The 72,089-nt window shown below is 39.9% G+C and overlaps 1 protein-coding gene across 2 annotated transcripts; it reads left to right on the top strand.

Moving 5' to 3' along the window:
- The first annotated feature begins 15,348 nt into the window (after positions 1 to 15,348).
- Positions 15,349 to 54,542, top strand: SLAMF6 (SLAM family member 6). 2 transcript variants are annotated; one of them, XM_002809917.6, is made up of 8 exons: positions 15,349 to 15,460; positions 43,198 to 43,530; positions 48,200 to 48,463; positions 48,903 to 49,013; positions 49,352 to 49,390; positions 50,418 to 50,500; positions 52,389 to 52,460; positions 52,811 to 54,542. In XM_002809917.6, the coding sequence occupies exons 1-8, from the start codon at positions 15,412 to 15,414 to the stop codon at positions 52,856 to 52,858; spliced, it is 999 nt and encodes a 332-aa protein (XP_002809963.3). In that variant the 5' UTR covers positions 15,349 to 15,411; the 3' UTR covers positions 52,859 to 54,542. The 2 variants fall into 2 exon arrangements, with proteins under 2 accessions (XP_002809963.3, XP_009240369.3); XM_009242094.4 differs by having other exon boundaries at positions 50,421 to 50,500.
- Positions 54,543 to 72,089: the final 17,547 nt, after the last annotated feature.

Below are 72,089 nucleotides of genomic sequence, written 5' to 3' on the forward strand. Positions count from 1 at the left end.
GCAGATACAGCAACCATTTGAGAAGATAAATTTCGCTAGTGTTTCTCCAGTGCTTTCTGAGCTTTGGCACATTTCATTTCATTTCATCTACACATCAGCCATAGGACTTTCAGCTTGAAATTACCTCCACCTCCTGACCCTCACTACCTCCAATACACAGCTTCACTCATTCACACAATGCCCATTCATTCTTCTGGGATAAGCTCAAGTGTCCCTTCCTGGGGGAAGTTTTCCCTGTTCCTCCAGGCCATATCTGATGCCCATGTTTTGCGCTCATAGTACAACACCTCTTGCCTTTACAGCAGTTTTCAATTTTGGCTTTAAATATTTCTCCCTGTGATTATTTTATTAATTCCTCTCTTCCGTCACTGGACTGTGAGTTCCATCAGGACACAGATCATGCGTGCTTTTGTCACCATTTGTATCCACAGTGCCTGACCCAGTGCAAGTAGTCCTCAATTTGTAATACTTTAATTATTGAAGATGCAATAGTTTATCAGCCTTTAACTGTGTTAGCTGGGATGTTACAATCTTTTGGCATATGTATCAATGAAAAAGCCAGATATTCTGTTTATTTCTAAAGTATATTACCTTCATAGATTCTATAAAACCCTTGATTGGAAATGCGCTAGAAAATATTGATTTTACCTGCTATGCAGGAAACACAGAAGAGTTAACACAGCAGGCCTAAGACTGCTGTCCTTTGAAGGGCATGCTTATAAGGTTGGCCCTTGGCTAGTGTCTGGGAACTTGGACTTTGGGACGGTTCCTACCATTCCCTGATAAGAATGACTTACACTGTACCTAAACTGTTGGCACAATTTGTTTTTTGCTGAATATCTGCTTTCCTTCTTGGATTCTGGAATTTTGGTGCATGCTAGGTAGACAGTGCCTATGTTACTGACTGCAGTGAAAAACCCTAAATGCCTAGGCTCCATCGAGCTTCCTTGGTAGATTACATTTCAAACATGACACAACATGTTGTTGAAGGAATTACATACATCCTGTTTGACTCCACTATGAGAGGACTCTAGTAGCTTGCACCTGGTTTCCTCTGTACTTTGCCTTTTTGCCTTTGCTAATTTTCTTTGTGTTTATTTACTGTAATAAATCGGCCATGACTATGGCTATACGCTGAGTCTTGTGAGTCCTCCTAGTGAATGACTGAATCTGGGGGTGGTCTTGAAAACCCCAACACAACTCCTGAATGTCACTACAATCTATCTACCTCTCTTTCACCACTAACTACAGTAGTCCAGGTTGCCATCATCTCTTACCCAGACAATAGCACTTGACCTCTTGCAGTTGTGCCTGCTCCCAGTCCAATCCATTCTCTACACCACAACCAGAGTGATCTTTCCAAAACACAAATAATGGTTATATTGTCCATGCTAATGTCATCTGGTGGCAGAAAGGACCAATGGATTGCTGTGGTATAAGGCTTTGTATATGTAATAATTTATAAGTTGAAAATTATAATTTCCACTTATAATTAAGCCCTGGCGCAGTGGCTCACACCTGTATTGGGAGGCTGAGGCAGGCAGATTTCTTGAGGCCAGGAGTTCAAGACCAGCCTGGTCAATATGGTGAAACCCCATCTCTACTAAAAATACAAAAAAAAATTAGCCGGGTGTGGTGGCACACACCTGTAGTCCCAGCTACTCGGAAGGCTGAGGCATGAGAATTGCTTGAACCTGGGAGGCGGAGGTTGCAGTGAACTGAGATGGTGCCACTGCACTCCAGCCTGGGTAACAGAGCAAGACTCTTTCTCAAAAGAAAGAAAAGAAAGAAAAAGAAAAGAAAAGGAAAGGAAGAAAGAAAGAAAGAAAAAGAAAGAAGGAAGGAAGGAAGGAAGGAAAAGAAAGAAAGAAAGGAAGGAAGGAAGGAAGGAAGGAAGAAAGTTAGTTTATAATTAGAAGAACTTCTTTAACCTGAGAAAAAATGGAAAGACATTCAGTGGTCTAATTGCCGAAAGTGTACCAGCCTAGACTGTCTTATGGACTAGTCCTATCACTTACAATGAAAGGATAATTCCCAGTCATCTTAACTGTCCCAAGGCATAGAAAACAGTGAGAAGCTTCCAAATTCATTAAATACTATAATATAACACTGATTCCAAAGCCAGATAAGGGTGATCCCCCAAAAAGAGATACACAGTCCAGGAGTTAGCAAACTATGGCGTGTGGCCACATCCAGTCTGCCATCTGTTTTTATTTGACCCACGAACTAAGAATAGTTTACATTTTTAAAATGGTTGAAAAGAATTAATAATATTTTGGGACATGTTAAAATTATGTGAAATTCAAATTTCAGCATCCATAAATAAAGTTTTATTGAAACACAGCCAACACGCATTCTTTTATGTGTTTGTTATGGCTGCTTCCACACTACAGCAGCAGAGTTGAGTAGTTGCAAAGGAGATGTATGGCCCACAAAGTCCAATATTCACTATTGGGACCTTTACAGAAAAAGTCTGCCACATCCTGATATAGTCCAATCTCACTTATAAATATAAATGTTAAAAATCTTAACTTAAACTTCAGTCAATTTTAAGGCAATGCATTAAAAGAAAAAAAATGCAACCAAGTAGGATTTTATCCTTAGAGTGCCAGGATGATTTATCTTTTTTTTTTTTTTTTGAGACAGAGTCTCGCTCTGTCGCCCAGGCGGGAGTGCAGTGGCGAGATCTCCGCTCACTGCAAGCTCTGCCTCCCAGGTTCATGCCATTCTCCTGCTTCAGCCTCCCGCGTAGCTGGGACTACAGGCGCCCGCCATCAGGCCCAGCTAATTTTTTTGTATTTTTAGTAGAGACGGGGTTTCACCGCGTTAGCCAGGATGGTCTCAATCTCCTGACCTCGTGATCCGCCCGCCTTGGCCTCCCAAAGTGCTGGGATTACAGGCGTGAGCCACCTGCCCGGCCGATTTATCTTTAAGAAACCATCTATTGTAATTTGCTGTTCAAACAGATTAAAGGAGAGGGAAAAAATAATCATCTTGACATAGTCTACAATATATGTTTGATAAAACTGAATGCCCATGACTGATTTAAAAAGTTTTCAAGAAAGCTAAAAATAGAATCTGTGTTTTAGTCAATATCCAATTTTTAAAAACTGAGACCATGTTAAATACTGAAAACTCAGCAAGCTGAATATAGGAAATTGATTCCAAAAGTGATGGAGGAGTAAAACAGGGAAGCTGAGGTTACCAAGCAATTAATAATTCCAGGAAGTTGCTATGGAACTTTGTCCCTATGGAAATTTGTCTTGGGAATCAATGCTGCCAGCTTTCAAGATTCTAAGAGTTCACAGTCTCATCAAAACTATGAGACTCTGGGAGACAAAAATCACTCACCACCGCAGACACCACCATCAAAGCCTGATCCTGCCAGTACCACACTAGCAAGACTTCTGACATGCTTGCTGGAACTGCACTGCTACACCAGGAACCCTGAAGCGGTACTCATCTTCTGCTATCACTGCCATTACTGAAGACATTACCAGAAACCAAGATTATGGAAAAAATATAATTTATTCCTTCCATCCAACTTTAACCAATACCGCCCAGTGACAAAATCTAATCAGAAGCCATCTGACAATGGAAATGATAAATGTAGTTTGCAGACTTCTAACCTTTTGAAAAACAAAGAGCACAGAATGGCGGGAATAGAGCTGAGAGCAAATAAGCAAATGACTGGCTCGGGTTAAACTTTTACAACTTGAGACAGCATATGTAGCAAACATTTATTGGAAACATTAGAGGCATTCTTAATAAAGAAATGAATACAAGTAACCATTCTTGTATTCAGTGAATACAAGATCACTGCTACTCTTCAACTGTATTGTATTGAAGATCCTTGTTAGTAAAGTGAGTCAAGAAAAACATATAAGAGGCTATCTTACATCTAGAATCAGTCATTTTTCTAAGGGGCATTGGTTCTTTAGAGAGAATATTATTTATCCACCAAGATCTTGGATAATGTCACTAATTTTTAGTTACTTAAGAAATATGGGAACACATTTCTACCATTTTTTAAAAAATCAATGTAAAAGTATAGAGATAGAGAGAGTGATGTCAGCAAAGTGGTGGACTAGGAAATTCCAAACTCTCTCTTTCCCCCAACTTAGAGTAATAAAAAAACAGCCAAACAAAAAAAACCCAAATGGTTGAATTAACTTTATAGGGACTCTGGAAAACAGCCAGAGTTTTATAACAACCAATCAAATGCCCAATGAAGAAAAAGCCAATTTTGAAATGGTAGGAAAAGTTCCATGCATTTTTCCTGCCCTTGCCCCACCTCCTCCTCATCCCACCAGAAAGCTTGTTTAGAGGAGGCAGGAGTTCACTTCTCAGTTCCCTCTCTTGAATGAGAGGGAACATAACAGATCTTATTTGCAATATTCTAATCTGTCTTGGGAGTCCATGAAGAACTGGTCTCTATTTCACCTAATTCAGATCTCAAGTGGGAACGTGCCACTACTGTGAACCCAAAGCTATCAAAATAAAGAAAATAATAAAGATTAGACCAGAGATAAAATAGAGAAAATTGATGAACCCAAAAGTTGGTTACTTAAAAGGATCAACAAAATTGACAAATTTAGCTAGAGTGGTTATGGAAAAAAAGACAGAGTGCTCAAATTACTAAAATTGGAAATGAAAATGAGGACACTACAACCAATTTTACAGAAATGAATAGAAGAGACTACTACAGACAATTGTACACAAACAAATTGGATAACATAGATGAAGTAGACACAATTTTTACAAAGACTGAATCATGAAGAAATAGAAAATCTGATTAGACCTATAACTACTAAGAATATTAAGTAAATAATTTTAAAACAATTTCCCAACAAGGAGAAGTCCTGGATCAGAAGGCTTCACTGGTCACCAAAGAGTTTTAAAAGATTTTACACTAATCCTTCTTAAACTCTTCCAAACATTGAAGATAAATATATTAATTCACTCTGTCTTCCAAGACAAAATACCACAGACTTGGTAGCTTAAACAATTGAAATTTATTTCTCACAGTTCTGAAGGCTTCGATGTCCAAGATCAAGGTGCCGGCTGATTCAATTGCTGGTGAAACTCTCCCTGGCTTGTAGGTGGCCAACTTCTCAATATGCCCTCATGTGGTAGAGAGACAGCAAGAACTTTAGTCTCTCCTTTCTTATAAGTATGCTTATCTCATCATGAGGGTCCCACTCACATGACCTCATCCAAACCTAATTATCTCTCAAAGTCCCCCATCTCCAAATATCATCACATTGGGGGTTAGAGCTTCAATATATACATTTTGTAGAGGCATAAACACTCAGTCCTTAACAAGAAGAGACCACTTCCTAATTCACTCTGTGACACCAGCACTACCCTGATATGAAAGCCAAACACAGACACTAAAAGAAAACAAAACTACAAACTAATATTCCTTGTAAATATTTATATTAAAATTCTTACAAAATAAGTAGCAAACACAATTCAGCAGCATATTAAAAGGATTATACAACATGACAGTGAAATGTATTCCTGGAATGCAAGGATAGTTCAACATACAAAAATCATTCAATGTAATATACTGCATTAACAGAATGAAAGAAAAAAACTGATCATTTTAATTGACACAGAAAAGGCATTTGGCAAAGTTCAATATCCTTTCATGATAAAAACTATCCAACAAACTAGAAATACAAGGGAACTTTTTAACACAATAAAGGCCATATATTAAAAATCCACAGTTAACATCACATACAATGGTGAAAGACTGTAAGTTTTTCTCCTAAGATTAGGAACAAGACAAGATGCCCACTTTTACCACTTGTGTTCAATGTAGCATTAGAAGCTCTAGCTAGAAAAATTAGACAAGAACAGGAAATAAAAGACATCTTAATTAGAAAGGAAGAAGCAAAATGATCTCTGTTCATGGATAATATAATCTCATATGTATAAAATCCTAAAGATAATATAATCTCATATGTATAAAATCCACACAAGCACACACACACAAACTCTTAGGGCTAATTAAAAATTCAGCAAAGTTGCAGGATACAAAATCAACTGTAAAAATCAGTTCCATTTCTATAAACTCATAATAAACAATCCAAAAAATAAGAAAAACAATTTAATTTACAATAACTTCAAAAAGAATAAAATACTTAGGAATAAACTTAACCAAGTAGGGGAATACTTGTACACTGAAAGCTCTAAGGCATTGCTGAAAGAAATTATAGAAGACATACATAAATGGAAAGACATCCTGTGTTCATGGATTTAATATTATTAAGATGGCAATACAACCTACAGATTCAATGCAATCCCTATCACATCCCAAAGATTTTTTTGCACAAATAGGAAAACTCATACTAAAATTCATATTGAATCTGAAGGGACACCAAATAGCCAAAATAGTCTCAAAAAAGAAGAAAGTTAGAGGCCTCATACTTCCTGATTTCAAAACTTACTACAAAGGTACAGTAATCAAATACAGACCAATGAAATAGAGTCAAGAGCCCAGAAGTAAACCCTTTAATATGTAGTCAAATGATCTTTGGCAAGAGCTCTAAAAGCACTCAATGAGGGAAAGGCCAGTCATTTCAACAATTTGTTCTGGGACAACTGGACATCTACATGCAAAAGAATGAAGTTGGACCCCTACCACATACTATATATAAAAATTAACTGAAAACATAACAAAGACTTATCTGTAAGAGCCAAAACTATAAAAATCTTAGAAGAAAACATATAGAAAATCTTAATGACATTGCATTTGGCAATGATTTCTTAAATATGACACTAAAGGCACAGGCACCAAAAGAAATCTAGATATTTCTTTCTATATCTGTAATATATATAGCTCACACCTGTAATGCCAGCACTTTGGGAGGCCAAGACAGGCAGATCACCTGAGGTCAAGAGTTCAGTACCAACCCGACCAACATTGAGAAACCTCATCTCTACTAAAAATACAAAATTAGCCGGGCATGGTGGCCCATGCCTGTAATCTGAGCTACTTGGGAGGCTGAGGCAGGAGAAATGCTTGAACCTGGGAGGCAGAGGTTGCCATAAGCCAAGATCACACCATTGCACTCCAGCCTGGGCAACAAGAGCAAAACTCCATCTCAAAAAAAAAAAAAAAATTAGACTTCACCAAAGTAAAAAATTATACTGTATCAAAAGACACTGTGAAGAGAGTGAAAAGACAACACATAGAATTGGAGACAATATTAACAAATCAAATATCTGATGAGGAATTAATATCTAGAATACATAAAGAACTCTACAACACCCCCACCCAAAAAAAAATCCAATTTAAAATTGGGCAAAGTACTTAAATAGACATTATTCCAAAGAAGATATACAAATGGCTAATAAGGCCAATAAGCACATGAAAAGATACTCAACATTATTAGTAATTAAGGAAATACAAGTCAAAACCATAATGAGATACCACTTCACATTCATTAGGATAATCATTATCAAAAAATGAAAAATAATAAATATTGGCAAAGATATGGAAAAATTAGAACCGTTTTTCCAATTGCAGGTGAGAATGTAAAATGATGAAGCCATCATGAAAAACAGTTTGGCAGTTACTCAAAAGGTAAACATAGAATTACCATATGATCCAACAATTTCACTCCTAGGTGAATCCAAAGAAATGGAGAGCAGGAATTCAAACAGATACCTGTACACCAATGTTCATAGCAGCATTATTCACAATAGACAAAAGATACAAACAACCCAAGTATCCACCAACAGATGAATAGATAAGCAAATGTAGTACATACATACAATGGAATATTATTTAGTCATAAAAAGGATACAATTCTGATACATGCTACAACATGGATAAACCTTGAATACATTATGCTAAGTGAAATAAGCCAGACACAAAAGGACAAATGTTGTATGATTCCACTTATATAAGGTACTGCAAATTAATAGAAACAATAAGTAGATTATAGGTTACTAGGGACTGAAGGAAAGGGAACGGGGAGCCATTGCTTAATGGTCACTGTTTCTGTTTGGGGTAATGAAAAGGCTTTGGAAATAGTGTTGATGACTGCACAACACTGTGCATTAATGCCACTAAATTGTACACTTAAAATGGTTAAAATGATAAATTTTAGGTTACATAACCACAATATATAATTTAGGTTATTTTACCACAATAAAATAATTACCTCCAAATGGAAAAAGTATATAGATGGAAAGTGAAATTTCCAATTCACATTGCACAATTAAGATTTGTGCACTTGACTTCTGGGCAAAATGACCAGATAGGAACAGCTCCAGTCTGCAGCTCCCAGTGAGATCAACTCAGAAGTTGGGTGATTTTTGCATTTCCAGCTGAGGTACCCAGCTCACCTCGGAAGTGCAAGGGGTTGAGGATCTCTCCCCTAGCCAAGGGAAGCCAGGAGAGACTGTCCCACGAAGAATGGTGCACTTCAGCCCAGATACTACGCTTTTCCCATGGTCTTCACAATCCGCAGACCAGGAGATTCCCTCAGGTGCCTACACCACCAGGGCCCTGGGTTCCAAGCACAAAACTGGGTGGCCATTTGGGCAGACACCAAGCTAGCTGCAGGAGGTTTTTGTTTTGTTTTGTTTTGTTTCCCATACCCAAGTGGCACCTGGAACACCAGTGAGACAGAACCATTTATTCCCCTGAAAAGGGGGCTGAAGCCAGGAAGCCAAGTGGTGTAGCTCAGCGGATCTCACCCCCACGGAGCCCAGCAAGCTAAGATCCACTACCTTGAAATTCTTGCTGCCAGCACAGCAGTCTGAAGCTGACCTGGAAAGCTCGAGCTTGGTGGGGACAGGGGCATCCACCATTACTGAGGCTTGAGTAGGCGGTTTTCCCCTCACAGTGTAAACAAAGCTGCCAGGAAGTTTGAACTGGGCAGACCCCAGGGCAGCTCAGCAAAGCCGCTGTAGCCAGCCTGCCTCTCTAGATTCCTCCTCTTTGGGCAGGGCATCTCTAAAGGAAAGGCAGCAGCCTCAGTCAGAGGTTTAGAGATCAAACTCCCATCTCCCTGGGACAGAGCACCCGGGGGAAGGGGCGGCTGTGGGCTTAGCTTCATCAGACTTAAGCATTCCTGCCTGCCAGCTCTGAAGGGAGCAGCAGTTCTCCCAGCACAGCGCTCCAGCACTGCTAAGGGACAGACTGCTTCCTCAGGTGGGTTCCTGACCCCCATGCCTCCTGACTGGGAGACACCTCCTAGCAGGGGTTGACAGACACCTCATACAGCAGAGCTCCAGCTGGCATTTGGCAGGTGCCCCTCTGGGATGAAGCTTCCAGAGGAAGGAACAGGTAGTAATCTTTGCTGTTCTGCAGCCTCCATAATGATACAGGCAAACAGGGTCTGGAATGGACCTCCAACAAACTCCAGCAGGCCTGCAGCAGAGGGGCCTGACTGTTCAAAGGAAAACTAATTAACCAAAAGGACGTCAACACAGAAACTCCATCTGAAGCTCACCAACATCAAAGACCAAGGTAGATAAATCCATGAAGATGGGGAAAAAACAGTGCAAAAAGGCTGAAAATTCCAAAAACCAGAATGCCTCTTCACCTCCAAAGGAACACAGCTCCTCATCAGCCAGGGCACAAAACTGGAAGGAGAATGAGTGTGATGAATTGACAGAAATAGGCTTCAGAAGGTGGGTAATAACAAACTCCTCCAAGCTAAAGGATCATATTCTAACCCAATGCAAGGAAGCTAAGAAGCTTGAAAAAAGGTTAGAGGAATTGCTAACTAGAATAACCAGTTTAGAGAAGAGCATAAATGACCTGATGGAGCTGAAAAACACAGCACAAGAACTTCGTGAAGCATACACAAGTATCAATAGCTGAATCCATCAAGCAGAAGAAAGGATATCAGTGATTGAAGATCAACTTAATGAAATAAAGCATGAAGACAAGATTAGAGAAAAAAGAATGAAAAGAAATGAACAGAGCCCCCAAGAAATATGGGACTATCTGAAAAGACCAAACCTACGTTTATTGGTGTACCTGAAAGTGATGGGGAGAATGAAACCAAGTTGGAAAACACACTTTAGGATATTATCCAAGAGAACTTCCCCAACCTAGCAATATGGGCCAACATTCAAATTCAGGAAATACAGAGAACTCCACAAAGATACTCCTCGAGAAGAGCAACCCCAAGACACATAATCTTCAGATTCACCATGGTTGAAATGAAGGAAAAAATGCTAAGAGTAGCCAGACAGAAAGGTCAGGTTACCCACAAAGGGAAGCCCATAAGACTAACAGCAGATCTCATGGCAGAAACCCTACAAGCCAGAAGAGAGTGGGGGCCAATATTCAACATTCTTAAAGAAAAGAATTTACAACCCAGAATTTCATATCCAGCCAAACTAAGCTTCATAAGTGAAGGAGAAATAAAATCCTTTACAGATAAGCAAACACCAAGAGATTTTGTCACCCCCAGGCCTGTCTTACAAGAGTTCCTGTAGGAACCACTAAACATGGAAAGGAACAACCGGTACCACCCACTGCAAAAACATACCAAATGGTAAAGACCATCGACACTATGAAGAAGCTGCATCAACTAACGGGCAAAATAACCAGCTAGCATCATAATGACAGGATCAAATTCACACACAACAATACTAACCTTAAATGTAAATGGGCTAAATGCCCCAATCAGAAGACACAGGCTAGCAAATTGGATAAAGAGTCAAGACCCATCAGTGTGCTGTATCCAAGAGACCCATCTCATGGGCAAAGACACACATAGGCTCAGAATAAAGGGATGGAGGAATATTTATCAAGCAAATGAAAAGAAAAAAAAAGCAGGGGTTTCAATCCTAGTCTCTGATAAAACAGACTTTAAAACAACAAAGATAAAAAAGGACAAAGAAGAGCATTACATAATGGTAAAGGGATCAATGCAACAGGAAGAGCTAACTATCCTAAATAGATATGTGCCCAATACAGAAGGACCCAGATTTATAAAGCAAGTTCTTAGAGACTTACAGAGAGACTTAGACTCCCACACAATAATAATGGGAGACTTTAACACCCCACTGTCAATATTAGACAGATCAATGAGACAGAAAATTAACAAGGATATCCAGGACTTGAACTCAGCTCTGGAACAAGTGAACCTAATAGACATCTATAGAACTCTCCACCCCAAATTGACAGAATACACATTCTTCTCAGCACCACATCTCATTTATTCTAACTGACCACATAATTAGAAGTAAAACACTCCTCAGCAAATGCAAAAGAATGGAAATCATAACAAACTGTCTCTCAGACCGCAGTGCAATCAAATTAGAACTCAGGATTAAGAAACTCACTCAAAACCACACAACTACATGGAAACTGAACAACCTGCTCCTGAATGACTACTGGGTAAATAAAAAAATTAAGGCAGATATAAATAAGTTCTTTGAGGCCAATGAGAACAAAGACACAATGTACCAGAATCTCTGGGACACAGCCAAAGCAGTATGTAGAGGGGAACTTATAGCACTAAATGCTCACAAGAGAAAGCAAGAGAAATCTAAAATCAACACCTGACATCACACTTAAAAGAACTAGAGAAGCAAGAGCAAACAAATTCAAAAGCTAGCAGAAGACAAGAAATAACTAAAATCAGAGCAGAACTGAAGGAGATAGAGACACTAAATACCCTTCAAAAATCAATGAATCCAAGAGCAGTTTTTTCAAAGATCAACAAAATAGATAGCTAGCCAGACTAATGAAGAAAAGAGAAGAATCAAATAGACACAATAAAAAATGATAAAGGGGACATCACCACTGATCCCACAGAAATACAAACTACCATCAGAGAATACTACAAACACCTCTACACAAATACTAGAAAATCTAGAAGAAATGGATAAATTCCTGGACACATACACCCTCCCAAGATTAAACCAGAAAGAAGTCAAATCCCTGAATAGACCAATAAAAAGTTCTGAATTTGAGGCAGTAATTAATAGCCTACCAACAAAAAAAGCCCAGGACTAGGTGGATTCACAGCCGAATTCTACCGGAGGTACAAAGAGAAGCTGGTGCCATTCCTTCTGAAACTATTCCAAACAATAAACAAGAGGGACTCCTCCCTAACTCATTTTATGAGGCCAGCATCATCCTGATACCAAAACCTGGCAAAGACACAACAAAAAAAGAAAATTTCAGGCCAATATCCCTGATGAACATCAATGTGAAAATCCTCAATAAAATACTAGCAAACTGAATCCAGCAGCATATCAAAAAGCTTATCCACCAGCTGGGCGCAGTGGCTCATGCTTGTAATCCCAGCACTTTGGGAGGCTGAGGTGGGTGGATAATGAGGTCAGGAGATTGAGACCATCCTGGCTAACACAGTGAAACCCTGTCTCTACAAAAAATACAGAAAAATTAGCCAGGCGTGGTGGCAGGTGCCTGTAGTCCCAGCTACTCAGGAGGCTGAGCCAGGAGAATGGCATGAACCTAGGAGGCAGAACTTGCAGTGAGCCAAGATTGTGCCACTGCACTTCGGCCTGGGTGACAGAGCAAGACTCCATCACAAAAAAAAAAAAAAAGCTTATCCACCACAATCAAGTTGGCTTCAGCCCTGGTATGCAAGGCTGGTTCAACATATGCAAATCAATAAATGTAATCCATCACATAAACAGAACCAATGACAAAAACCACATGATTATCTCAATAGATGTAGAAAAGGCCTCTGATAAAATTCAACATCTGTTCATGTTAAAAACTCTTAATAAACTAGGTACTGATGGAACGTATCTCAAAATAATAAGAGCTATTTATGACAAACCCACAGCCATTATCATACTGAATGGGCAAAAGCTGGAAGCATTCCCTTTGAAAACCGGCACAAGGATGCCCTCTCTCACCACTCCTATTCAACATAGTATTGGAAGTTCTGACCAGGGCAATCAGGCAAGAGAAAGAAATAAAGGGTATTCAGATAAGAAGAGAGGAAATCAAATTGTCTCTGTTTGCAGATGACATGATTGTATATTTAGAAAACTCCATTGTCTTAGCCCAAAATCTCCTTAAGCTGATAAGCAACTTCAGCAGTCTCAGGATACAAAATCATGTGCAAAAATCACAAGCGTTCCTATACACCAAAAATAGACAAACAGAGAGCCAAATCGTGAGTGAACTCTCATTCACAATTGCTACAAAGAGAATATAATACCTAGGAATACAACTTACAAGGGATGTGAAGGACTTCTTCAAGGAGAACTACAAACCACTACTCAAGGAAATAAGAAAGTACACAAACAAATAGAAAACCATTCTATGCTCATAGATAGGAAGAATCAATATCATGAAAACGGCCATATTGCCCAAAGTAATTTACAGGTTCATTGCTATTTCCATCAAACTACTATTGACTTTCTTCACAGAATTAGAAAAAACTACTTTAAATTTCATATAGAACCAAAAACGAGCCCATATAGCCAAGAAAATTGTAAACCAAAAGAACAAAGCTGGAGGCAGCATGCTACCTGACTTCAAACTATACTACAAGGCTACAGTAACCAAAAAAGCATGATACTGGTACCAAAACAGCATGATACTGGTACCAAAACAGATATATAGACCAATGGAGCAGAACAGAGGCCTCAGAAGTAACACCACACATCTACAACCATCTGATCTTTGACAAACCTAACAAAAACAAGCAATGGGGAAAGGATTACCTATTTAATAAATGGTGTTGGGAAAATTGGCTAGCAATTATGCAGAAAACTGAAACTGGACCCCTTCCTTATACCTTATACAAAAATTAACTCAAGATGGATTAAAGACTTAAATGTTAGACCTAAAACCACAAAAACCCCAGAAGAAAACTTAGGCAATACCATTCAGGACAAAGGCATGGGCAAAGACTTCAATACTAAAACACCAAAATCAATGGCAACAAAAGCCAAAATTGACAGATGGGACCTAATTAAACAAAAGAGCTTCTGCACAGCAAAAGAAACTATCATCAGAGTGAACAGGGAACCTACAGAATGGGAGAAAATTTTCGCAGTCTATCCATTTGACAAAGGGCTAATATCCAGAATCTACAAAGAACTCAAACAAATTTACAAGAGAAAAAAAAACCCAACAAAAAGTGGGCAAAGGATATGAAGACACTTCTCAAAAGAAGACATTTATGCGGCCAAGAAACATGAAAAAAGCTCATCATCACTGGTCATTAGAGAAATGCAAATCAAAACTACAATGAGATATCGTCTCATGCCAGTTAGAATGGTGATCATTAAAAAATCAAGAAACAACAGATGCTGGAGAGGATGTAGAGAAATGGCAACGTTTTCACACTGTTGGTGGGAGTGTAAACTAGTTCAACCATTGTGGAAGACAGTGTGACGACTCCTCAAGGATCTAGAACTAGAAATACCATTTGACCCAGCAATCCCATTACTGGGTATATACCCAAAGGATTATAAATCATGCTGCTATAAAGACACCTGCACACGTATGTTTATTGCAGCACTGTTCACAATAGCAAAGACTTGGAACCAACCCAAATGCCCATCAATGATACACTGGATAAAGAAAATGTAGCACATATATACCATGGAATACCATGCAGCCATAAAAAAGGATGAGTTCATGTCCTTTGCAGGGACATGGATGAAGCTGGAAACCATCATTCTCAGCAAACTAACACAAGAACAGAAAGCCAAACAACGCATGTTCTCACTCATAGGTGGGAACTGAACAATGAGAACACATGGACACAGGAAGGGGAACATCACACACTGGGGTATGTCACAGGGTGGGGGGCAAGGGGAGGGATAGCATTAGGAGAAATATCTAATGTAGATGACAAGTTAATGGGTGCAGCACACCAACATGGCATATGTATACATATGTAACAAACCTGCACATTGTGCACATGTACCCTAGAACTTAAAGTATAATTTTAAAAAAATCAGTTTTCTTTTGGCTTTTTCTTAGCTTTATACTTAAATATTTTTTTCTGATATAATTAGGGTGGAATTGTTTTTCTAATTTTATTTTCGGATTACTCATAGCTAGTATATACAATTGCATTTGAATTGTATATTTTGGTTTTGTATCTTTTCACTTTGCTGAACTCATTTATGTGTTCTAGTAGATTTTAGGAAATTCCTTACAGACTTTTACATATAAGTTTATGAAAGATGCAATAAAGGACTTTATCTTCTTTTCCAAAAAAAAAAAAAAAAAAAAGATTTGTGCACTTAGCTCAGAAAAAAGTAAAAAAAAATTAACACAGTTACAAATTAGGATTTTTAGTGCAGGGGAAGAAGTTGTCACCACGCCTCTGAGAGGAAGGGGAAGTCTCAGAAGTATTTTCAGTTTATGACAGAAGGGCAAAAACGTTGACTGCCTCAAGGTCTCAAGCACCAGTCTTCACCGCAGAAAGCATGTTGTGGCTGTTCCAGTTGCTCCTGTTTGTCTTCTGCTTTGGCCCAGGTAAATGTCAATCCAGACCGGTGTAGTCACTGAGTGACTCCCTGGTTTTGTGCAGCTTGCTCAGCCTAAATCATCTGTATACAGTTGTCTGTCTGGCTGTCTGCCAAGGGATTGGGGCGGGAAAGGGGACGCTGGCAGTGTTACCTGATATACTACTACCTCCTCTCAACTTTGGATGTGATAAGCCTGAGATGGTTGTTGGTGGACAATTTCAATTGTGTCTGCATGTAAGAAAGTTATTTGCTGGGGCAGAGGAAATACGCTTTTGAAGACAAGACTGTTTGTGATTTATGACCAGCATCTTGTGTTATAAAGAGTACCAAGATCAAGAAAATGGGCCCTCGTACCAATTTATCTACTATCGTACTGTGAACCTCAGGGTGGTTACTTGTCCTTCCTGAACCTCACTATCCTCATCTAAAATATTAAAAACCTATTATTCAGTTGAGCCAAATTTTCTGGGCCCAACCAAATACACTAAAAATAACCCTCTCACCTTTTGCTCATTGCAAAAAAAAAAAGGTTTCCATCTCTTCCCTCCTTTAGTGCAAATTAGGGCTAGCTAGTCCAGCAATGCATTATATATGGCAGTGAGAAAAGAATGAACTGATCCAGCTGGCTTCTTGTTTCCTGCTGTCCATTATATAGAAAAGATGAAGATTCATATCATATTTGGGGAACTACAAGTGGTCCATGGAAGACAAAGCATTCAGGCAGAGATAGGCCAGGAGACCAACGGAAATCTAGTCCAGAGCTAGCCCAGGGTAGCAGATAAAAGTAGGAAGCATTCACTGAGCGCTTATTGTATTTCAACTATTGTGCCAGGTGCTGTACACACATTATGAGTCTCATGAGAATTCTATGAATTTATACTATTATTATCTCCATTTTAAAATGAAGAACTGAGATGAAGTTAATTTAAATAATTAGCCCAAATTTCATTAGCCAGCATGCGACAAGCTCTTGTAATAGTTATGAGAAACAATAACAGTTCAACAAGTGTGGCAGCAGCATAAGAGAAAGAAGGGACCGAAGCAAGAGATCCCATCAAGATGGAGTTAAGTAGATTAATTGGTAATTGGAATGAGAAAGGAATAAATATTAATTGAGCACCTACTGAATGCTTGGCACTGTTGTAGTTTGCATGAATACATCATGAACAAAGCAAGCAAAAATTCCTGCTCTCATGGAGTTAACATTTTAGAAGAAGACAAACCGTAAAAAAAGATAAACAAGTAAAATAGTGTATTGGGCAGTGATAACGTAGAAATAAATCAAGAAGGAAAGGGAGAGATGAAATATGGTAAAGAGGGCAGTGAAATTTCAGACAGGATGGCCAAAGAAAGTGACAAAATTGGAAGGTGGAGAGCAGCCACAGGAGGAAGGTGAGTTCAATTTTGGACCTACTGATTTTAGGATGTCAGTGTGCTATACATGAGGATGTTACGTGAAAGTTCCTGGGAACTTAGGACTAGGGGTAGAGCTGAGGCTAGAGACTTAAAAATCAATGGCATAGAAATATGTTAAGCTGAGGAGAAAACTGGAATGAGAACAGAACTTTGGGAAATATATATAAAATGCAGAAAGAGAGAGAATTCTTTCCTTCATTCAAGAGCCGCTTTCTGATCTGGGAGCAGAATCTTGAGTTTTTGCTTCATTTTTACCACCCTGCAAAATTATTTCCACCTCTAGAATAAAATATTGTGAATGTCCTTGTGTTAAAACTCCTCTTCTTCTCCCTATTTCCATGAATACTTCTTATAATGACCCTATGAAATATACAGTGCTCCAATCTCCACTTCACAGATGGAGAAAGAAGGCACAGAACACTAAAGTAACTTGCTCACTGCCCCACACTTATGGGGGAAATGGGTATAGAAAGAGAAACACATTTGAATGAGTTTACAGGAGGCAGATGCAGGTGTTCTGAGACCCAGGAGGTGAGAAGTGGCTTCTAGAATTGGAAATCAGGAAGCTTGGCTCCAGAGTCTGTGCTCATAGCCACTTCACTATGCTACTTAGCTTACACACAGTCATATATTCACAAAAATGCGTACATAATTAGAAAATGTGAGGCTAGCAAAAAAAATAAGCAGGGCACCTTGATAGAGAAAAACATGGGGACCTGCTTTGGACTGAGTGATGAAGAAAGGACTTTCTGGAAAAGTAACATCTCATCTGATATTTAAAGGGTGTGAAAAGTTAAACAGGAAAAGTCAAATGAAGAAGATTTTAGGGCAGAGGGAATAATGTGTGAAAAGCCGTGATGCAGGAAAGAGCCTGGAGTGATTTAGGAAGGGAAAGAAGACCACTGTTGCAAAAGTGTGGGGCAAATGAAATCAATCTTTGAAACAACCATGAAAAACAATGACTCATGCCAGCCTACATTCTACCTACTATCTTACAGGATAGTGGGTTGGGCACTATCCTGACTCCTTTTAGAAAATTTAGCGGAAAAGACAAACCATGTTGAAAAATAATCCCATTTCCTTTAACTCAAGCCCTGAGTGGCAAAACTAACAGAACAAAACAATAATTGTAACTAAAATCAAGCATCATGACTTCCTAGAGAAAATAAATCTCATTTGTTTCTTCATTTCGATTTTTATAGATGGAAACTTGGGAACTTGTCAAACTTAAATGTGCATATAAATTACTTGGGGGAATCTTATTAAAATGCTGATTGTGGAATAGGGACTGAGATTCTGCATTTCTAACAGGCTCCCAGGTGACACTAATGCTGCCTGTCCATGGACAACACTGAGCAGCAAGGTTCTAAATTCCAATAGACTTCAGTCATACTGGGATTGTAGGGAGGAAGAAATAGGAACTAACTTTGAGTGTGTTTGCAGGAAGCAGATGTAGGTATTCTGAGGTCCAGGAGAGAGCAGTGGTTGGAAATGTAAGTAAAGCAAACACATGAGGGCTGATTCTGAGGTGGAGCCAAAATGTGCAATGCTCTTCTGTGAAGAGATTGTGACCCGATGGCCCCCGAGCAGTGTTATCTACTTTTTACCAAGTGTCCACATCTTTCAAATGTTTATTGTACTCAACAGGCAGAGAGCTGTTTTATATTTTTTCATTATCCTCAAAGACACGTGTTTTTCCACCTCTCAGAATCTGCAATCTCCAATGTGACCTCCAGGTGTTCATGCCTCTGTTTTTAGTCCCTTCACCCAGATTCAGCTTTGATTGTTTCTCTGTTCACACTCAGACATTTTTTATTAAGGTGAAATTCTTGTAACACAATGTAATAATTTTAAAGTGACATTTTGTAGATTCACAATGTTGTAAAACCACCACTTCTATTATTCTAAAACATTTTCATCACCCCAAAATGAAACCCTGTATCCACTAAGCAGTCATTTCCCATTCTCCCCTCCCCACAGCCCCTGGCAAATACCCATCTGCTTTCTGTCTCTGTGGGTTTACCTATTCTGGATAATTTCATATAAATGAAATCATACAATATGTGACCTTTCATGTCTGACTTCTTTCACTTAGCATCATGTTTTCCAGGTTCATCCATGTTGAACTATGTATCAGTACTTCATTCCTTTTTGGCTGAGTAGTATTTTATATTCTGTATATACTACATTTTATTTATCCATTCATCTATCAGTGGACATCTGGGTTGTTTCTGCCTTTTGGCTCTTGGGAATAGTGCTACTATGTGTACAAGTATTTGACTACCTGTTTTTATCTGGGTATATACCTAGGAATGGATTTGTTGGATCATATAATTCTATGCTTAACTTTTTGGGAAATTGCCAAACTGTTTTCCACAATGGCTGTACCATTTTACATTTCCACTAGCTGTGTACAAGAGTTATAATTTCTCCACATCTTCATCAACACTTGTTTTTTTCCTTTTTAAAAAAATTATTATCACTATCCTAATAGGTGTGAAGTGGTATATTATTGTGGTTTTGATTTGCATTTTCCCAATGACAAATGATTTTGAGTATCTTTTTAAGTGTTTATTGGCCATTTGTATATCCTCTTTGGAGAAATGTCTATTCAAGTCCTTTGCCCATTTTAGTTGAATTATTTGTCTTTTTGCTATTGAGTTATAAGAGTTGTTTATATATTCTTGAAACCAGACCTTTATATATGATCTGAAAATATTTTCTCCCATTCTGTACGTTGTCTTTTCACATTCTTAATAATGTTCTTTGATGCACAAAAGTCTTTAATTATGATGAAGCACAATTTACCTATTTTTATCTTTTTTTCTTTTTTATTATTTTATTTTATTTTAAGTTCTAGGATACACGAGCAGGATGTGCAAGTTTGTTACATAGGTAAACATGTGCCCTGGTGGTTTGCTGCACCTATCAACCTCACCTAGGTATTAAGCCCTGCATACATTAGCTATTTTTCCTGATGCTCTCTCTCTCTGCTGCCCCACCCCCGGCAGGCCCCAGTGTGTGTCATTCCCCTCCTTGTGTCCATGTGTTCTCATTGTTCAGCTCCCACTTAAAGAACATGCAGTGTTTGGCTTTCTGTTCCTGCATTAGTTTGCTGAGAATAATGGCTTCTGGCTTCATCCATGTCCCTACAAAGGACATGATTTCATTCCTTTTTATGGCTGCATAGTATTCCGTGGTGTATACATACCACATTTTCTTTATCCGATCTATCATTGATGGGCATTTGGGTTGATTTCATGTCTTTGCTATTATGAATAGTGCTGCAATGAAGATACACGTGCAATGAACTTGCACATACACATATCTTTATAACAACGATTTATATTCTTTTGGGTATATACCCAGTAATGGGATTGCTGGGTCAAATTGTCTTTCTGCCTCTAGGTCTTTGAGGAGTCCCCACATTGTCTTCCAGAATAGTTGAACTAATTTACATTCCCACCAACAGTGTAAAAGAGTTTCTATTTCTCCACAGCCTTGCCAGCATCTGTTTTTTCTTGACTTTTTAATAATTGCCATTCTGACCTGTGTGAGATGGTATCCCATTGTGGTTTTGATGTGCATTTCTCTAATGACCAGTGATGTTGAGCTTTTTCTCATGTTTCTTGGCCACATAAATGTCTTCTTTTTTTTTTTAACACCTGAAGAGTAAGTTTAATGGAATTCATAGTTACAGATATTCAGAAAATATTTGTTGGGGGAACTAATTAATACATTTTTTTCTTTTAATTTTTTAGTTCTGGGGTACATGTGCAGGATGTGCAGGTTTGTTACATAGGTAAACCTGTGCCCTGGTGGTTTACTGCACCTACCAACCCATCACCTAGGTATTAAGCCCAGCATGCATTATCTATTTTTCTTAATGCTCTCCCTCCCCCAACCCCACTCCCCAAGAGGCCCCAGTGCATGTTGTTTCCCTCCCTGTGTCCATGTGTTCTCATTGTTCAGCTCCCACTTACAAGTAAGAACGTGCAGTGTTTGGTTTTCTGTTCTTGTATGAGTTTGCTGAGGATAATGGCTTCCAGCTTCATCCACATTCCTGCAAAAGACATGATCTCATTCCTTTTGATGTCTGCATAGTATTCCATGGTGTATATGTTCCACATTTTCTTTATCTGGTCTGTCATTGATGGGCATTTGGGTTGATTCCAGGTCTTTGCTATTGTGAATAGTGCTGCAATGAACATATGCATGCATATATCTTTGTAACAGAGTGATTTATATTCCTTTGGGTATATACCCAGAAATGGGATTGCTGGGTCAGATGGTATTTCTTGTTCTAGATCTTTGAGGATTTGCCACACTGTCTTCCACAATGGTTGAACTAATTTACATTTCCACCAACAGTGTAAAAGTGTTCCTATTTCTCCAGAACCTCACCCGCATCTGTTGTTTCTTGACTTTTTCATAATCACTATTCTGTCATGAGATGGTTTCTCATTGTGGTTTTCAATTGCATTTCTCTAATGATCAGTGATGTTGAGCTTTTTTTCCACGTTTGTTGGCTGCATGAATGTCTTCTTTTGAGAAGTGTCTGTTAATGTCCTTTGCTCACTTTTTAATGAGGTTGTTTGATTTTTTTCTTGTAAATTTGTTTGAGTTCTTTGTAGAATCTGGGTATTGGACCTTTATCAGATGAATAGACTGCAAAAATTTTCTCCCACTCTGTAGGTTGCCTGTTGGCTCTGATAATTGTTTCTTTTGCTATGCAGAAGCTCTTCAGTTTAACTAGATCCCATTTGTCAATTTTTCTTTTGTTGCAATTGCTTTCAGTGATTTCATAATGAAATCTTTGCCCATGCCTATGTCCTGAATGGTATTGCCTAGATTGTATTCTAGGGTTTTTATAGTTTTGAGTTTTACATTTAAGTCTTTAATCTATCGAGTTAATTTTTGTATAAGGTGTGAGGAAAGGGTCCAGTTTCAATTTTCTGCATGTGGATAGCCAGTTCTCCCAGCACCAGTTATTAAATAGGGAATCCTTTCCCCATTGCTTGTTTTTGTCATGTTTCTTGAAGATCAGATAGTGGTAGATGTGCAGTCTTATTTATGGGTTCTCTATTCTGTTCCATTGGTCTATGTGTCTGTTTTTATACCAGTACCATGCTGTTTTGGTTATTGCAGCCTTATATTATAGTTTGAAGTCCAGTAGCATGATGCCTCCAGTTTTGTTCCTTTTGCTTAGGATTGTCTTGGCTATATGAGCCCTTTTTTGGTTCCATATGAATTTTAAAATAGTTTTTTCTAATTTTGTGAAAAATGTCAATGATAGTTTAATGGGAATAGTAGTGAATCTATTAATTACTTTGGGCAGTATGGTCATTTTCATGATGTTGATTTTTCCTATCCATGAGCACAGAATATTTTTCCATTTGTTTGTGTCCTCTCTGGTTTCCTTGAGCAGTGGTTTGTAGTTCTTTTTGAAGAAGTCCTTCACTGCCTTTGTTAGCTGTATTCCTAAGTATTTTATTCTCTTTGTAACAATTGTGAATGGGAGTTCATTCATGATTTGGTTCTCTGCTTGCCTGTGTGTGGTGTATAAGAATGTTGTGACTTCTGCATTGATTTTGTTTCCTGAGATCTTGCTGAAGTTGCACGTGAGCTTAAGAAGCTTTTGGGCTGAGATGATGGGGTTTTCTAGATATAGGATCATGTCATCTGCAAACAAAGATAATTTGACTTCCTCTCTTCCTATTTGAATATGCTTTATTTCTTTCTCTTGCCTGATTGCCCTGGTCAGAACTTCTAATACTATGCTGAATAGAAGTGGTGAGAGAGAGCATCCTTGTCTTGTGCTGGTTTTCACAAGAAATGCTTCCAGCTTTTGCCCATTCAGTATAATATTGGATGTCGGTTTGTCATAAATGTTTCTTATTGTTTTAAGATATGTTCCATCAATACTTAGTTTATTGAGAGTGTTTAACATGAAGGGATGTTGAATTTTATAGAAGGCCTTTTCTGTGTCTATTAAGATAATCCATGGTTTTTGTCTTTAGATCTGTTTATGTGATGAATTACATTTATTGATTTGCGTATGTTGAACCAGACTTGCATCCCAGGAATAAAGCCAACTCGATCAGGGTGGATAAGCTTTTTGATGTGCTGCTGTATTTGGTTTGCCAGTATTTTATTGAGAATTTTTGCATCAATGTTCATCAGGGATATTGGCCTGAAGCTTTCTTTTTTGTTGTATCTCTGCCAGGTTTTGGTATCAGGATGATACTGGCCTCATAAAATGAATTAGGGAGGAGTCCCTCCTTTTCAATTGTTTGGAATAGTTTCAGAAGAAATGGTGCCAGGTCCTCTTTGTACCTCTGGTAGAATTCAGCTGTAAATCCTTCTGGTCCTGGGCTTTTTCTTTTTAGACTATTTATTACTGCCTCAATTTCAGAATTTGTTATTGGTCTATTTAGGGATTCAGCTTCCTCCTGGTTCAGTCTTGGGAGGGTGTATGTGTCCAGGAATTTATCCATTTCTTCTAGATTTTCTAGGTTATGTGCATAGAGGTATTTATAGTATTGCCTGATGATTGTTTTTATTTTTGTGGGGTCAGTAGTGATATCCTCTTTAACATTTTTTATTGTGTCTATTTGATTCTTCTCTCTTTCTTCTTTATTAGTCTAGCTAACTAGCAGTCTATCTATATTATTAGTTTTTCAAAAAACAAGATTCTGGACTCCTTGATTTTTTGAAGCATTCTTCTTTTATCTATCTCCTTCAGTTCTGCTCTGATCTTGGTTATTTCTTGTCTTCTGCCAGCTTTGGAGTTTGTTTGCTCTTGGTTCTCCAGTTCTTTTAGTTTTAATGTTAGCACTTCAATTTGAGATCTTTCTAGGTTTTTGATGTGGGCATTTAGTGCTCTAAATTTCCCTCTTAACATCTGCTTTAGCTGCATCCAGAGATTCTGATACATTGTCTCTTTGTTCTCATTGGTTTCAAAGAACTTCTTGCTTGTCTGTCTTAATTTCATTATTTAACCAGGAGTCATGCAGGAGCAGGTTGTTCAATTTCTATGTAACTGTGTGGTTTTGAGTGAGTTTCTTTGTCTTGAGTTCTAATTTAATTATGCTGTGATCTGAGAGACTGTTTGTTGTGATTTTAGTTCTTTTGCATTTGGTGAGGAGTGTTTTACTTCCAATTATGTGATCAACTTTAGAGTAAGTTCCATGTGGCAATGCATAGAATGAATATTCTGTTATAGGGTGGAGAGTTTTGTAGAGGTCTATCAGGTCCACTTGATCTAGAGCTGAGTTCAAGTCCTGAATATCTTTGTTAATTTTCTGTCTGAATGATCTGTCTAATATTGATAGTGGGATGTTAAAGTCTCCTGCTATTATTGTGTGGGAGTCTACGTCTCTTTGTACATCTCTAAGAGCTTATTTTAGGAATCTGCTCTTGTATTGGGTGCATACATATTTAGGATAGTTAGTTCTTGTTGAATTGAACCCTTTACCATGGCTTTCTTTGTCTTTTTTGGTCTTTATTGCTTTAAAGTCTATTTTGTCAGAAACTAGGATTGCAATCCCTGCTTTTTTCTGGTTTCCATTTGCCTGGTAGATTTTCCTCTATCCCTTTATTTTGAACCTATGTGTGTCTTTGCATATGAGATGAATCTCTTGAATACAGCACACCAATGGGTCTTCACAATTTACCCAGCTTGCCATTTTGTGTCTTTTAATTGCGGCACTTAGCACATTTACATTTAAAGTTAGTATTGTTATGTGTGAATTTGATCCTGTCATCATGGTACTAGCTAGTTATTTTGCAGACTTATTGATGTAGTTGCTTCACAGTTTCATTGGTCTTCAGTGTGTACTTCAGTATGTTTTGTAGTGGCTGATAATGGCTTTTCCTTTCCATATTTAGTGCTTCCTTCAGGAGCTCTTGCAAGTCAAGCCTGGTGGTGGATGAATTCCCTCAGCATTTGATTGTCTGAAAAATATTTTATTTCTCTTTTGCTTATGAAGCTTCATTTGGCCAGATATGAGATTCTGGGTTGAAAATTCTTCTCTTTAAGAAAGTTGAATATTGACCCCCAATCTCTTCTGGCCTGTAGAGTTTCTGCTGAGAGGCCTGATGTTATTCTGATGGGCTTCACTTTGTAGGTGACTTGGCCTTTCTCTCTGGCTGCCCTTAACATTTTTTCCTTCATTTTGACCTTGAAGAATCTAATAATTATGTGTCTTGTGTTTGATCCTCTCATGGAGTATCTTACTGGGGTTCTTTATATTTCTTGAGTTTGAATGTTGGCCTGTCTTGCTAGGTTGGGGAAGTCTCCTGGATGATATCCTGAAGTATGTTTTCCAACTTTGTTTCATTCACCCTGTCTCTTTCAGGTACCATAATCAGTTGTAGGTTCGGTCTCTTTATATAATCCCATAATTCTCAGAGGTTTTGTCTGTTCCTTTTCATTCCTTTTTCTCTAATCTTGTCTGCCTATTTTATTTCAGCAAGATAGTCTTCAATCTCTTAAATTCTTTCCTCCACTTGGTCTATTCAACTATTGATACTTATGATTGCATTGTGATGTTTTCATGTTGTGTTTTTCAGTTCCATCAAGTCATTTATGTTCCTCTTTAAACAGGTTATTCTGATTAATAGCTCCTGTAATGTTTTATCATGATTCTTAGGTTCTTTGCATTGAGTTAGAACATACTCCTTTAGCTCAGCAAAGTTCATTATTACCCACCTTCTGAAGCCTACTTCTGTCAGTTCATCCAACTCAGCCTGAGCCCAGTTCTGTGCCCTGCTGGAGAGGTGTTACAGTCATTTGGAGGAGAAGAGGCACTCTGGCTTTTTGAGTTTTCTGCATTTTTTATTGATTCTTTCTCATCTTCCTGAGTTTATCTAGCTTTGATCTTTGAGTCTGCTGACCTTTGGATGGGGTTTTTTTGGGGAATTTTTTGTTGATGCTGTTGTTGTTGCTTTCTGTTTGTTTCTCTTTTAGCAGACAGGACCCTCTTTTGCAAGGCTGCTGCAGTTTGCTGGGGGCCCACTCCAGACACTATTCACCTGGGTCCCTCCCCACCCTGGTGGTGTCACCAGTGGAGGCTGCAGAACAGCAAAGATGGCTGCCTGTTTCTTCCTCTGGGAGCTCCGTCCAAGAGGGGCACCAAACTGATGACAGTGGGAGTGCTCCTGTATAAAGTGTCTGGTAACCCCTGTTGGGGAGTCTCGCCCAGTCAGGAGTCACAGGATAAGGGACCCACTTAATGAAGCATTCTGTCTGTCCCTTGGCAGAAAGGATGTGCTGTGGTGGGGGGGATCCTACTTATCCAGACTGCCCAGATTCCTCAGAGCCAGCAGGGGAAAAGACTAAGTCTGATGATCCACAGAGCCCGCAGCCCCACTACCCACAGGGACTCAATCCCAGGGAGATCAGATTTCTGTCCATAAACCCTTGGCTGGAGTTGCTGAAATTCCCACAGGGAGGCCCCATTCAGTGAGGAGGGATTAGTCTGGGTCCAGCCTAAAGATGTAGCCTGGCCACAGTCTGCCACAGCTGCTGTGCTGCACCGTGGGGAATTCCTCCTGGTTCCAAACCACCCAGTCCCTCTAGCACTGGCAGGGGAAAACAGCAGACAGAAGCTGCAGTGATGGCTGCTTCCCCTTCCCACAGGAACTCAGTAGTCTTAGACGGTCTCCAGCCAAGTGGTGGCTGAGAATCTGAACAGCTCTGTGCTTGGGATCCAAGGCCCTTGTGGTGTTGGCTCACAAGGGGATCTCCTGGTCCATGGGTTGCACAGATCCATGGAAAAAGCATGGTTTCCTGGGTGGGGTAGCACAATCACTCACCACCTCCCTTGGCTGGGGGCGGGAGCACCCCTTGCCCCATCAGCTTCCAGGTGGGCTGTCGTTCCACCCTGCTTTTCCTCACTCCCTGTGGGTCATGCCAACCACCTAGTCAGTCCCAATGAATGAGCCTGGATACCTTAGTTGCTGGTGCAGGATTCCGTCACTGTTTTCATTCTTCTCAGTGGGCTCCTCCAACGACAGCTGTTTCTAGTTAGTCATCTTGGCCCCTCCCACATTTTATCTTTTCTTACTCATGCTTTTGGTATCATATATCAGAATCCATTTCCAAATCGAAAATCATGAATATTCGTCATTATGTTTTCTTCTAAGAGTTTTAGCTCTTATATTTAGGTGATCGATACATTTTGAGTTAATTTTTGCATATAATGAGAGGAAGGGGTCCAACTTCATTCTGTTGTATGTGGATATCCAGTTGTCCCAGCACCATTTGTTAAAGAGAGCATTCTCTCCCTATTGAATGATCTTAGCACTTTTGTCAAAAATCACCTGGCCATAAATGTTTGGGTTTATTTATGGACTCTTAATTTAATTTCATATAGATATCTATACGTTTTTCTTTATGCCAGTACCACACTGTTTTGATTACCATATCTGTATCATTTTGAAATTGGAAAGTGTGAGTCCACCAATTTTGCTTTTCTTTTACAATATTGTTTTGGCTACTTGGGGCATCTTGAAATCACATATAAATTTGAGAATTAGCTTTTCCATTTATGAAAAAAAATCAAAATTTTGATAAGGATTGCATTGACTCTATAAATTGCTTTGGATGGGATTGGCATATTAATATTATCTTCCAATTAATGAACATAGGATGTATTTCCATTTATTTAGATTTTCTTTCTTTCAGAAATGTTATTTAGTTTTCAGTGTATTATCTTGAACCTCTCTGGTTAAATTATTGCCAGGTATTTTGTTCTTTTGAATGCTACTGTACATGGAACTGCTTTTCTTAACTTCTTTTTCAGACTGTTCGTTGCTAGTGTGTAGGAACAGAACTGATTTTTATATATTGATTTTGTATCTTGCAACTTTGCTGAATTTATTTATTAGCTCTGATCATTTTTGTGGATTCTTTAGGATTTTCTATTTCCAAGGTCATGTTATCTGTGAATAGGAATAGTTTTACTCATTCTTTTTCAATTGAGATGCATTTTATTTATTTTTCTTGCCTAATTGCTCTGGCTAGAACTTCCAGTTCAATACTAAATAGAAGTGGTGAGACTGGGCACTGTTGCCTTTTCATGATGTTAGTTGAAAGGCTTTTAGTCCTTTATCCTTGAGTAAAATGTTAGCTGTGGGTTTTCATAAATGCCTCTTATCAGATTGAGGAAGTTCCCTTCTATTTCTAGGTTCTCAAGTGTTTTTATTTAAAAAGTGCTGGTTTTTTTCAAATGTTTTTTCTCCATCAACTAAGACGGCAATTAGTCTATTTTTCTTCATTCTGTTAACATCATATACTGCATTGATTGATTTTCATGTATTGAACCACTTTTGCATTTCTGAGATAAATTCTACTTGGTCATGGTGTATAATCCCTTTAATATGAGCTGGATTCAGTTTGTTAGTATTCTGTTGAAGGTTTTTGCATCAATATTCATAAGGGATATCGGTCTGTAGTTTTCTTTTTTTCTGATATTTTTGGCTTTGGTATCAGGGTACTGCTGACCTAATAAAATGACTTAGGAAGTGTTTTTCTCCTCTTCTATTTTTGGGAAGAGCTTGAGAATAATTGATGCTAATTATTCTTTGAATAATTGGTAGAATTCACCAGTGAAGCCATCTGGCTTTTCTTTGTCAGGAGGTTTTTGAGTACTGATTCAATCTCTTTTCTTGTTATAGGTCCTCTTTAATTTTTTATTTCTTCTTAAATCAGTCTTGGTATTTTATGTGTTTCCAGAAATCTATTTCATCTAGGTTATTCAATTTGTTGGCATATAGTTATTTATAGTGTTCTCTTAATCCTTTTAATTATTATTTCCATAATATCTGTAGTAATGTCACCACTTCTATTTCTAATTTTAGTAATTTGAATCTTTTCTATTTTGTTCTTTGTCAGTCTAGCTAACGGTTTGTCAATTTTATTTATCTTTTCAAAGAACCAACTTTTTTTTTTACCTTCACATTTTATTGATTGATTGTATTAGACATCAATTGCTTATATACTTTATTTTTTTAATTTTTATTTATTTATTATTTATTTATTTATTATTATTATACTTTAGGTTTTAGGGTACATGTGCGCAACATGCAAGTTAGTTCCATATGTATACGTGTGCCATGCTGGTGTGCTGCACCCACTAACATCATCTAGCATTAGGTATATCTCCCAATGCTATCCCTCCCCGCTCCCCCCACCCCACAACAGTCCCCAGAGTGTGATGTTCCCCTTCCTGTGTCCATGTGTTCTCATCGTTCAATTCCCACCTATGAGTGAGAATATGCAGTTTTTGGTTTTTTGTTCTTGCGATAGTTTACTGAGAATGATGATTTCCAATTTCATCCATGTCCCTACAAAGGACATGAACTCATCATTTTTTATGGCTGCATAGTATTCCATGGTGTATATGTGCCACATTTTCTTAATCCAGTCTATCATTGCTGGACATTTGGGTTGGTTCCAAGTCTTTGCTATTGTGAATAATGCCACAATAAACATATGTGTGCATGTGTCTTTATAGCAGCATGATTTACAGTCCTTTGGGTATATACCCAGTAATGGGATGGCTGGGTCAAATGGAATTTCTAGTTCTAGATCCCTGAGGAATCGCCACACTGACTTCCACAAGGGTTGAACTAGTTTACAGTCCCACCAACAGTGTCAAAGTGTTGCTATTTCTCCACATCCTTTCCAGCACCTGTTGTTTCCTGACTTTTTAATGATTGCCATTCTAATTGGTGTGAGATGGTATCTCATTGTGGTTTTGATTTGCATTTCTCTGATGGCCAGTGATGGTGAGCATTTTTTCATGTGTTTTTTGGCTGCATAAATGTCTTCTTTCAAGAAGTGTCTGTTCATGTCCTTCGCCCACTTTTTGATGGGGTTGCAACGAACCAACTTTTGATTTCATTGATTATTTCTCTTGTTTTTCTATTCTCTATGTTATTTATCTCTACTCTAATTTTTATGATTTGCTTTATTCTAATAGCTTTGGGTTTAGTTTGCTCTTCTTTATCTAGTTTTTTAAGGTGTAAATTTCCTCCTTTTTTTTTTAATATACTTTAAGTTCTAGGGTACATGTGCACATTGTGCAAGTTTGCTACATAGGTATACATGTGCCATGTTGGTTTGCTGCACCCATCAACTCATCATTTACATTATGTATTTCTCTTAATACTATCCCTCCCCCAGCTCCCCACCCCCTGACAGGCCTCAGTGTGTGATGTTCCCCACCCTGTGTCCAAGTGTTCTCATTGTTCAATTCCCACCTATGAGTGAGAACATGTGGTGTTTGGTTTTCTGTCCTTGTGATAGTTTGCTGAGAATGATGGTTTCCAGCTTCATCCATGTCCCTACAAAGGACATGAGCTCATCCTTTTTTATGGCTGCATAGTATTCTATGGTATATATGTGCCACATTTTCTTAATCCAGTCTATCATTGTTGGACATTTGGTTTGGTTCCAAATCTTTGCTATTGTGAATAGTGCCACAATAAACATACGTGTGCATGTGTCTTTACAGTAGCATGATTTATAATCCTTGGGGTATATACCCAGTAATGGGATGGCTGGGTCAAATGGTATTTCTAGTTCTAGATCCTTTAGGAATTGCCACACTGTCTTCCACAATGGTTGAACTAATTTACACTCCCACCAACAGTGTAAAAGTGTTCCTGTTTCTCCATATCCTCTCCAGGATCTGTTGTTTCCTGACTTTTTAATGATTGCCATTCTAACTGGTGTGAGATGGTACTTCATTGTGGTTTTGGTTTGCATTTCTCTGATGACCAGTGATGATGAGCATTTTTTCATATGTCTGTTGGCTGCGTGAATGTCTTCTTTTGAAAAGTGTCTGTTCATATCCTTTTCCCACTTTTTGATGGGGTTTTTTTTCTTGTAAATTTGTTTAAATTCTTTGTAGATTCTAGATATTAGCACTTTGTCAGATGGGTAGATTGCAAAAATTTTCTCCCATTATGTAAGTTGTCTGTTCACTCTGATGGTAGTTTCTTTTGCTGTGCAGAAGCTCTTTAGTTTAATTAGATCCCATTTGTCTATTTTGGCTTTTGTTGCCATTGCTATTGGTGTTTTAGTATTGAAGTCCTTGCCCATACCTATATCCCGAATGGTACTGCCTAGGTTTTCTTCTAGGGTTTTTATGGTTTTAGGTCTAACATTTAAGTCTTTAATCCATCTTGAATTAATTTCTGTATAAGGTGTAAGGAAGGGATCCAGTTTCAGCTTTCTACATATGGCTAGCCAGTTTTCCCAGCACCATTTATTAAATAGAGAATCCTTTCCCCATTTCTTGTTTTTATCAGGTTTGTCAAAGATCAGATGGTTGTAGATGTGTGGTGTTATTTCTGAGGCCTCTGTTCTGTACCATTGATCTATATATCTGTTTTGGTACCAGTACCATGATGTTTTGGTTACAGTAGCCTTGTAGTATATTTTGAAGTCAGGTAGCATGATGCCTCCAGCTTTGTTCTTTTTGCTTAGGATTGTCTTGGCAATGCGGGCTCTTTTTTGGTTCCATATGAACTTTAAAGTAGATTTTTCCAATTCTGTGAAGAAAGTCATTGGTAGCTTGATGGGGATGGTATTGAATCTATAAATTACCTTGGGCAGTATGGCCATTTTCATGATATTGATTCTTCCTACCCATGAGCATGGAATATTCTTCCATTTGTTTGTGTCCTATTTTATTTTGTTGAGCAGTGGTTTGTAGTTCTCCTTGAAGAGGTCCTTCACATCCCTTTTAAGTTGGATTCCTAGTCTTCCTTCTTTCTTTCAGAGGGATAAAAATATCCCTCTGAGCACTACTTTTGCTCCATCCCATAAGTTTTGGCAAGCTTTGTTTTTGTTTTCACTTGGTGTCAAGGTATATCCTAATTCATCTTGTTATTTCTTCTTTGATCCATTGATTATTTTACACTATGTTGTTTAATTATGACATATTTGTGAATTTTCCAATTCTCCTTCTGTTCTTGATTTCCAGTTTTATTCCATTATGGTCATAGAAGACATCATATATTTAAGTCTTTTATATTTTATTGAGACTTGTTTTTGTGGCCTAATATACGGTCTGTCCTATGAGAACGACTTACGTGCATTTGAGGAAAATGTATATTTTGTTGTGTTTGGATGTAGTGTTTTTCATATATATGTTAAGTATTGTTGGTTTATAATGTTTTCCAAGTCCTCTATTTCCTTATTGATCTTCTTTCTAGTTGTCTTGACCATTATTGCAAGTGAGGTATTGATGTCTCCAACTATTACTGTAGAACTATCTATTTCTCCCTTGAATTTTGTTAATGTTTGCTTTATATATTTTGGGGCTGTTGTTTGGTGCATATGTGTTTATAATTGTTATAACTTTTTGCAGGGTTGACCCTTTTATTAATGTATAATGTCCTTTTTTACCTCTACTAATAATTTTTGACTTAAAGTTTATTTGCCAATATTAGTATAGCCACTGTAACTCTCTTTGGTTACTACTTGCATGGAATATCATTTTTCATATTCTTCCTCTAAAAGTATTTGTGCCTTTGAATCTAAAATGAAACTCTGTATGTACAAAATAGTTGAATCCTGTTTTTTCAATTCATTCTGCCTATCTCTGCATTTTAATTGAAGAGTTCATTTACATTTAAAGTAATGACTGATATTTAAGGACCTACTTCTTGCATTTTGCCATTTCTTTTCTATATGTCTTAAACCTTTTCCCCTCAGTCCCTCCACTATTCTATTCTTTTGTGTATAGTTTATATTTTTTAGTTTAGATTCCTTTCTCATTTCCCTTCCTGTATTTTTAGTTATTGTATTGTTATCCTCAGTGTTACATTTAACCTCCTCAACTTATAACAAGCTATTTTGAATTCACACCACCTTAGCTTCAATAATATACAAACACTGTGCTCCTATGTTGTTTCATTCTGCTGCCTTTATGTTGTTGTAACAAACTACATCTTTGTACATGTGTGCTCATTAACAGATTTATAATTATTGTTTTACTCATTTGTCTTTTAAATCATGTGGGAAAAAGGAGAAGTTGCAAAGCAAAAATGCAAGAATACTGGCTTTTGTATTAATCTATGCAGTCAGATTTATCTTTGTTCTTTGTTTCTTGGTAGGGATTTGAGTTACTTTCTAGTGTGATTTTATTTCAGCCTGAAAGATTCCCTTTAGTATTTCTTACAGTACAAGTCTACTAGCAATAAACTCTATCTGCTTTTGTTTATCTGCAAATGTCTTAACTTCTCCTTCATTTTTGAAGGATAATTTTTTCAGATGTAGAATTCTTGGTTGATGGGTGTTTTTTTTCTTTCAGCACCTTAAATATGTCATCCCACTGCCTCCTGGATTCTTCATGGATCATGGATTCTTCTGAGAAATTGGCTGTTGATTTTATTGAGGATGACTTGTACATGACTAGTTGTTTTGTCTTGTTGCATTTGAGATTCTCTCCTTGTTTTCATTTTTCTGGTTTGATTATAATATGTCTTGTTATGGATCTCTTTGTGATCATTCTTCTTGGAGTTCATTGACTTTCTTGGATGCATAAATTCATGTCTTCTATAAAGTTTGGGAAGTTTGGGGCCATTATTTTTTTCAAATATTATTTATGCCCTTTTCTCTCTCTCCTCTCCTCCTTGGACTCCTATTATGCTTATTTTTTGGTATTTTTGATGGTGTCCCACAAGTCTCTTAGGCACTGTACATTTTTCTTCACTCTTTTCTTTTCTGATCCTCAAACTGGATAATTTCAATTGACCCAGCTTCAAATTAGCTATTTCTTACTTCTGCCTACACAGAGCTTCTGTTGAAAGCCTCTAGTGAATTTTTTATTTCAATTATTGTATTTTTTCAGCTCCAGAATTTCTACGTGGCTCCTTGTTGTTATTTCTATCTTTTAAAAATATTCTCTTTTTTTTATATATCCTTTTCTTGATTTCCTTTAGTTCTTTGTCCATTGTTTCCTTTAGCATATTTAAGACAGTTGAGGCCAGGCATGGTGGCTCATGCCCATAATCTCAGCACTTTGGGGGGCCGAGGCAGGTAAATCACTTGAGCCCAGGAGTTCAAGACCAGCCTGGGCAACATAGTGAAACTGCATGTCTACAAAATATTTTAAAAATTAGCCAGGGATGGTGGCATGTGCCTGTAGAACCAGCTACTCAGGAGGCTGAGGTGGGAGGATGACTTCAGCCCAGGAAGCAGAGGTTGCAGCAAGCTGAGATCACACCACTGCACTCCAATCTGGGCAACAGAGTGAGAACCTGTCTCAAAAAAAGAAGTTGACTTAAAGCCTTTGTCTAGCAAATCCAGTATCTGTCCTTCCTTGGGGACAATTTCTGTTCATTTCTCCTGTGAATGGGTCACACTTTCTTGTTCTTCACATGCTTTATAATTTTTTGTTGAAACTAGATGTTTTGAATACTATAATATGATAACTCTGGAAATCAGATTCTTCCCCTTCCTCAGTATTTGATTTTGTTGCTTGCTCTGGGTTGTAATTCTTGTTTGTTTAGTGACAATTCTGAACTATTTTTGTAAACATTGTATTATTTGTCACATGTAGTCTCTAAAATGTCTTTTTCTTTAGCTTGTGGTCAACTAGTGTTTTGACAGATATTTATTTGAACACCAGAAGGAATAAACAAACAAACAAATAAATAAATTTCTGTGCTTGTCTTTGCAGACTGGCTCTGTTTTGGGGCATTCCTTTAATGCCTAGACAGGCTACTACTCTGCCTTAGCCTTGACTTTCTTCTTGTACCCAGCATAAATGTTAGTCATAGATAAAATCATAGAGTCTTCTCAGAACTTTTCTAAGTATGCACCCTGCCCTAGGCATGTATGTGGCTTTCCAAATTCCCTGGTATAAGCAGACATTTTTTAATGCCTGAATTCTTCTAAGAATCTTTCTCCCCAGCTTTTCCTCCCAGGCATTCAACATATCTATTTTTGCCTCCACTATAATGTTTTGCCCCAGGTATTGATGGGTTATTCATTGCCTTTCAGTGTTTATGAGAAATGTCCTCTGCATGGCTAATTTTCTACCTGAAAGAGAGGTAGTTGAAACAAAGACAAGTGCTTTTCCTCAATTCTTTAGGGAGCATCCAGATAGTTGAAAACATACAAATACAATTCTTTCAGAACCAGGTCTGCTGTATGCCTGCTGGAACCAGTGACCACGGTCTCCTATTGAAAATGTAGACGGCCGTGTTCAAGACTGCTATCAAGTTGGAGAAAAGAGATCAGGGAAAGGGCAATCAAACATTCTGCAAAGCTCCCCAATCATTTTTTAAATTGTATATATCTAAGCTGTACAACATGACATTTTGATATATGCAGTGAAATGGTTACTCTAGTCAAGCAAATTAACATATTCATTATCTTGCACTGTTACCCTTTTCATGCAAGTATGGTAAGAGTATCTAAAATCTACTCTGAGCAAGTGTTCTGTATACAATACAATCATATAAGTATAGCCTTCATGTTGTATATTAGATTCCTAGACTTATTTACCCTACATATCTGCAACTTTGTACCCTGTGACTTACATCTCCCCATTTCCTCCCTGTTCCCTCTCTCCACCTCTGATACCCACTGCTTTATACTTCATTTCTATGTATTTGACTTTTTTTAACTCCTTTTCTTTTCTTTTTCTTTTTTCTTTTTTTTTTTTTTGAGATAGAGTCTCACTCTGTCACCCAGGCTGGAGTGCAATGGCGTGATCTCAGCTCACTGCAACCTCCACCTCCCAGGTTTGAACAATTCTCCCACCTCAACCACCCGAGCTGGGACTACAGGCATGTTCCACTCTGCCTGGCTGATTTTTTGTGTTTTCAGTAGAGACAGCGTTTCGCCATGTTGGTCAGACTAGAACTCCTAGCATTTTTAAGTTGCTTCTTTTTTTGACTCATCATTTGCTTGGTTGCTATAATCCTTTGACTAGTTTCTACAGTTCAGACAAAGTTGATTCTGACAATGTTTGCTCACTCTGTGTGTGTTTGCATGAGTGTGCATGTTTTTTGTGGAGGGATGGACCCTTGCAGTTATTTATTGTGCCATTTTCACTAATGTCACTGACCCTCAGACTTTAGGCCAGCAATTTCAACAAAGTAGTCACCATTCCCCAGAAATCCCTCTCACCTTTGATGCCACACCTACCTATACTATGCCTATTGCTAGTATTAGGTGATCCCCAGCACCTTCTTTCCCTGTTCCTGGGCTACATGTGCTATAATCATTGGAGAAAGTTATTAGTGTGGTGCAAAAGTGATTGCGGGTTTTCCCATTGAAGGTAATGGCAAAATCCACAATCACTTTGGCACCAGCCAATGCAAAACTGGATGGACTCCATGAATGGTGCCTGTCAACCAACCTTGGCCAATTCCTCCTCACTGCTTCCACACTCATTTATTGATGACTCATCAGTTTCCTAACAAATTCCTCATAGCAGCTTTTACATGTCTCATCCATCTTCCTCTAGATTCTATGAGATCTACTTTTCTTAGAACAACTTTGAGAACAACATAAGCAAAATATTCCAACTTCTTCCCCTTTACCCTCTAAATCTTTTGAGATCTTTAACCTTATTCTTTTCAGTCTCAAAAGAAAAGAACCACCTCTACCCAAGACTAACCTCTTCACTTATGCTCCTAAGCCCACCCTGGCTTCCTCCTCAGGAATGACACTGTTTTGAATATTCCCTTTCACCATATCTTAAGTTTTTTCTTTTTCTCCCAGCTGCTTCCCTTTGCTCTAAATTTGCTCAGGACTCTGTTACCCTGAAGAGTAACTTCCATTTGTCCTACCTTCTTCTCAATATCCTGACTATGTTTCTCCTCCCTTCTCTTTTAATTCTCTTGAGAAATCAGCCCCTACTCTCTTTCATACTGCACTTGCCTTCTGTGGAGCTAACACAGCTTGCTATATCCCTGTTAGCTATAGACGGGCCTAAGCTAGTCCCTCAGGTTAGAAACCCCAAAGTTTCTTGACTTTTCTCTCTTTTTCAGAATCTGCTTAGTTCTACCTCTCTCCTCTCTTTCTTAAGACACTGCTCTCTTTATACTTTGCCAATTTTCAAAAATACTTCATGTTTTTTAATACCTTCCAAAGTAACCCTCCACTAATCAGGTAACCCTTAAAAACTTCTCTATTCTAATCCCAATCTACTTAACATTCACTGAGTTCCCTGGACCAGGTTATGGGGAAATACAATGCTGACTAAGATATTATTTGAGTTCCCCAAAACACATCATACAGTAGATGAAATTTGTAAACAAATGTACCCCAAATGTCTGCTGTCTTGACATCCTCACCAGTGGATGGGCAAGACCTCAGCACCACCTTCATGTTGCAAGGGGTTCCCCAGTGACTTATGAGAGTCTCAAAGGAAAGCTTCCCATGAGTCCCCAAAGCAGCCTATGAGTTGTAGCCAACATGAGGCATCTTTCCCATTCTTAATCTCCTTTTCTGGTTCTAGTCCTCCACACAGGATGCCAGCAGAGCCATTTAGATGCCCTGCCTATTCCAAGAACATCAATATCCATGCCAAGGGTGCTGGTCCCAGATACTCCCAAAGCATCAGTGTTGATTCCTGGCAGAGCAGAGAAAAGGACCTCCGTGTGCCCTCTGGGCCACACCACAACACCTTGGCCCTGAAGCAGCTCTGCTCCTGTCCAAAGTCTCACGTAGGGTGTTTTAAGCATTTTCAGTAGCATCTGACCTTCACTGTCCCTAAGCATATTGTCTCAAATCCAGTTTTGCTTTGGTTTGATTTTGGGTCTGTGGGGAACTATTCCTACGATCTCATCCATCCTGTGCTCCTTCTCCCTTTCCTTCACCACAAACTCCTTTCTCCCCTTCCCCATGTACCAATGCAAAACCCCCATAAATATAAGAGGCAAACAGATATTTTAGCTCATCCTTGAAGGATAAATAGGAGCTTACCATGTAGGAAAGATGAAGAAAGGCATTTTAAGCAGAGGGAAAAGCAGTGCAAAAAAAAAAGGCAAGGCATTCTTGGAAGAATTACAAATAATTAAGTAATGGAGAACTAGTAGCTTTTATTCAAGACTTTGCTGCAGCGTCATCTTCTGTGAACTGTTCCCTGACAACTCCCAACTCTTCCCAGTTTATGATTCTCTAAATTTTTGCTCCCATGGAGCACATATCTCTAACAATTCAACATTTATTGAGCTAGAAATTGTGTGCTAAGTTCTAGGAATATAGAAATAATAATCAGAATCCCTGACCTCAAGATTATGGAAAACAAAGGAAAATAATCTTGTAATTATAAGAAAGAGAAAGAACTGCTTGCAATTGCATGTGTAAGTGCAATAGTGATATGAGGCAATGCAGAGGCAAGCCTTATGCTAGCTCAATGCCTAACCCACCACATCAGAACTAACTACTCATTTACCTGTCAGGCTCCTCTATCAGATGATGGACCCAGAGGACTGACAGTATCTTATATTCCCAGTTTCCAGTCCAGAAACTGGTACATAAAACAGACCCAATAAATATGCCATGGTTCCTAAGGTTTTACTAATTGAATTAGCATAGAAGTTAGCAAATATTAGAATATTTGAACACCAGAATGAATAAACAAACAAACAAATAAATAAATTTCTGTGCTTGTCTTTGCAGATTGGCTCTGTTTTGGGGCACTCCTTTAATGCCTAGACAGGCTACTACTCTGCCTTAGCCTTGACTTTCTTCTTATACCCAGCATAAATATCAGCCATAGATAAAATCGTGTTACATAAACTAATTATTTCAATCTATAAAATCAATGGAACTTAAACAAGTGTTCTAGGCAAGGGAAGAACAGCTCCTGGTGAGTCCTTAGGCCACCGAGTAAGCCCAGACTCCCTACCAAAAGGAACTGAGCTTTAACATTCTAGACCCAAAACCTCCAAGAGATGGAATGGAGATATGTCCATTCACTCAATAAATATTCATGGGATACTTACTATGTGCCAGGCACTGTTCAAGAATGTTCACAATAGTAGACAAAACAGACAAAAATCTTTGTCTCCATAGAGATTACATTCTAGTGGAGAGGTGAGAAAATAAACAAAAACAAATATGTAAATTATAAAGTATACTAGATTGTAAGTACTAGTTGGTAAATCCAAAGGCAGCTGGATGTGCAGGGGTGGATGGGGCGGATTGTGCGAAAAGAGTGGTCACACTTCTTTAAACTCTCTGAGCAGGAATGTTTGCATTAATGACTTTACAGAGGCAAAAGAGGGAACTGCTTGGATACTTGGAGAAAGTACATTCCAGACAGAAAGGATTGCAAATGCAAAAGCCCTGGCCTGTTCAAGGAATAGCCAAGGGGGCTGGAGCAGAGTGAACAAGGGGGAGAATATAGGAATTAGGTCAGAGAAAGAGAAATGGCCAGATCATTTTGGTTCTTATAGACCATAGACATGATTTTGTTTTGTTCTGCTTTTGTTACTGTTTTAACTTTTTAAACTGAAATACAAAGAGAAAAACTATACGAATCTTAAATGTCAGCTCAATGAATTATCATAAAATGAACAAATCTGTGTAGCCAAATACAGATCTAGAGATAGGACATTATCAGCATTCCAGGATCCTTCCTTTATACTCCCTCCTATTCACCACCTTTCCCTCCTCCTCAAAGGTAAACCACTCTCTTGACTTCTGACAGCATAGATTTGTCTGTTTATCAACTTTAAACAAATAGAATCGTATAATTGTATTCTCTGGTATCTGGACATTCTGCTCAAAATGTTGCTCATGGTATTCACCCATGTGATTCAGAGGAAAGAGAAGTAAAGATGACAAATAACAGTGTGTTAAAATGCTGATGGGAAAGATGTTGATGACAGCAATGCTCATGTGCCTGGAACCCATATGACAATTCATGAAAGAGAGAGGAAGTGCAAGCTCACCCAGGAGCTGAGCACTAGGACACCAAGAGACATTTCCTTCCCTATTCAGCTCCTCCCATAAGAAATAAGAAACCCTCAGAAATGACAACATTCCATGCTCATGGATTGGAAGAATCAACATCGTTAAAATGGCCATACCACACAAAGCAATTTCTAGATTCAATGCTATTCCTATCAAACTACCAATGTCATTCTTCACAGAATTAGAAAAACCATTCTAAAATTCATATGGAACCAAAAAAAGAGCCCAAATAGTCAAAGCAATTCTAAGCAAAAACAAAAAATCCAGAGACATCACACTATCTGACTTTGAACCATACCATAAGACTATAGTAACCAAAACAGCATGGTACCAGTACACAGACACATAGACAACTGAAAGAGAACAAAAAACTCAGAAATAAAGCCACACCCTTACAACCATCTGATTTTTGACAAGGCCAACAAAAACAAGCAATGGGGAAAGGACTCCCTGTTCAATAAATGGTGCTGGATAACTGGCTAGCCATATGCAGAAGATTGAAACTGGACCCTTACCTTTAACCATATACAAAAATTAACTCAAGATGGATCAAATATTTAAATGTAAAACCTCAAGCTATAAAAATCCTAGAAAAAAATAGGAAATACTCTTCTTGACATTGGCCTTGGCAAAGAATTTTTGGCTAGGTCCCCAAAAGCAATTGCAATGAAAACAAAAATTGACAACTGGAACCTAAGTAAACTATAGAGCTTCTGCACAGCAAAAGAAACTGTCATTACAGTAAACAGACATCTTACAGAATGAGAGAAAATATTTGCAAACTATGTATCCAACAAAAGGTCTAATATCCAGAATCTATAAGGAGCTTAAACCAATATGCAAAAAGATGAATAACCCCATTAAAAAATGGGCAAAGGACATGAACAGGCACTTCTTAAACGAAGATATACAAGCAGTCAGCAAACATGAAAAAATGCTCAGCATCAGTAATCATCAGAGAAATCCAAATCAAAACCACAATGAAATACCATCTCACACCAGTCAGAATGGCTATTATTAAAAAGTCAAAAAAAAGAACACAGTAGATGCTGGTTTGGTTTTTGATATGGTTTGATTGTGTCCCCACCCAAATCTCATCTTGAACTGTAGAGCTCCCATAATTCCCACATGCCATGGGAGGGACCCCAGTAGGAGGTAATTGAATCATGGGGGTAGGTCTTTCCTGTGCTATTCTCACGATAGTGAATAAGTCTCATGAGATCTGATGGTTTTACAAAGGAGAGTTCCCCTGCACACGTTCTCTTTGCCTGCCACCATGTAAGACATGCCTTTGCTCCTCCTTCACCTTCCGCCATGATTGTGAGCACCATGGCCTCCTCAGCCATGTGGAACTGTGAGTCAATTAAACATCTTTCCTTTATAAATTACTAGTCTTGAGTATGTCTTTATTAGCAGTGTGAAAATGAACAAATACACTTTTTTGACTTTTTAATAATAGCTATTCTGTCAGAATGACAGTTGGAAGAGAACAGAAAATTCAGAATACACTAATACACTCTTTTGTATTTTTGTATAGCCATATGCAGAAGATTGAAACTGGACCCTTCATTCTGTCAGAATGGCTATTATTAAAAGTCAAAAAATAAGAAAAAATAGGTGCTAGGTCCCACTTGGTGAGGTTGCTGAGAAAAGGAAACTGTTATACACTGTTACTGGGAAATGTAAATTTTCACTGTGGAAAGCAGTTTGGAGATTTTTCAAAGAACTTAAAACAGAGCTACCATTCAACCCAGCAATCCCATTACTGGGTATATAGCCAAAGGAAAATAGATCATTTTACCAAAAAGACACATGCACTCGTATGTTCATACTATGCTATTCATAATAGCAAAGACACAGAATCAACCTAGGTTCCAATCAATGATGGATTGGATAAAGAAAATTTGGTACATATATACCATGGAATACTAACCAGCCATAAAAAAGAATTAAATCATGTCTTTTGCAGTAACATGGGTGGAGCTGGAGGCCATAATCCTAGCAAACTATCACAGGAACAGAAAACCAAATACTACATGCTCTTGCTTATAAGTGGGAGCTAAACACTGAGCACACATGGACATAAATGTGGGATTAATAGATGCTGTGGACTACTAGAGGGGGAAGGAAGGGAACAGGTAATGGGCTGAATAACTGTCTATTAGTTATTATGCCCACTATCTGGGTGCAATATAACCATGTAACAAACCTGCACATGTACCCCATATCTAAAATAAAAGTTGAAATTTTTAAGAAAAAGAAGCAAGAGATCCTGAGAAGGTTGAGGTAATGGTTATAGTTATTTATTCATTGACCCACTAGAACATTTCCACAGACTCTACTATGTGTCAGACATGGTGCTGAGTACTGACATGCAAGGCTAATTAAGACATGGTCAGTTAGACAAACAGGTGAACAAGACTACAAAATAGTGTGATAATTGCTAAGAATTTGGGAAAGGATGCTAAGGAAGTATCTTCTTTAAGAATCATTGTGACCATTTCACCGTTTTTGCTTAAACATTGATAGTTCTGAATAAGCTTACAAGAATGTGACCATCATGTGTTACTTTGAAGTTATATTTATTATTTCTATATGTATCCATTTTGTCTCCTCAATAACTACACTACAATCTTTCTGAGAGAATAAAAAAAAAATCTTCTGGTATCATGAAGGGAGCACAAAGTCACTGGAGTCAGAAGACCTGGGTTTGAATCCTGACTCTGCTATTCTTTAGCTGTGCAACTCTGGGAAAATTAGTTAACTTTTCTGTGGCTCAGTTCCTTTATCTATAAATGGAAGTAATAATATCCATCCTGCCTGCCTCACAGACTGTAGTCAGCGTCAATGAAACAATGTATAAGAAGAACTGACTATCCTATAAATCCCTGATATTAGTCCCTGTTACCAGCCTTCTAAGTTGCACAAGCCTACTATGTTGGACACACAGTAGGTAATCAGTAAATATCAGGCTTTAATTATGCTTTATTAGCAAAGACTTGCAGTTTTTGGAGTCTATAGTTTCCTGTCCCCCTCAACATAATGTCCAAGGAATTCAGAGGCTAGGATCACAAAGTATATTTATGACCTAGGAGTGACCAGCCAGTGTAGGACCCATTTGGACTGGGCCGGTTTCATCTAGACTAGCTGCCTACTAACCAAGAGTGGCTGACATTTTGCTGGAGGCGAAGCTCTGGGACTGTGATTATTCATTTAGAAACATCTCCTTACCCTTTCCTACTCTGTCATATCTCTGAGTTTTGGTATCAGAGAGCTCTAACAGACTGGCAGAGTTAGGTGAAAGGGTGCAGGACTTGGCAGGGAGATGGTCAGGAACATTTTTAAAACCTTTCCTTCTGTGTTTACAGGGAATGTAGTTTCACAAAGCAGCTCAACCCCATTGATGGTGAACGGGATTCTGGGGGAGTCAGTAACTCTTCCCCTGGAGTTTCCTGCAGGAGAGAAGGTCAACTCCATCACTTGGCTTTGCAATGGAACATCTCTTGCCTTCATAGTACCTCATGAAACCAAAAGTCCAGAAATCCACATGACTAATCCGAAACAGGGAAAGCGACTGCACTTCACCCAGTCCTACTCCCTGCAACTCAGCAACCTGGAGATGGAAGACACAGGCTTTTACAGTGCCCAGATAGCCACAGACACCTCTGCAAAGCTGTCCAGTTACACTCTCAGGATATTAAGTAAGTCAGAATATGGGGTTTAATTCCATATGGACTGAAAAATACACGTGTATTTCAATCCTATGTGACTTCAAATGTGCAGTCGCCTAGTGGTAAAGAATATGACATTTGGAGTCATTGAGTCAGTGTCAACACAATGACATTGCAAAGCCAGTTAATGACAGAGCTGAGGACAGAGCCTAAGTCTTGTGTCCCAGCCCAGAATTACTTCACTCCGATAAAATGGTCTTCTTCAACCAGAAATGTAGCAGAAGTAATGCAAATCAAATACTTATGATAGTGTTGCCTTGTGCACTACATGTATTTGCCATGTAATTCTCACAAAGGCTCCATGAGGTAGGTACAGACCTTATACCCTTGAGGCACAGCCTCAGTCACAGTGATTTGCCTACAAGTCACAGAGATAGCAATGGTAGCACTTCCCACATAACTACCTGCCACGACACCTCTCTTTTCACAAAGGCTAGTCTGACCCAGTAGAGTGGTCTGTGTACAGAATAGTGGTCTACCTAGAAAGTTATCTGCAAAGATAGGCTGATAATGAGAAACATCCTTTCTGTCAATGTTATTTAATTTTTAATACTATTTTCCCCCGATGGCTCATATTAATCACCAGTCAACAATCTGCCTTCCCAAGATTAAAAAGAATGAAAATGTTATCAACATAAAATTATGGAAACTGTAATGAGATTTCTTATGAGTCAATATCAGAAAAATACCTCTCTAGCAATCAGTGATATTCAGAGATGCCATTAATGGCTTTAGAATAATCACTTAGCAGGAGATTCAAGCATTAAATTGGCAATCAGACCAGAAAACATAAAAGGCCACTGAAATTCTGTAATTTTTATCCACTTGAGGGCCTGTAGTGTCTAAAATTCACTCAGAGTCCTTTGGGTTAAGACATGGTACTCAAAAAAGCACTGTTAAAATAAAATGTCTCCACAGACAGATTACATGTTAACTTTTAGTATCCCCCGAATATCTGGCAGGTTTATAGTGTTAGATTAGTCAAAGTCATGTCCTTGAAGAACAGAACACCAAACAGGTAAATGTAATGGGAAAGAGGTGATGTCTGGAAAACTTCTATACAAGTGATTCTAACTAAAAAGGAAAAATCACCCTGGGGCAATGTATTACTTTTCTGAGGCTGCTGAAATAGAAATACCATAAAGTAGGTGGCGTAACAGAAATTCATATTCTCTCACAGTTCTGGAGGCCAGAAGTCCAAAATCACAGTGTGGGCAGGGCTGTGCTCCCTCTGGAGGCCGTAGCGGGCAATCTGCTCTTTGCCTCTCCCAGCTTCTAGTTGCTGTCAACACTCATTGGTTTTCTTTGGCTTGTGGCTGCGTCACACCAATCTCTACCTCCATAGTCAGGTTGCCTCCTTCTCTTCTGTCTGTCTCAAACATCCCTTTGCTTTTCTCTTATGGGAACATTTGTCATCAGGTTTGGAGACTATCCAGATTATACTGGATAATCTCATATAACTTAATTCCATCTGCAAAGACCCTTTTTTCCAATAAGGTAATATTCAGATTCTAGGAATTAGAACACAGACAGATCTTTTCTGAGGTCATTATTCAAACCACTACAGGCAGAATCACCCTGGGTGACCAGTAATTATAAAGGCAGAGTAGGACACTGGAGAGAAGAGAGACTCATCCAATGGAAAGCCTGAAATGGGTACCAGGCTTCATCACATTTGCTGAGATAATGTTCCTCTAACATTGTTGAGAAGACCAGGTATAACTTATCTTGTGACAATCACCCTCTTGAGGCTCAATGCTGATCTCTTTCAGGGCTTTTTAGAGTGCCATCTCCTTCAAAGTCACATACACAGAGAACTGTGTAAGCTACACCAGGTAGTTTTACAATAATGCAAAGGAATTTCAAGGTATAAGTTATACAGGTTTGATTTTTAACATTGATCAATCTCTTGGTATGTGCCAGGATATGAATGGCAAAGATTTGATTTTATGGGCCAATACCAATTAATTGGGAGTGACTGCTAACATGGTTTGGCTCTGTGTCCCCACCCAAATCTCATCTCGAATTGTAATCCCTACATGTCAAGGGAGGGACCTGGTGGGTGGTGATTTGATCGTGTGGGAGGTTTCCCCCATGCTGTTCTCATGATAGTGAGGTCTCATGAAAGCTGATAGTATTAAGCGTGGCACTTCCTTGCCCTTTCTCTCTCTCTCCTGCTGCCATGCAATACGTGACTTGCTTCCCCTTGCCCTTCCGTCATGATTTTAAGTTTCCTGAGGCCTCCCCAGCCATGTAGAACTGTGAGTCAATTAAATCTCTTTTGTTTATAAAGTACCCAGTCTCGAGTAGTATCTTTATAGTAGTGTGAAAACAAACTAATACAACTGCCTAGAGTTCAGTGTTAAGAAAATGTTGAAGCCATGATAAGTTTATTAATTGAGTCAACATATTTGTTAGACATGGATAACATCCAAGGCACTGTTACAGGCACCTGGAATACATCAGTGAGCAAAACAGACAAAGAACGCTGTCCTCATGGAGCGGACATTCTGGAAGGGAAGTAGAGGCAGGTAACAAACAATTCACATAACATATAAACAAGTGATATAGCATGTAAGACAGCCCTGAATGGTATGAACAAAGGAGAGATTAGAACAGTATAAGAAGCATCAAGAGTGCCAGGGAGCAGGGGACAATTTTAAAAGGAGTGATCAGAACAGGCTTCACTGAAAAGATGACATTTGAGCCAAGACCTGTTGGAAGTGAGGAAGTGTGCCACGCAGATAACTGGAAGACATGCCATCCAGCATAGATAGCAAGATCCCCTATGCCCAGCCTACTCAAGAAACACCAAAGAGGCCAAACATCCAGGAGCAGAGTAAGGAGGAGGTAATAGAAAATGAGGCCAGAAAGGAAACAGGGGCCACATCACAAAAGGACTGAGAACCATCGCAAAGACTTTGGCTTCTACTCTCAGTGACACTGAAAGCCATCAGAAGGTTTTGCAAACAAGTAATATGATTTGACTTACTTGTCTAAAGGATTCCTTTGGCTGCTCTGTTGAGAATAGAGTTCAAGGGGAAAGGGTAGAAGCCAATGGGCCAATTAGGAGACCGTTGCAATAGTCCAAACAAGAGTTGATGCTGGCTTGGATCAGGGTGGTAGCAGTGGAGATGGTGAGAAGTGGTTGCATTTTGGACATATTTTGAGGGTAAAGCCACCAGGATTTCCTGATGTGGGAGTATGAGATGAAGATATGAGTCAGCGATAACTCCAGGGGTTTTGGCCTCAGTGATAGGAAGGATGCAGTTGTCAACAAGTCAGATGGGGAAAACTGCAGGTTGAGAAGGTTTGGGAGAGAAAAACAGGAGTCCTTTAGACTATACCAAGCTTGAGATATACTTACACACTTACATACATGTGGAAATGTCCTTACATATTCATTAAGTGGAAAAAGGTAACAAGATGGATTCTTTTTTTTCAGTTCAGCCATCAACACTGGATGAGGGAGATGTGACTTTCATGCCAAATATTTGCCATCCCTGTACTAGGCACTGTCTCATTTATTCCTCAAAATTACCTGAGAAGTGGGTACTATTACCTGGTCTTACAGATAAGGAAACTGAGGCTTAGATATAGCATAATTTGTCCGTGGTCATGTAGCCAGTAAATTACAAAATTCAGGTCTTGACTCCAAATCCAACACTTTTCCCATACATGAATACTCTGTTCTGGCAAGATTTCAGTACAGATACTCCACAACCCCTACTCAACTAAGCTTAAAGCATTACTCGGTCTCTTCTAATCAGAGAATTGGAGTCATTCTCTTCCTGGTTGGGTCATCTTTACTTCAAACCTCAGGCCAAGGCTAAGTCAGTGGCCTTTTCTGTCTTGCTCCCATGTTCCCATTGGTTCACAGTTACGTCTTACTAGGCAATATTTCCTGGTCTTTGCTCTCAGAAATATCTGCATGACATGTCATCTCACATGCCTAGATACACTGCACTTCTTTGCTCCCCAGAATTGCTTGCTTGCTCTCTCAGCTTCTTCACTTCTTCCTTCCCCACTTCTTTGGTTCTCAGCATTTTCCTTTCTTCTTGCTGACCTTCTACATCTGAGTCTCTTTCTCACTATTGGAGCCAGCTTTAGATACAGTAGGAACCAGGATCCCCATAGATTCAAATTCCCCAAGGAAGTGATGCTTCCATCTTCCACCCCAGTTAGGTAATTCTGATAGCAGAGGAAACAGGACCCTTCCACCTGGTCTCTTGGCTTCTGACCTCACTGAGGTGCCCTCAGAGTTCTTGGCTTGGTCTCCAAATTGTCTTTACACAGGGGCAGAGTGCAACGACTAGAAGGGACCCCAGGGACAAACTGGAGACCAGAAATATAAAATGACCACCCCAAAACTACCCAACTAGTTGATGGAAACCTCAGTCTCTCCCTTCCCACTTCTTCTGCTGACTATCCTGCCCCATACTGATGTCCTGCATCACTTGGTCATCCCAGACCTTGCTACCATCAATTAGGCAATATAAGCAGAGTCATTTACAGAGTCTACAGACCATAACACACAGCAAAGGTGAAATACAAAACATTGAGGTGAAGGATATTTTTCACAGGGGGCTGAGCCAAGACATTTGTCCTTAATCTGGATCTTTTTTTTTTCTGCAAACAGGACAACTGAGGAACATACAAGTTACCAATCACAGTCAGCTATTTCAGAATAGGACCTGTGAGCTCCAGCTGACTTGCTCTGTGGAGGATGCAGATGACAATGTCTCATTCAGATGGGAGGCCTTGGGAAACACACTTTCAAGTCAGCCAAACCTCACTATCTCCTGGGACCTCAGGATTTCCAGTGAACAGGACTACACCTGCATAGCAGAGAATGCTGTCAGTAATTTATCCTTCTCTGTCTCTGCCCAGAAGCTTTGCAGAGGTAACAGCCTGCCTCAGGTCTGAGAGCCTTGAGCAGCTATGCGGTTTAACGCGTCCTCACATCCTACATAATTTCCAAAACAGTGGCCCAGTGGGAAGCAGAAAATGCTGCTGGGAGGGGACAGATGCCCTCTGGAGCTCTGCATCTCTCAGTACTCCCAGAGGACCCTCCTTCCTTCCTCTCCATTCCCCAACCCCTCCTCCAACCCACTCAGAACCCAAAATCAAAGGCCTGGGAATGTAGGATTGCTTTCTCCCCCTAACTCCACTGGGCCCCACCCTCCCCTGCCTGCCACATAGGACTCCCACCCCAGAGCCTCCAGGTACAGACAAACCTACCTAGTCCCCAAAGATTGCCTAGAAGAGGCTCCACGGAGGCTCCAAGAACAGTGGGCCTCACTTGATGTGTCTCAAATGTCATTTCTTTTTTCTCTTTTCAGACGTTAAAATTCAATATACAGATACCAAAATGATTCTGATTGTGGTTTCTGGGATATGCATAGTCACCATTTTCATCATACTGCTGTTACTTGTTTTGAGGAAAAGAAGAGGCAGGTTTCCTTTCTTCCTACTTGTCTCTTCTCCAAGATTCCAGGGATTGAGAGTTTGGGGCCTCTGATTCCCAAGGATCTCTTGTGGAGCACAGGAGGAGGGAGGGAGGCTGCAAACCCTGGCTCAGCTAGTCCACTGAGATAATCCCTGGATGTGATCTTGCACCTGCTAATATCCTGAGAGAAATGTCCTACTGGGAAAAGTGGGACCCTGCCTCAGGGCTGCTTGCCCTTCCTTTTGGGTCCCCTCCCACCACATCCCACCACTCATGGGGTTGGGGGTGAAATGCCTTTCCCACTGCTGTCACACATTTCAATTTTCTGGTTTTATTTTTCAGATTCCCTACATTTGTCTACTCAGCGAACACAGGGCCCTGGTGAGCATTCAGACTCTTAACTCTCCATCATAAAGCAGATGGGAAGAGCCAAATGGAAGAGAGAGGGGGATGGCAGAGGGCTGGATAATGACAGAGGAAGGAGTCAGAATGTCATTACTCAGACCACATGGTGTGAAGGGAGATGATCTGTAATCATGGGTCCTACATGGTTCACAGGCATAGGCATGTGAACCAGTCACTCACACAGTTTCTCTTGGTGATATCAGGTTCATTCACCACCCTGCTGATGGAGAAACTAAGTCCCAGTGAAAGGGATCATCCCTTGTCACCCAGCAAGTCCAGGGCACAGGCAGGATTAGAGCATCCAAGGCACAAAACCAAACTGTCTGACTGCATCATTACTGTTCAGCCAGGGTCTGGGCAATGGATAGACACAGTGGAAAGAGAAAACATGATATAGAAACACAAACACAGGCTCTGGACTCAGATTGGCTTTGGGTCTCCTTTCATGCATGAGTGATGCATGACATCACTTGCAGAGGAAAAGGCATAAGGTTTGAAGTCAGAAGACATGCATTTGAGTTCCTGTTTCATCACTGTCTGTATGGCTTTGCACAAGTCAGTTAAGTTTTCTGAGCCTCCAGTTCCTCATCTCCAAAATAATCAAATCCACTATAGGGACCTCTGAAAAGCTTAATAATATCCTGTATGTGAAATAACTGGCTCCATTATGTTTGCCAATGTGGTGTCTTTAGCCCTTCCATAGGCAGGGTTATTTGGTCCCAGGAGCTTCCTGACCCACATGTGAAGCCTGAGGGAGACTCTGAAGCTTTAGGGGACCTCAACACCACCTCCTACCCCAAGAGATGTGGTCAGAAATAGACCACATGACTGAGAAGGTTCACCCAGAGCTCCAAAGACTGTCAAGAATGAATGATCCCTCAGGAAAGCAGATGCTTCAAACACCTGCCTATCTGGGGACACAGTGTGCTCTGGGGAGGGCGAAGTCCTGGGAGAGAAGTCCCAGAGTCCTTGTGCCATTGACTGTGCCTTCCTATGTTAACAGCAGAGTCCGCAGGGAACATAGAGTATGTTTCAGTCTCTCCAACGAACAACACTGTGTATGCTTCAGTCACTCATTCAAACAGGGTGAGTCCTTTCAGCTTTATACACCATTGTTGTCAGTTTTACAGCCATCGTTCACAAACTTGTCACCATAACCATCTAACTGAACAAATGACCACTGAGGGGAGGAGAAGAGAGCCACAGTGACAGGGGCTGCAAAGTTATGTGCTAGACCACTCTGGTGTCTGCCTTTCTCGCCCTTAAGGAAATGTTTATTCATACCCTGCCTTACACAATTCTCCAACTGCTTGATGCATCAGTAAGTCTTGTCCCTTCAGCTTAATTACAAGCTGACTGAAAGTACAAATTATGTCTTCCTCTCTCTTGCCCTATATCCTAGCATAATGATCAGTAAATACTTGCTGAATGGGTCAGAGTTCCACTAAGCTTGAAAGTTTCCTATGGACATAGTTCCATAGTAGGCGGCTGACTTCTCACTCTGCATGTAGGGGTCTTAGGGGAGCTCAGAAGTAGTCTCTCAAGAGGGGAAGGGGGCACAGTAGAGGCCACTAAACCATGAGCAATGGTTCACTCCTCCCCTCTCATCTAGCAACATAACAGGATGGCCTTGGTCAAGCATCAGCAACTCATCTGTCATGCATCAGCAACTCCCCACCACCCCTAAATAAAGGACCTGCAGGTGGCACATCTCTAAATAATACTATACATTTTGAGAGGCCAGTTTTCTGAAAAATAAGCCAGGAAAGCTTAGCATTTTCCAAATGATGTAAGCAATGATCTAGCTAGAAATCTTGGATTCCCTTCACCTATATTTGCAAAGTATGCTCCTTGATGACAGGAAACAAGAAGGGGTACTCTCACTTGCTTAGACATTTCTATTGCCTTTGCAAATTCCTCCTGAAGACAAGTCAACTCACACTCTGACAAATCAAAAAACTAATTTCCCACAAATCTGTTAGCTTTCTCTTCAGCAAAAAGAAAAAAAATGTGCTTTGGAGAGTTTGAGGGTTTTTTTTTGTTGTTGTTTGTTTGTTTTTTGTTTTTTGTTTTTTTTGAGACAGAGTGTCACTCTGTCACCAAGGGTGGAGTGCAGTAGCATGATCACAGCTCACTGCAGCCTCAACCTCCTCAGGCTCAGGTGATCCTTTTACCTTGGCCTCCCAAGTAGCTGCAACTACAGGCGAGCACAATCACATCAGGATAATTTTTCTACTTTTTGTAGAGGCAGGGTTTCACCATGTTGCCCAGGCTGGTCTCAAACTTCTGCGCCCAAGTGATCCGCCTGCCTCGTCCTCCCAAAGTGTTGGGATTACAGGCATGAGCCACTGTGCCCATTCGAGATCTTGATAATTCTCTAAATACTTCTTCATTAATTTAAAGTGTCAAAATCTTTGAGTAGGTTCTTTGAGGTCCGTAGGGACTTCTGCTATTATTTCTGTAATGTGCATTCCAGGCAGAGCCGTTCTAAGGCCAAGTGTTATTCTACCAATTCCCCATGCTTGAGGAGACCCCAATGACATGATGACAAGGCAGTTAGAATTATAGCAAAAGATGGAGCAGGCAAAATGGGAGTTTCAGTCATAGCTAGCAAAAATTTGAGACAAAACATATAACTACCTGGTATATAAGTTTTTTCTTAAAAATGGAGGAAGGAAAGTAGAGCTGGACAAAGGACAAGAATAATTCCTTCCCTTCATAAAGCAAGGCTGTCTTTCTCTGGCTCTTGAGCCCACTGGTTTGCCGCAGTGTTGCTGTTCTGTTTGGGGCTCAGGAAATGCCACTAAACCCTCACAAGTTTCATAGCTTAGTCTTCCACTGAGCATTCCCCGGCCTTCCTCTGGAAGAACTTTGACATATTCTCTTTTTTGTCACACAGTATTTCCTAAGAATATATCTATGCATTAACCTCTTTGTCTCTGTGTAAGCCAAATTGGTATGATTCTTTTTACAGGAAACAGAAATCTGGACACCTATAGAAAATGATACCATCACAATTTACTCCACAATTAATCATTCCAAAGAGGTAAGCCCACGATTGCTCCATGTTTTTATATTCTTACCTCTCTCCACAGACCTATGATTTTGCAAATAAAGTAAAAATAAAAGGGTCATTTTACAGATGCACAAACACCAGCAGCATACGGAAAGTCTCAGGACATCACCAACACATATTCAAGAAGTTATTTTGTATTAGGAACACCATGCATAACTGAGTTTTCAAATTACATGTTTTTAAATTTAATCCTGCCCTATGCTATCAATATCTCTATTATCTGCCTGTCTGTAGTCTCCAGTCCTCTCTCTGTAGTTATGAGGGGTGGGCTGAGGTTCCAGTTCCAATTAACCTACTTCATCTTCCTCTTCTTCCCGCAGAGTAAACCCACTTTTTCCAGGGCAACTGCCCTTGACAATGTCGTGTAAGTTGCTGAAAGGCCTCTAAGGAATTCAGGAATGACACATCTTCTGATCCCATGAGAGAGAACAAAGAACAGGAAGCTTGGTTCCTGTTGTTCCTGGCAACAGAATTTGAATATCTAGGATAGGATGATCACCTCCAGTCCTTCGGATTCAAACCTGCCTACCTGAGTCAAACACCTAAGGACAACATCATTTCTAGCATGTGGTTCAAATAATATTTTCCAATCCACTTCAGGCCAAAACATGCTAAAGATAACACACCAGCACATTGACTCTCTCTTTGATAACTAAGCAAATGGAATTATGGTTGACAGAGAGTTTATAATCCAGAAGACAACCACTTCTCTCCTTTTAGAAAGCAGCAGGATTGACTTATTGAGAAATAATACAGTGTGTTGGTTACATGTGTAGTCTCTGGAGTTGGATGGGCCCATGCTCATATCCTGATACAAGTTGAGCATCCCTTGTCTGAAATGCTTGGGACTAGAAATGTTTCAGATTTCAATTTTTTTTCAGATTTTGGAATATTTGCATTATATTTAGTGGTTGAGTGTCCAAATCCAAAAATCCAAAATTCAAAATGCTCCAATGAGCATTTCCCTTGAGTTTCATTCATGTCGATGCAGTGCTCAAAATCTCAGATTTTGGAGCATTTTGGATATTGGATTTTTGGATTTGGGATGCTCAACTTGTACAATGTTTATTAGACACATCTCCTGGGACATACTGCCTAACCTTTTGGAGCCTTAGTCTCCCAGACTGAAAAAGGAAGAGGATGGTATTACATCAGCTCCATTGTTTGAGCCAAGAATCTAAGTCAACCCTGACTCCAGTGTCTTTGTCACCAGGCCCTTTGGACTCTACCTCAGAAATATTTCTTGGACCTTCCACTTCTCCTCCAACTCCTTGACCACCATCCCATATCCAACCGTCACCACCTCTAACCTGAATCCTACCTTAAGCTCAGAACAGTTCTCCTCACTTTTGTTCTTGTCCCTCTCCAACCCACTCGCCACAGGATGGCCAGAGTAATGTTTTTAATATAAATTGGATCCTTCAGTTTCCTGCTTAAAACCCTGCAGGTTTCCCAATGCACTCAGAAAGAAATCCAGTTTCCATGGCCCTGGATGGTCTGGCCCACCTCCAGCGTCAGCTAGCATTACCCTTCTGACACTCTCTATGTAGCCTCCCTGATCTTCTTGCAGCTCCTCTATTAAAGGAAAAGTTCTTTATGTTAATTATTTACATCTTTCTGCAGGCCCTTCCTCTGCCTGCTGGGGTCCTCCTATTCTTTAGGTTTAAATTTAAATACGTCACCTCCTAAGAGAAACCTTCCCAGACCACTCTATCTAAAATGAATCTTCTAGGCTGGGCATGGTGGCTCACACCTGTAATCCCAGTACTTTGGGAGGACAAGGGGGGAGATCACTTGAGGTCAGGAGTTCAAGACCAGCCTGGCCAACTTGGTGAAACCCCGTCTTTACTAAAAATACAAAAAAATTAGCCAGGCATGGTGGTGCACCCCTAAAATCCCAGCTACTTGAGAGACTGAGGCAGGAGAATCGCTTGAACCCAGGAAGCAGAGGTTCCAGTGAGCTGAAATCATGCCAATGTATTTCAGTCTGGGTGACAGAGTGAGACTCTGTCTCAAAAAATAAATAAATAAAATAAAATGAAATCGATCTTATTATTCTGTTACACCTTCTATGTCATTTATCATATCATTAAATATTTATTTTTACTTTTTAACATCTGTTTCTCCCACTGCACCTTAAGCTCTTCAGGAACAGAGACAATAACTGTTTTGTTTATCACTGTAACCCTAGCACCTAACACAGTATCAAGCATATAGCAAGTGTTCAAAAAATTTTTTTAATAAATAAATGAATATGTAATGGGGTTTTGTGAAAATGAAATAAGACAATACACCTGGAGTCCTTAGCATAGCTCTCAGCCACATAAAGGAGCTCAATAAATGTCAGTCAGCATTGTAGGTATAATTACTGATATAATTAGTATAAATTAATAATAGTAAAATTAATTATTATTACTGAATTACACAGAATCATCTCACAAACCTTCAGCACAACAAGACATGTGACAGAGATCAGCTCTCAAGACCACAAGATTCAAAGGGAAGGGGCTGGAGAGTTGGAATGGGGAAAATCTGAAATAATGGCTGAAAAGAATAGAAAAAAAACAAAGCTCATCAAAGTTAATTAATCTCAAATACCAGCCATCAACTACAGTATTAGTCAGTGGAGTAGGACAAGACAGGGAAGCTTAATCAAGAAGAAGGAAGAGTTTCCAAGGAATAGGTTCTAGGTTCATGGAGACTTCAAAGAAAAGAGTAAAAAGAGGGTTACTGCCATGTTCATGCAACATGACCTGAAGCTCAGGAAATCTCACTGGGCAGGTAAGAGAGTGCTTTCTTTTCAAGGGGACCCAAAAATATATACATATATTAAGCTTTTTTGTGTGTGTGGAAACTTTGATGAATTCCAAGGTTCTTCAGAGAGGGAAAAGGAATAATCTGTAAAGTCAGTGCAGATAGAAAAATATTTGCAACATCTAGGGTGCCCAAAATCAGCAAGAAAATTAAGGGATATGACATGGAAGGCACAACTAATCCATCTAGAGCAGGAAATCTACCAGAATCTACCCTGAATCTGGACTGCACTGGGGAGGATCACAAACAATACAAAAACTAAGGGCATATCTATGGATATCTAAGAGGTGAGTAAGAAAAGAACTCATAAGAAAGCTAAGCTCACATGTCATTATAGACCAGCTACTAAAACATAGAATTCCTGATTGTTATATTTCTTTCAATCTCTTCAATCTTCTCCCTTTTTATCATAAATACCACACTCTCTTCTCTTGGCTTCTGTGACACTACATTCCCCGAGTTTTACTCCTTCCTTCCTAGCTGCTTCTCAGGCTCTTTGCAGATCCACTGCCTCCTCCACAGGACCAGTAAAGACTGAAGCTAAGGCTCACATGTGGGTCCCATTCACTTCTCCATCTAAGTACTCTTCTTATCTGATGTCAGCTATTCCTATTGCCTTAACAGCCTTTATAAGCTAATGGTTCCCAAACACATCTTTAGTCCTGACCCCCTGGCTTACCTCATTAACTGCCTACTTGGCATCTCCATTTGTATATCTGGTGGATATATCAAAGTTTTTTAAAAAATTAAAACTCTTGAGCAGATGCGGTGGCTCATGCCTGTGATCCCAGCACTTTGGGAGGCCGAGGCAGATGGATCACTTGAGGTCAGGAGTTCAAGATCAGCCTGGCCAAAGTGGTGAAACCCTGTCTCTACTAAAAATACAAAAATTAGCCGGGTGTGATGGTGGGTGCCTGTAATCCCAGGTACTCAGAAGGCTGAGGCAGGAGAATTGCTTGAAACCATGAGGCAGAGGTTGCAGTGAGCCAAGATCATGCCACTGCACTCCAGCCTGGGCAACAGAGTGAGACTCTGTCAAAAAAATCAAAACTCTTGATTTCTCTTATAAAGTCTTTTCTTCTACTATGCTTTTTCATATCAGTAAATGGTATCATTGTTATGGGACACTCTTGAACAGATCTCCTTTACAAAACTGAAAACTACCCAGTACTCACCATATAACTAATCATTTTTGTTTTCTTGTGGGAAACAAATGGATTTAATCAACAATAGCCTAATCTATTGTTCTAAAGTTAAATACATTAAGACCCAGATGCCCCATTCCCAAAAGATAAATCATGCATTTTGCAAGCAGGGAAGAAAACATGCAATGCTTATAAAATTCCTACCAAAAAACAAAATTTCTTTGCCCAGGAGGTAAGCTTGTTCTTTAATATTTTTACTGTAGAATTGAGAAAATGGTAGCCCCATTAAACTACTTTGAATAAGGTAAGATGGCTGTGATTGGCTATCCTGAAAAGGTAATAAAAGGGAATAAAAACACTCTTCCCACTCTGCCAGCCCCCAGTCATTCCCACTAGGGGGTCACAAAGTGTTGACAAGGCCTACAAGACCCCTACTCACATCTCTACTCCTTCTTTCACAGCATTCCAGCCACACTGTTCTTTATTCAGCTCCTAGAATAATCCAGACTCTCCTTCCTGCTTCTGTGCCTTATGGATACTGGGACCACATCCCTATGAGGCAACAATTAGCTGGTTCTGACTAGCCTCTGTTCTATCCTAAATGGGGCTTGCACTTCACATTTCACTCCTGGCCTGCCCTGCCTACTTTACTCACTTAAGATACCTACCTAGTACTGAAAATAGTTAAGTTTCCAACCTCTTACCTACACCATGAAGCTTTGCCCCACATCACGTTGGTCAAAAGAGCACATTAACTAGTCCCAAAATAACAATGTCTGATCTCACTTGTCCACACCCCATCCCACCCTCAAGCCAACACCTGAACCCCGTGTAGCTTTAGGACACTTACCTGAAGCTTTTATCATTTAGCCTCCCTCAGGGTGCAGTGTATACGTTGATATGAGGAAGCAGGGCCACAGCTAGATGCAGAACAGAGAGAAGGCTACCCTGTCCAAGGTCACTGGATAGACATTTCACCCTGAGTTTCAAGGTGATGAAAAGAATGGGCTAAGAAGTGACTTCTCAAATGGGGAGGGAGCAAGTCTGACCCCCTGACTTTCCCCTTCCCAGAGGCCATCTAAAAGCACTCCCTGTGGGAAGAAAGGAAGGGGACATCATCACTGACCTTTTACTACCAGACCTCTAGAATGGCCATATCCAAAGCTTTTGCTTCCTCACCCCTAGCCCACTCTTCTGAAGCTGCATTCTTGAAGGATACCAATCTCTAGAGGCAGGGATCTTTTCTCTGCATTCTGGTGCTCTCTGCAGCATTTGACATTACACAATCCCCCCATTGCCCTTGAGGTTTCCCTCCTTTTAATGCCCATTAAGTCACATCATCCTACTTTTGTCCTTCTGGCTCCTCCTTGCCTCTCCCTAGCTCGGTTCCTCTTATTATTTATATCCCATAATTAGATTTGTTTCCCTAGGTTCTGCTGACTGGATATTTTCCTGGATGCCTCATAATCACCTTAAATTCTGTTTTTCATTCTCCCTTTGACTTCTAACGACCCAAGGAAAGTAGAACATCCCTCTCAGTATCCAACAACAATCCAAAACACAAGGTGAGTTCATGGCAATTTAAAACACAAGGTGAATTCATGGCAATTTAAGACACAGAGGGAAATAGAGGGGGAGCCAAGATGGCCAAATAGGAACAGCTCCAGTCTACAGATCACAGCATGAGCAACACAAAAGACAGGTGATTTCTGCATTTCCAACTGAGGTACCAGGTTCATCTCACTGGGGAGTGCCGGAGAGTGGGTGCAGGACAGTGGGTGCAGTGCACCATGCGTGAGCCGAAGCAGGGCGAAGCATGGCCTCACTCAGGAAGCACAAGGGGTCAGGGAATTCCCTTTCCTAGTCAAAGAAAGCGGTGACAGATGGCACCTGGAAAATCGGGTCACTCCCACCCTAATACTGCACTTTTCCAATGGGTTTAACAAACGGCACACCAGGAGATTATATCCCGCACCTGACTCAGAGGGTCCTACACCCATGGAGCCTCACTCATTGCTAGCACAGCAGTCTGAGATCAAACTGCAAGGCTGCAGTAAGGCTGGGGGAGGCGTGCCCGCCATTGCCGAGGCTTGAGTAGGTAAACAAAGTGGCCAGGAAACTCGACCTGGGTGGAGCACACCACAGCTCAAGGAGGCCTGCCTGCCTCTGTAGGCTCCACCTCTGGGGTCAGGACACAGACAAACAAAAGGCAGCAGAAACCTCTGCAGACTTAAATGTCCCTGTCTGACAGCTTTGAAGAGAACAGTGGTTCTCCCAGCACGCAGTGTGAGATCTGAAAACGGGCAGACTGCCTCCTCAAGTGGGTTCCTGACCTCTGAGTAGCCTAATTGGGAGGCACCCTCCCAGTAGGGGCAAACTGACACCTCACACGGCCGGGTACTCCTCTGAGACAAAACTTTCAGAGGAACAATCAGGTGGCAGCAATTGTGGTTCACCAATATCTGCTGTTCTGCAGCCACCACTGCTGATACCCAGGAAAACAGGGTCTGCAGTGGACCTCCAGCAAACTCCAACAGACCTGCAGCTGAGGGTCCTGACTGTTAGAAGGAAAACTAACAAACAGAAAGGACATCCACATGAAAAACCCCTCTGTACATCACCATCATCAAAGACCAAAGGTAGATAAAACCACAAAGATGGGGAAAAAACAGAGCAGAAAAACTGGAAACTCTAAAAATCAGAGCACCTGTCCTCCTCCAAAGGAACGCAGCTCCTCACCAGCAACAGAACAAAGATGACGGAGAATGACTTTGACGAGTGGAGAGAAAAAGGCTTCAGAAGATCAAACTACTCTGAGCTAAAGGAGGAAGTTCGAACCAATGGCAAAGAAGTTAAAAACCTTGAAAAAAAATTAGACGAATGGCTAACTAGAATAACCAATGCAGAGAAGTCCTTAAAGGACCTGATGGAGCTGAAAACCACGGCACAAGAACTATGTGACAAATGCACAAGCCTTAGTAACCAATGCGATCAACTGGAAGAAAGGGTATCAGTGATGGAAGACGAAATGAATGAAATGAAGCGAGAAGAGAAGTTTAGAGAAAAAAGAATAAAAAGAACAAAGCTTCCAAGAAATATGGGACTATATGAGAAGACCACATTTACGTCTGATTGGTGTACCTGAAAGTGATGGGGAGAATGGAACCAAGTTGGAAAACACTCTACAGGGTATTATCTGGGAGAACTTCCCCAACCTAGCAAGGCATGCCAACATTCAAATTCAGGAAATACAGAGAACACCACAAAGATACTCCTCGAGAAGAGCAACTCCAAGACACATAATTGTCAGATTCACCAAAGTTGAAATGAAGGAAAAAATGTTAAGGGCAGCCAGAGAGAAAGGTCAGGTTACCCACAACAGGAAGCCCATCAGACTAACAGCTGATATCTCGGCAGAAACTCTACAAGCCAGAAGAGAGTGGAGACCAATATTCAACATTCTTAAAGAAAAGAATTTTCAACCCAGAATTTCATATCCAGCCACACTAAGCTTCATAAGTGAAGGAGAAATAAAATACTTTACAGACAAGCAAATGCTGAGAGATTTTGTCACCACCAAGCCTGCCCTAAAAGAGCCCCTGAAGGAAGCACTAAACATGGAAAGGAACCATCGGTACCAGCCACTGCAAAAAAATGCCAAATTGTGAAGACCATCAAGGCTAGGAAGAAACTGCATCAACTAACAAGCAAAATAACCAGCTAATATCATAATGACAGGATCAAATTCACACATAACAATATTAACCTTAAATGTAAATGGGCTAAATGCTCCAATTAAAAGACATAGACTGGCAAATTGGATAAAGAGTCAAGACCCATCAGTGTGCTGTATTCAGAAACCCATCTCACCTGCAGAGACACACATAGGCTCAAAAAAAGGGATGGAGGAAGATCTACCAAGCAAATGGAAAACAAAGGCAGGGGTCACAATCCTAGTCTCAGATAAAACAGACTTTAAACCAACAAAGATCAAAAGAGACAAAAAAGACCATTACATAATGGTAAAGGGATCAATTCAACAAGAAGAGCTAACTATCCTAAATATATATGCACCCAATACAGGAACACCCAGATTCATAAAGCAAGTCCTTAGTGACCTACAAAGAGACTTAGACTCCCACACAATAATATTGGGAGACTTTAACACCCCACTGTCAACATTAGACAGGTCAACGAGACAGAAAGTTAACAAGGATATCCAGGATTGAACTCAGCTCTGCACCAAGCAGACCTAATAGACATCTACAGAACTCTCCAACCAAAATCAACAGAATATACATTCTTTTCAGCACCACATCACACCTATTCCAAAATTGACCACATAGTTGGAAGTAAAGCACTCCTCAGCAAATGTAAAAGAACAGAAATTATAACAAACTGTTTCTCAGACCACAATGCAATCAAACTAGAACTCAGGATTAAGAATCTCACTCAGAACTGCTCAACTACATGGAAACTGAACAACCTGCTCCTGAATGACTACTGGGTACATAACGAAATGAAGGCAGAAATAAAGATGTTCTTTGAAACCAATGAGAACAAAGACACAACATACCAGAATCTCTGGGACACATTCAAAGCAGTGTGTTGAGGGAAATTTATAGCACTAAATGTCCACAAGAGAAAGCAGGAAAGATCTAAAATTGACACCCTAACATCACAATTAAAAGAACTAGAGAAGCAAGAGCAAACAAATTCAAAAGCTAGCAGAAGGCAAGAAATAACTGAGATCAGAGCAGAACTGAAGGAAATAGAAACACAAAAAAACCCTTCAAAAAATCAATGAATCCAGGAGCTGGTTTTTTGAAAAGATCAACAAAATTGATAGACTGCTAGCAAGACTAGTAAAGAAGAAAAGAGAGAAGAATCAAATAGATGCAATAAAAAATGATAAAGGGGATATCACCACCGATCCCACAGAAATACAAGCTACCATCAGAGAATAGTATAAACACCTCTACGCAAATAAACTAGAAAATCTAGAAGAAACGGATAAATTCCTAGACACATACACCCTACCAAGACTAAACAAGGAAGGAGTTGAATCTCTGAATAGACCAATAACAGGCTCTGAAATTGAGGCAATAATTAATAGCTTACCAACCAAAAAGAGTCCAGGACCAGATGGATTCACAGCTGAATTCTACCAGAGGTACAAGGAGGAGCTGGTACCATTCCTTCTGAAACTATTCCAATCAATAGAAAAAGAGGGAATCCTCCCTAACTCATTTTATGAGGCCAGCATCATCCTGATACCAAAGCCTGGAAGAGACACAACCAAAAAAGAGAATTTTAGACCAATATCCTTGATGAACATTGATGCAAAAATCCTCAATAAAATACTGGCAAACTGAATCCAGCAGCACATCAAAAAGCTTATCCACCATGATCAAGTGGGCTTCATCCCTGGGATGCAAGGCTGGTTCAACATACGAAAATCAATAAACATAATCCAGCATATAAATAGAACCAAAGACAAAAACCACATGATTATCTCAATAGATGCAGAAAAGGCCTCTGACAAAATTCAACAATGCTTCATGCTAAAAGCTCTCAATAAATTAGATATTGATGGGACATAACTCAAAATAATAAGAGCTATCTATGACAAACCCATAGCCAATATCATACTGAATGGACAAAAACTGGAAGCATTCCCTTTGAAAACTGGCACAAGACAGGGATGCCGTCTCTCACCACTCCTATTCAACATAGTGTTGGAAGTTCTGGCCAGGGCAATCAGGTAGGAGAAGGAAACAAAGGGCATTCAATTAGGAAAAGAGAAAGTCAGATTCTTCCTGTTTGCAGATGACATGATTGTATATCTAGAAAACCCCATCGTCCTCAGCCCAAAATCTCCTTAAGCTGATAAGCAACTTCAGCAAAGTCTCAGGATACAAAATCAATGTACAAAAATCACAAGCATTCTTATACACCAATAACAGACAAACAGAGGCCAAATCATGAGTGAACTCCCATTCACAACTGCTTCAAAGAGAAGAAAATACCTAGGAATCCAACTTATAAGGGATGTGAAGGACCTCTTCAAGGAGAACTACAAACTACTGCTCAATGAAATAAAAGAGGATACAAACAAATGGAAGAACATTCCATGCTCATGGATAGGAAGAATCAATATTGTGAAAATTGCCATACTGCCCAAGGTAATTTATAGATTCAATGCCATCCCCCTCAAGCTACCAATGACTTTCTTCACAGAATTGGAAAAAACTACTTTAAAGTTCATATGGAACCAAAAAAGAGCCCGCATTGCCAAATCAATCCTAAGCCAAAAGAACAAAGCTGGAGGCATCACGCTACCTGACTTCAAACTATACTACAAGGCTACCGTAACCAAAAAAGCATGGTACTGGTACCAAAACAGAGATATAGACCAATGGAACAGAACAGAGGCCTCAGAAATAATGCCGCATGTCTACAACTATCTGATCTTTGACAAACCTGACAAAAACAAGAAATGGGGAAAGGATTCCCTATTTAATAAATGGTGCTGGGAAAACTGGCTGGCCATATGTAGAAAGTGGAAACTGGATCCCTTCCTTACACCTTACACAAAAATTAATTCAAGATGGATTAAAGACTTACATGTTAGATCTAAAACCATAAAAACCCTAGGAGAAAACCTAGGCAATACCATTCAGGACATAGGCATGGGCAAGGACTTCATGTCTAAAACACCGAAAGCAATGACAACAAAAGCTAAAATTGACAAATGGGATCCAATTAAACTAAAGAGCTTGTGCACAGCAAAAGAAACTACCATTGGAGTGAACAGGCAACCTACAGAATGGGAGAAAATTTTTTGCAACCTACTCATCTGACAAAGGGCTAATATCCACAATCTACAATGAACTCAAACAAATTTACAAGAAAAAAACAAACAACCCCATCAAAAAGTGGGCAAAGGATATGAATGGACACTTCTCAAAAGAAGACATTTATGCAGCCAAAAAACATGAAAAAATGCTCACCATCACTGGCCATCAGAGAAATGCAAATCAAAACCACAATGAGATACCATCTCTCACCAAGTTAGAATGGCGATCGTTAAAAAGTCAGGAAACAAGAGGTGCTGGAGAGGATGTGGAGAAATAGGAACACTTTGACACTGTTGGTGGGACTGTAAACTAGTTCAACCATTGTGGAAGTCAGTGTGGCGATTCCTCAGGGATCTAGAGCTAGAAATACCATTTGACCCAGCCATCCCATTACTGGGTATATACCCAAAGGACTATAAATCATTCTGCTATAAAGACACATGCACATGTATGTTTATTGTGGCACTGTTTACAATAGCAAAGACTTGGAACCAACCCAAATGTCCATCAATGATAGACTGGATTAAGAAAATGTGGCACATATACACCATGGAATACTATGCAGCCATAAAAAATGATGAGTTCATGTCCTTTGTAGGGACATGGATGAAGCTGGAGACCATCATTCTTAACAAACTATCACAAGGGCAAAAAGCCAAACACCGCATGTTCTCACTCATAGGTGGGAATTGAACAATGAGAACACATGGACACAGGAAGAGGAACATCACACACCAGGGACTGTTGTGGGGTGTGGGGAGGGGGGAGGGATAGTATCAGGAGATATAACTAATGCTAAATGACGAGTTGATGGGTGCAGCACACCAATATGGCACATGTATACATATTTAACAAACCTGCACATTGTGCACATGTACCCTAAAACTTAAAGCATAATAATAATAAAATTTAAAAAAAGAAATATGAATTTAGTATTGAATAATAAAATATCTAAAAAACCAGTAAAAAACAAATAAAATAATTAAATAAAGAATTTAACACAGTCCCTGACCCACAAGATGTGCTCAAATATGATTTAAAGTTATTATTACCCTCTGTCAGCCACCCACTGTGTGATAAGCCCTATTCCAGGTTCTTTACATACACTGTCTCAATTAAACTTTATATCAATGTTATGAGATAGAATTGATGACATTTATTTTACAGTGAGAATGCTGAGTGCCAGAGAGGTTAAGAACCTTGCTCCTGGTCTAGAGTCAACTTTAATGGCAGAGCTAAGTGTTCACCTGGATCCATCTGACCCTGAAACCTATATTTTTTTCCACTCTGCTTCATGGTCCATAAAGTTTTTTCTGCCTCAATTATCTAAGCCCTTCCTTCCTATTTAGATCCTGATCCTTCCCCAAACTCTCTTCTTCAGTCAAGCTGATATCTTTAATTTTTGAGGACCCTGCTTTATATAATCCTACGGTATCTATTAATTTATTCATTCGTTCAAGCAATGACTCTTGAATACTGTGTCTGAGGCTGGGCTATAAAAGTGGAAAAAAAAAAACAGGGATTACACTCTTGGGAAAGTTGCAGAGTAGTAAAGAATTATATGAAAGGAAGTTAACATGGATGTTTTGGCTGAGATCCTATGACAACAGATTATCACACACCAAAATCTGTTGTGAGATTGACCACCCAGAAGAACTTGTGAAAAGTCGGTTGTCAAAAGTAGTTAGCTCCCCGCCTCTGCCCGGCAGCCCTGTCTGGGAGGTGTACCCAACAGCTCCGAAGAGACAGCGAACATCGGGAGCCGGCCATGAGGACGATGGCGGTTTTGTTGAAAGGAAGGGGGGGGGAAGTGTGGGGAAAGGAAGGAGAGATCAGATTGTTGCTGTGTCTGTGTAGAAAGGGGTGGGCATAGGAGATTCCATTTTGTTCTGACTAGGAGAAATTCTTCTGCCTTGGGATGCTGTTGATCTATGGCCTTTCCCCCAGCCCCATGCTCTCTGAAACATATGCTGTGTCAACTCAGGGTTAAATGGATTATGGGCGGTGCAAGATGTACTTTGTTAAACAGATGCTTGAAGGCAGCATGCTCTTTAAGAGTCATCACCACTCCCTAATCTCCAGTACCCAGGGGCACAAACACTGCAGAAGGCCGCAGGGTCCTCTGCCTAGGAAAACCAGAGACCTTTGTTCATGTGTTTATCTCCTGACCTTCTCTCCACTATTATCCTATGACCCTCCCATATCCCCCTCTCCGAGAAACACCCAAGAATCATCAATAAATACTTCATAAATTTAAAAAAAAAAAAAAAAAAATACGCATAACATAAAATTTACCATCCTCACCATTTTTAAGTATCCAGATCAGTGGCATTAAATGCAGATTGTGCAACCAACAAAAAAAAAAAAAAAAAAAAAAAAAAAAAGAAAGAAAAAGAAAAAGAAACATGTATAACATTAACATTAAAAACAGCTTCTTTAGTCAAGGTATGCACTGTCATATCCCTAATAAAAATCAAGAAATAAGAATTAAGGAAACAAGGGATAAAAGAGAATGTTTTCTGGAGAAAGTGAGCCATGACCTGGATTTTGAAGGAGCTGTGGTTTATCATTGTGGAAATTTTAATTTGAGGACTTTGGTAAAGTAACTTGTCCATTATCGGTATTGTTCACCTTGATTTCTTATGTATGAAAACCTTTCAGTGAAAACTTTCTGTGTGCAAGGCATTGGGATGGTGGTAATAAAGGACTACAAATTCAAAAAAAAAAAAAAAAAAAAGTAGTTAGCTCCCTCTTAAGTGCTTCACCTACACCAGGATAGGAGAGTGTCAGGAGGCAAGATGATTTAGAAGAAAGAGGACTTCCTGGTAGAGGCTGCTTCTCCACTGAGCTCAGTGGGTAGGGGCAGGGAACATGTCCCTCATTGGAGTCTACCTAGAACGGTTTCAGCAAGACCACTCAGAGAGCAGAGTGTGTATCTCTCGAAGTTGCAGGTTGCAGTGGACTTAAGCCTGACTCCCACCGGAGACGTGTGAGGGATAAGAGGTGTCCTGGCCAGATGCTGATGGAAGATCCAAAGGAGAGATGGCTACACTGTGCAGCTTGTCCTCTGAGAGCTTTTCAGGGATAAAAATACAACACTCTTTCCATGTTCTATATGCAAGAGAATCAGTGTGGGATTGTAGTCTGTCCGTTCCATAGGGTTGCCTAGAGTGGAGCCCAGATCTCAGCTGGAGCTATGGCCACATTCCTGGGAGATGTGGAAGGAATAAACCATCAGCCGGAACAGAATTGTGCACCCTCTGCATCAAGGGAGCTGCAGGTCAGAGCAATTTTGGCAGGACCCCCAAAGAACCCACAAAAATGTTTCTTAAGAAAAAGAGGCATCTTTGAATATCTGCTGTGCTCAAAGAATATAGAGCCAGCTTACAAGAATACCAGGCAAGCAAAAACTTTCATGTGCCCCCTTGCCTTAATTTCTACCCTTCTCCAACTCCAGAGGGGCAGAAACCACTTAGTAACTCAATGAAGGAGAAGTCCGAGCTCCAGGCTTCTCAGCTAGCATGGGCCTTACCCAGGGAACGGGAGAAGATTGACCTTGGAATCAAGTTTGGATTGCAGATTATTGTATGAAGAGGCATTCCAATATCTGAATGCAGGATACTTCATTATATAAAGAAACATTGACTTTTATTAATTAACAGTGATTAGAAAATTCCTTGGATTGTACAAGTTTTCATTTGAGGCCAGAGGATGACTTTCCCCATTGAATACATTTTAAAGGGATAATGGGAGCACAGTGATGTTGCTTTCGGCTCACACCCCATGAACCCAGCTTGTTCAGCACTCTGGCTCTAGTTACAAGTGAGATCTAGGAGGGAAATGTTCCATGAGTGAGGGGGGCACTGCATAGCACCATGGGGATACTTGAGCAGCACTATTTCTGCCACCTAAAATTTTATCTTTCTATTCTCTGCATTCCTAAGATGAACTCAGCTTTCAAGGTCCAGGCCAATTTTCATTTCCTCCATTCCTGGTCACATCCAACCTTCTCTCCTTGGAACTACCATAACATTCACCTAGCCCTTCTTCTTTTTTTTTTTTTTTAATTATACTTTAAATTCTGGGGTACATGTGCAGAACGTGCAGGTTTGTTGCATAGGTATATATGTGCCATGTTGGTTTGCTGCACCCATCAACTCGTCATTTACATTGGGTATTTCTCCTGATGCTATCCCTCCCCCAGCCCCCCACTGCCCTGTGTCCATGTGTTCTCATTGTTCAACTCCCACCTATGAGTGAGAACATGCAGTGTTTGGTTTTCTGTCCTTGTGATTGTTTGCTTAGAATGATGGTTTCCAGCTTAATCCATGCCCCTGCAAAGGACATGAACTCATCCTTTTTTATGGCTGCATAGTATTCTTTGGTGTATATGTGCCACATTTTCTTAATCCAGTCTATCATTGTATATGTGCCACATTTTCTTAATCCAGTCTATCGTTGATGGACATTTGGGTTGGTTCCAGGTCTTTGCTATTGTGAATAGTGCTGCAATGAAAATACGTGTGCATGTGTAAAAAAAAAAAAAAAAAAGACACAGGGAGAAGTAATTCCAATATCTAACTTCTTAGCACAGAGATTTTCAAAGGAAAAAGGGTGCACGAAAGGAGCCTGCCTGTGATAGAGGACAGAATGTGCCATTTAAAAGGGCATAGTCAATATTATAATCTTATATTTAGAAAACAAAAAGTACCTATTAAACAATGAATCCTACACATCATTTTGTTTAATAGTTATTATTTAGTCATTCACTTAGTAATCACTTAACTGCCAACTGTGTGCCAGGTACTAAACTAAACACTGGGTATGTGACCTTGAACAAGATAAAAATGGTCTCCATCTGGCATCACACTACCTGACTTCTAACTATACTACACGGCTACAGTAACCAAAACAGCATGGCACTGGTACCAAAACAGATATATAGACCAATGGAACAGAACAGAGGCCTCAGAAATAACACCACACATCTACAACAATCTGATCTTTGAAAAATCTGACAAAAACAAGCAATGGGGAAAGGATTCCCTATTTAATAAATGGTGCTGGGAAAACTGGCTAGCTATATGTAGAAAACTGAAACTGGACCCCTTCCTTACACCTTATACAAAAATTAACTCAAGATGTATTAAAGACTTAAATGTAAGAGCTAAAACCATTAAAAACCCTAGAAGAAAACCTAGGCAATGCCATTCAGGACATAGGCATGGGCAAAGACTTCATGACTAAAACACCAAAAGCAATGGCAACAAAAGCCAGAACTGACAAATGGGATCTAATTAAACTAAAGAGCTTGTGCACAGCAAAAGAAACTATCATCAGAGTGAACAGGCAACCTACAGAATGGGAGAAAATTTTTGCAATCTATCCATCTGACAAGCGGCTAATATCAAGAATCTACAAAGAACTTAAACAAATTTACAAGAAAAAAACAAACAACCCCATCAAAAACTGGGTGAAGGATATGAACAGATACTTCTCAAAAGAAGACATTTATGCAGCCAACAAACATGAAAAAAAGCTCATCATCACTGGTCATTAGAGAAATGAAAATCAGGGAGGGTCCGGCAAGATGGCCAAATAGGAAGAGCTCCAGTCTGCAGCTCGCAGTGAGATCCATGCAGAAAGCAGGTGATTTCTGCATTTCCAACTGAGGTACCTGGTTTGTCTCATTGGGACTGGCTGGACAGTGGGTGCAACCCACGGAGGGCAAGCCAAAGCAGGGCAGGGCGTCACCTCACCCAAGAAGCGCAAGGGGTTGGGGGATTTCCCTTTCCTAGCCAAGGAAAGCTATGAGAGGCTGTACCAGGAGGAATGGTACACTCCTGCCCAGATACTGCTCTTTTCCCATGGTCTTAACAATCAGCAGACTAGGAGATTCCATCCAGTGCCTGGCTTGGCAGGTCCCATGCCCACGGAGCCCAGAAAGCTAAGATCCATTGGCTTGAAATCCTCGCTGCTAGTGAAGCAGTCTGGGACTTACCTGGGACACTGGAGCTTGGTGGGGGAGGGGCATCTGCCATTGCTGAGGCTTGAGTAGGAGGTTTTATGCTCACAGTGTAAACAAAGCCACGGGGAAGTTCAAACTGGGCAGAGCCCACCACAGCTCAGCAAAGCCAACTGCCTCTCTAGATTCCACCTCTGTGGGCAGGGCATCTCTGAACAAAAGGCAGCAGCCCCAGTCAGGGACTTATAGATAAAACCCCCATCTCCCTGGGACAGAGCACCTGGGGGAAGGGACAGCTGTGGGCGCAGCTTCAGCAGAATTAAATGTCCTTTCCTGACAGCTCTGAAGAGAGCAGTGGTTCTCCCACACAGCGTTCAAGCTCTGATAATGGATAGACTGCCTCCTCAAGTGGGTCCCTGACCCCATTGTAGCCTGACTGGGAGACACCCCAAGTAAGGGCCGACAGACACCTCATACAGGAGAGCTCTGGCTGGCATCTTGTGGGTGCCCCTCTGGGACGAAGCTTCAAGAGGAAGGGTCAGGCAACAATAGTTGCTGTTGCAGCCTCTGCTGGTGATACCCAGGCAAACAGGCTCTGGAGTCCACCTCCAGCAAACTCCAACAGACCTGCAGCTGAGGGGCCTGAGTGTTAGAAGGAAAATAACAAACAGAAAGGAATAGCATCAACATCAACAAAAAGGACATCCACACCAAAACTCCATCCATAAGTCACCAACATCAAAGACCAAAGGTAGGTAATACCACAAACATGGGGAGAAACCAGCACAGAAAGGCTGAAAATTCCAAAAACCAGAACACCTCTTCCCCTCCAAAGGATCACAACTCTTTGCCAGCAAGGGAACAAAACTAGACAGGGAGAGTTTGACGAGTTGACAAAAGTAGGCTTCAGTAGGTGGGTAATAACAAACTCCTCTGAGCTAAAGGAGCATGTTCTAACCCAAAGCAAGGAAGCTAAGTACCTTGAAAAAAGGTTAGACGAATCGCTAACTAGAATAACCAGTGCAGACGAGGTCAGGAGATCAAGACCATCCTGGCTAACACAGTGAAACCCCGTCTCTACTAAAAATACAAAAAATTAGCCAGGCGTGGTGGCGGGCGCCTGTAGTCCCTGTTACTTGGGAGACTGAGGCAGGAGAATGGCGTGAACCCAGGAGGCAGAGCTTGCAGTGAGCCAAGTTCATGCCACTGCACTCCAGCCTGGGTGACAGAGTGAGATTCCGTCTCAAAAAAAAAAAAATAACCAGTGCAGAGAAGAACATAAACGACCTGATGGAGCTGAAAACCATGGCACGAGAACTTCATGAAGCATACATAAGTTTCAATAGCCGAATCGATCAAGTAGAAGAAAGGATATCAGTGACTGAACATCAATTTAATGAAATAAAGTGAGAAGACAAGATTAGAGAAAAAAGAGTGAAAATAAATGAACAAATCCTCCAAGAAATATGGGACTATGTGAAAAGACCAAATCTAAGTTTGATTGGTATACCTGAAAGTGACAGGGAGAATGGAACCAAGTTGGAAAACACTCTTCAGGATATTATCCAGGAGAACTTCCCCATCCTAGCAAGGCAGGCCAACGTTCAAATTCAGGAAATACAGAGAATACCACAAAGATTTTCCTCGAAAAGAGCAACCCCAAGACACATAATAGTCAGATTCACCAAGGTCGAGATGAAGGAAAAAATGGTAAGGGCAGCCAGAGAGAAAGGTCAGGTTACCCACAAAGGGAAGCCCATCAGACTAACAGCAGATCTCTTGGCAGAAACCCTACAAGCCAGAAGAGAGTGGGGGCCAATATTCAACATTCTTAAAGAAAAGAATTTATAACCCAGAATTTCATATGCAGCCAAACTAAGCTTCATAAATGAAGGAGAAATAAAATCCTTTACAGACAAGCAACTGCTGAGAGATTTTGTCACCACCAGGCCTGCCTTACAAGAGCTCCTGAAGGAAGTACTAAACATGGAAAGGAACAAGCGGTACCACCCACTGCAAAAACATGCCAAATTGTAAAGACCATCGATGCTGTGAAGGAACTGCATCAACTAATGGGCAAAATAACCAGCTAACATTATAATGACAGGATCAAATTCACACATAACAATGTTAACTTTAAATGTAAATGGGCTAAATGCCCCCAGTTAAAAGACACAGACTGGCAAACTGGATAAAGAGTAAAGACCCATTGGTGTGCTGTATTCAGGAGACCCATCTCACAGGCAAAGACATACATAGGCTCAAAATAAAGGGATGGAGGAAGATTTACTAAGCAAACGGAAAGCAAAAAAAAAAAAAAAAGCAGGGGTTGCAATCCTAATCTCTGATAAAACAGACTTTAAACCAACAAAGATCAAAAGAGACAAAGAAGGGCATTACATAATGGTAAAGGGATCAATTCAACAAGAAGAGCTAACTATCCTAAATATATATGCACCCAATACAGGAGCACCCAGATTCATAAAGCAAGTTCTTAGAGACCTACAAAGAGACTTAGACTCCCACACAATAATAGTGGCAGACTTTAACATCCCACTGTTAATGGTAGACAGATCAACAAGACAGAAAATTAACAAGGATATCCAGGACTTGAACTCAGCTCTGGACCAGGTGGACCTAATAGCTACAGAACTCTCCATCCCAAATGTAAATTTAAAAAAAAAAGAACTCTCCACCCCAAATCAAAAGAATATTCTCAGCACCACATCACATTTATTCTAAAATTGACCACATAATTGGAAGTAAAACACTCCTCAGCAAATGTAAAAGAACAGAAATCACAACAACCTGTCTC

The sequence above is a fragment of the Pongo abelii genome, chromosome 1 (assembly GCF_028885655.2).
Source record: "Pongo abelii isolate AG06213 chromosome 1, NHGRI_mPonAbe1-v2.0_pri, whole genome shotgun sequence".
Taxonomy (NCBI): Eukaryota; Metazoa; Chordata; class Mammalia; order Primates; family Hominidae; genus Pongo; species Pongo abelii.

Coding starts and splice junctions, on each gene's coding strand:
- SLAMF6 (XM_002809917.6), top strand. CDS start 15,412: ATGTTGTGGCTGTTCCAGTTGCTCCTGTTTGTCTTCTGCTTTGGCCCA. Junction 48,464..48,902: donor TGCCCAGAAGCTTTGCAGAG/GTAACAGCCTGC, acceptor TTCTCTTTTCAG/ACGTTAAAATTCAATATACA. Junction 49,391..50,417: donor TCAGCGAACACAGGGCCCTG/GTGAGCATTCAG, acceptor CTATGTTAACAG/CAGAGTCCGCAGGGAACATA.